A 72,089-nucleotide genomic window follows, 5' to 3' on the forward strand; every position below is an offset into this window, starting at 1 on the left:
GCCGATATGTTTAAACAGGAAGCTGTCTTGGCTCGCTGAAAATACTAGGGATTTGCAGAGTGTGTTCGGTAAACACCATTTAGCAAGTAGAGTCCACAGACTCCTTATCCATCTTGTGGTCAATCATTTGTAATGTCCAGAGTAAAAAGAAAAGTGGAACTAAAACATTGGTTTCAGCCTTAACAAGTCTAAACACATGCCTAGTCAATACCTCTGCTCATTAGGTTTCCTGTGGAGAAGTTGCCAGAGATCTAGAGGTTGTACACGTGCCACAGGCACGGGCCGACCCATCTTCTTCAGTCAATGTTAACCCAGTGCAGCTCGTCTCCGCTGACCATCATACCCCACTGTTAACATGCCATTCTTCCTGCTGGTCCAATGTTCACTTTGCTGGTGTCGTACAGCCATCACAGTTCCCGCTCATAAAAATAAACCTGTGAGTCAAAAGTGGTTTACTAAGGTACCATAGCAGTAATGAAAATATAAACAAAATGAAGGTTTAGCTTATAAAGCGAGGGTACATTTATTTACCCTCATCTCTGCCTTCTGACGACTCTGAGAGGTCACCCCCATTTCCTCGCCCCGCTCCCGAGAAACCCAAGCCCGTGTGGCCCCCTGCATTGAGAGCCTGCTCTGCCGCTTCGGGTGATGGGGACTGGAGATGCATGGTGTATTTGGGGGCAGAGTTTCTGAAAGCAGCTACAGATCCCACCGTGACCTCCCCAAACTGCCCCAGTGTCCTGTAAAACCGGAGACAGTAACAATTTTTTTTAAAGATTTATTTTATTATTTATTTTTAGAGAGGAAAGGGAGAGAGAAAGAGAGAGAGAAACATCAGTGTGCGGTTGCTGGGGGCTGTGGCCTGCAACCCAGGCATGTGGCCTGACTGGGAATCGAACCTGCGACACTTTGGTTCACAGCCTGCACTCGATCCACTGAGCTACGCCAGCCAGGGCCAATTATTAAATATTATATTTAGTATATGTTTTATGTTTAATTATAACTACATTATAATAAATTCATAACATGGTGGAAAATAAATAACATGGTTATAATTAAACAATATTAAGCATTGTTATTTAATAACTACTACTACTATTATTACTATTAAGTTATTATTTAAGAGCTCATTGACAGGGGGCTTTTTATTTCCACCGGTAGCACTTGAAACTTAGTGATTTTACCTGGACACAGCACATGTTCCTGGGGAATTTTCTGATGTCTATACGATAATCCAAAATATTCAGACGGCAAATTGAGAAATTAGGTCGCCACTGTGCTCATTCTGCAATCTAAGGATGTTTTGGCTCCAATGTACCAAAATTATCTCAACTGGCTCCCTCCAAACCAAGGTCTGTATTTCACTTTCTCGGCCAGTCTTTCTAAATAATTTCTACATTTCCTTGGCTTACCTCGGTCAAGCGCCTGGTCTCTCACTCCCTGCGAGAGCTGTCAGCCTGACACTCCCCAGACGATGCGGCTCGTCCTTCAAGGCCAGTAAGAACACGAAGTCCAGCCCATCCCTGAAAACCCCTTGGACCAGCCTCAGCCTCGTAATGACTCTCAGTTTACCCCTAACTGTGTCTAAACACAGACCGTGTGTTAAACACCAGCGGGGGCTGGCCGAGCGCTCACAGTTGCCTATGGCTCACAAGCCGACGTGGCTGGGCCAGACTTTAGCCCGGTGTTTTCCTCTTTCCGTGACGTAAGGAGCAAAAGAGAGACAGACTCACAGATGGAGAGCAGGATGGCAGCTCTGGGGGTGGGAGGTGAGGGGGTGGGGGGGTGGAGGAAAAGGGAAAAAGGTCTCACAGACATGGGCAACAGTGTGAGGATTGCGATTGGGGAGGAGGGCGTAAGGGGAATAAATGGTAATGGGAGAGATACAATTGAAAAAAGAGTTCAGCAAATAAAAACCAGTCACAACTTCCAAGAGCAACAGAAAATGATGCTTTGCAGGGCTAACTTAGTAACTGTTGTCAGTGTAATCTGTCGAGAGGCCAACCAACTCTCCTTACATCATTCAAAGCTTCAGTCTACCAGGAAAAACTCCAATTAGTGCAGCATAAAGTTAAGAAAATATAAAACAAGAGTTAAACATTGGTGGAAAATAAACCCGAGAAGAAGAATGAGTTGTTGACGATTCATTTTTTCTTTATTGTAGGGTCTGATCTGCAATAATATCACTGAGATGCAATCTATTAGAATAACTGAAAGCCACCGTATCATTTTTCTAACAAATGGCTTGTGCAGAATGATACAAAACCGTGTCAGTCACAACTTCTTAGACACAAGTATTAGGGATAAGGGCGTGCTGACATTTTAACATATTTAGTGCTAAAAATGCATCATACAGGAAGGAAACGTTCCCTTTATTTTAAGATACCATCTAGAGTGAAGATACTTGCTAGTGTAGGTGCCAATAAGCTATCAGCTATATAGCGGCGAGGAAGCACTTTCTACAAAATTAAAACCACCACAGACGAATTCTAAGCCATTCTCTGATATATTTATAGGTAAAATCTGGAAGCCAAAAAAGTTTATATTTATTCACTATTGAAAAACATTCAAAAAACAAGATCACTGTTTAATGTGTCTATCAACACCCATCTCTTCAAGTACATGGTATTTATAAGTAGAGAGTACATGGGGAAGATTGGTGACTTTGGAAGAAAAGATATGTTAAGATTTGTTCAATAGAAATCATTTTAAATTTGTTCATAAAATGATTATTTTCAGAAAAAGCAATCTCAGATGTAAAGAAACTTCCTTCAGTTTATATCTCAGAGATCTTCCTCAGTACCTTGAGTCACCTAAATTGATCTACTCAGGTCCATTTAGTTTGATGAGCTTATCATTTCGGAGCAATTATTTATTTGCAGTCATTTGAATTTCAAAATGAGAATTCAGGATTTACCCATCAGCCACTTTAATTATGCAACCCTGACCTTCACATCCGCTTGGTTCCTAATAACTTTTCCATCAGAGACAGCACACTCGCCCAGGCTGTATTTATTTGCACTATTTAGTAGGATGGAGCAAAGCATAAGCAAAGATGACTTGGAACATCTCAAACGTAGCACAGTGCTGATAAAAATAATGAACGGGTAGTGAGCCTTGTGCCATGGACTACACTAAGAGCATCACACAAGTTGCTCTATGTCACATCACAAAAAGTGCTAGTATTTCCTCTCTTCTGACTTCACTGCATCGGCCTCGTCCAGGCTGCCCACGACCGGGCGTCTGACCATGTTGCCACCGCAGGTTATAAACAGCAAGTTCCTAGCATTCCCAGAAGAAACTTTTCCCATGCGAGGCTCCCTTGGAGGTTATCGTGGGACCTGCCGATACTCTGTGCTGCCGACCCTCCGTGGACACTCCCCAGCAGGGAGGCCTGCCCTGGGAAATGACACAGGAGTTGAATATAAAGGCCCAGAGGGCGTTTCTGGTGCAGTAGTTTGTTTAGATAATGCACCAGCTCTTCCCATAAATGTATTTATGACCCTGTCTGTCAACAGCAGTATAGTCTCAGTGATAGGTCGGTTTTTAGGGAAAATCAAAATGTAACTCAAATTTTTGCAGGCCTTGACTAGGAAAATATGCTAAAACTTTTATAACCAAACCTTCTACTTTTTGTTTGCTTCACCTGAATTCTTATGGTAATCAAGTCATAAAAATAGTTTTTATGAAATTTTTAACATGTGGCAGTATTCAATATGTATTCAAGGTCTCTTATTCCCTGACCTGAATCACAATCCCTCCTCTTGTCTCGACATTTTCCTGTAGGAATTCAGCTAACGTTACCCTGTAAGGTGTTATCTAAAAGTGTCAAATAAATTGATTAAATGTTATTTAGCCTTTTGGAAAGACCTATAGCCCTAAAGTTATTATTTTCATGGGTTTTGTTTATGAATTTCAAATGAAATATTTGGAATTCATATTCGCAAGTTTTCTGCATGAAGAGTTTTAGGGAAAAAGCAGCCAGTTAACTCACTTATTGAATAATATAGAGAACAAAAATAATAGCGATAATGATATAGATTATTATTATTGTCTGTCCTAGTGATAAAGCTATAAAAACGAAACCTCTGGCTTTACAGAGTTTGCCTCCTAGTGGTGGGGGCAGAAAACACCTGCAATAAAGATGCAAAATACATTCTATCCTTACATTCAATTTTTAGCTTTCCACACTCTTCTTTGTCACCAGACCTCTCCACCACCGCCTAGTTTACAGACCCTCTTGTTTTACTAACTCCAGAAGATTGACTGTCTTTTCAGTATCATGATACATTTCGTCAGTTCCTTTGAAAAGGTCACTTTTCTTTGGCGATCCTGGCTTTCCCTAAACCAGGAACCGATGAGTGTTCTCTCGGAGTCACCCTTCCTTCTCTGGTTTTCCCGAACCTCGCGTGCATTCCTGCTGTTTCAGGGCAGAACCTTTTCCCCGCCCACCTGACACCCACAGCAAGAGTGATGACCTCAGCCACTCGCAGATCCCTTGTTCCTGCGTTATATATGCAGAGCCCCCTCCTGAGACTCTGGGATGTGTGTTTACTCCCAAATGGCCTTCGAGTTTGCACCCTACAGAGGCGTCTCTTGTTTAATCCATTCAAAACCGCATCTCGTCTTGGCCCCCAAAAGCTCATTTCAGTTCTACCCAACATCACGGCCTAAGTCACACCTTTTCCCTGTCTCAGTCTTATCCCTTCCAGGTGGTCACGGAACACTGCATTTCCTCTCTCCCTCTTTTTTCAGTGTTTCTGTAGCCCACCGACTCCCTGCCATTTCCAAGGGACCCTCGCGGGCTGCCAGCGTCTCTCAGCGGGGGGGTGGGGGGGTCCCCCCACTCTCACATGCAGCCCCTTTCCACAAGCCTCGCCGCTCCTCTCCTCTCCCCTGCAGTCCAGGAGGGCAGATTTTCTCTGGAAACCTCTCTTATCATCTCCGCTCCAGTTCCTTGGATGCAGTCCAGGCTCATTAAAACAGTTCATCAGCTGGCCCCGGTTGCTTCTCCGGCTTCGGGGTTTTTCTGGTCTCCGACGTGTCCTTTCATGCCCAGCGGCGCCTTTCTCCATGCGCTCTCTCACGTCGGGGTCTTCTGACAAGCTCTTCTTCTTGGGGGAAACGTTTCCTAACTCTTTGCACAGGTCTGATGTCTACTTGATGTAGTCCATGGCCAAGGAGGACAGAATTTCACGCCAGACAGATCTGAATTCTAGTGCTAATTCTGTCATGGGCACAGCAATAGGAGGTGGAAAGGTGTGTCCGACTCTGCGAGTCTTTAAAATAAGGGCAGCGTGCTCCCGATCTCACGGGCTTGCGGAAAACACTGTGTCATAAGTTGTGTCCAGGTCCTCAGTGTTTTGTGAAGGGGTGTGGAACGTGTCACCCCCAAATATGCCACTTCGGCATGAGGATTATTTTGAGTTTTAGGCAATTAAGAACCAACATATGCCAGCAGGCAGCGTTTGCTGCCAAGCCCTTTCTGCCTCAAAGCAGGACTTTCTTTCATGAAGTGTCTTCTCTGTATGTGCTTGAGAGGAATAGCCTTTATTGCATTGTTTTTTCAGCCTCACCCAAGGACATTTTTTTTTTTTTTTGAAAGAGAGGAAGGGGCAGGGAGAGGGAGAGAAAGACGGAGAGACACAGATCGGTGTCTCTTCCCTCCTGGGCTCCTCAACCTGGGCGTGCGCCCTGACCAGGAATCAAACCTGTGAGCCTTCTGTGTCCAGGTGGAGACTCCAACCAATTGAGCCACACCAGCTGGGGCGAGGGCAATGTTCTCATCACTGGACAAGGAGGGGCAACACAGAGATGAGTTTGCATAAACAGGTCTTGCTAAAATGTAGATAAAGTAACCTTTACTTTTCCATAGTTTGGCCATTGATTTCCCTAGCCACTGCCCTAGTGCTCCTGGGCACTTCCCCGTGACCTTTTGCCCTTCGAAGCCCCAAGGCCCTTTCTGTTGAAGCAATGGTCCACGAGCCCCCAGTCAACCTGCTTCTTTCAGTTTCTGTAGAGTCCTGTGCAGATATAATATGAATAAAATCATAAGCATCCCTTCTCCTTTTAATCCATCTTTTGATACTGTAATTTGCAGGCACTTGTTTCAAAACCTAAGAGGGTAAATAAAAAGTTTTTTCTTTCTGACTCTTGGTAGAGGGTAGGAATTAGTTCTAATTCATAGTTTTGATGCTTGCTGTGCAGAAGTTAATAAATATACATGTTTTATTAGTATCATTTATAAAATTATAGCTGTTATTTATTAAAGATTGTATAGATGTTAATAACTCTTTGAGAAAATTTTATTCCCAGGATTTTTAACTTTAAATGTTATTTTGTTAGCTCACATTAGAAAAGGCTAACGATGCTTTCAGTCAATACATAACCAAAAATAAGTCCACTTAAAACCCTGTAAATTCTGCTGTGTAACAGTCTCTGTATTATTTGTGGTATGCAAATTACTGGGCAACTTTAAATTTTTGACCGTTCGTCAACCTCTTCTCCTGACCACACCACCTTTGCGGGATAAAAGACCTCTGAGGATTGAGGAGTCCTTGAAATTGATGTGTCTGGGATGGTTTCTATGGATACTTAACGTAGCTGATGGCTTCCTTATGTCCTTTCCTCCCTACCCATTGTCACTGACTCAGGGTTTTGTAATTACCTAAGCACAATGTAAATAGATCAGATCAGCAGTTTGATATCACTGTATGCAGGGGTAAATAGCCATTAATATAATTAGTGGCACCTAGTACAGTACAAAACCTGATAAGTTGCCTGTGCCTCTTGACAGGAGGTACCTTTAAATCATGTTCTCTCCCACCATGCGTAGTCGGATTGTGGGCAGGAGGAGATGGGGAGACACTGATGAAAAACAATATGTGCCTCATTCTAACCCCCCACCCCCTTAACATTTTTATATACACATAGTGCTTAATACAAATGTGATCTTGCAGAAATTTCACATTTAAACAACATTTCCAATTTGCAGTTCTTTGAGTAGCTATGCATTTGGCTGCTACAAATGAGATAGGGACTGCAATCTGTCATGATAGGTGAAATCACATTAAATATAAAGATTTCATATATAATTCTGTCTATTACTACTTCACCATCATCTGGCTGCTTTATTTGGCTTCCGAAACAGAATATTCTGCCAACTCCAGCCCATGGGATCCCTCATCCTTGAGGTCATTGCAATGTATGGAGGACTGTCTTATTCCTGGCAAAGTAAATGACGCTGTTGAAATGCATTCAAGACATGTCACAGGAAGTTTTGGAATTATCGAAAGGGTACGTGATAAGTGAACATACTTCTGTTATGGCTCCACATCTCTAGTTTCTTGCAGAAGAAAGAGTGAATTTTATTGCCACAAACTTAGCGACTGAAAATAATGATGAAAAATATTTTCTTGCAATCCTGCATGTTCGGAATCCAACACAAGTCTTGCTGGGCACAAATCAGGACGCCGGCAGATTCGTTTTCTCTGAAGACCCTCTGGGAGAGTTATTTCTCATGATACCTTGGCATTTTAAAATAAAATGCCTACAACAAGTTCAGAATCGCTCAGTCTAGACACTGCTCCTGTCCCTGGACTTTGGGTCTCCTTCCCCATCCTCGAAGCCAGTGAGAGTGGGCCAGGCCTTTCTCACAACCCCTCCATCTCCGGGGGGGCCTTCAGTTCTTCATCTCCCTTTGGCGCCATTCATTCTGCCACCTTCAAGGTTCTCGCGATCGTATTTGCCACAGCCCGTCCATGTAGAGTAGTCTCCTCATTTGAACTTCAGTCACGTTTCTGCGGAGAACAGCACACGTAGGACATGTACCCACATCCATAGCTATGTCTATACTTATTTTAAGGAATTGGCACACACAACTTTTGGGGCTGGATGCCCGAAATCCGCAGTGAAAGCTGGCAGAGAGCAAAGACGCAGGAAAGAACTGATGTTGCAGCTTGAATGCAGCGTGAGGCTGAATCCCCCTTGTCTTAGAGACCTCAGTTCTTTTTTTCCTCTTCAGGCCTTCGACTGATTAGGTGTGACCCACCCACATTATGGGGAGTGATAAGATTTACCCAGTGCCTGCTGAACTAAATGGTCATCTCATCTAGAAAGATCTATGCAGCACATCACGACGGCTTTTTGGCCCAATATGTGCATTCTGTGACCTAGTAAAACTGACACAAAAAAATTAACCGGGCAGAGAAATTTAGTCTGGGTGACTTTCTCAGCATAAATGAGAAAAGTAATCATGACAAAAAAAAGATGAAGATGTGCCTAAGAAAGCGACACTGACGAAAAACTTCCCATTAAAGGAACTGAGAGATACGCCATGACATTAAAGCTACAGAGGATGAAATGCTGGAAGCGCATTGAGACTCAGAAGGGCATTATAATTCATCTGCGCAGAGACACTCACCGCGCATCATAAATCATACGGTGAGCAGAGGAGACCATTGTTCAAGCTTGATAAGTTATATTTCTCTAAACTGGGAGAAATAACACCATAATTCTCAGTGTTTCTAATGCTGAACATCACAGTGACTTACCTATCTACTAGTTGTACCATGGTTTTGAAATTATTATTATTTCTCTGTACATATTTGGGGTTTTACTGTCTTAACAAAAATAACAACCAAAACAAGGTTTTGTTTTCCCCGATACTGTTGCAGCTGGGGATTGCTTTCTGCTCACACAGCCCTGTAGATAAGTTTAATTTTGTGCATGACTGTGCGCTGCTGGCATGCGACACCCTCAACACAGCTTTAGATGTTACAGTTGAATGGCAACAATTAAAGCAGGTTTATAGATACACGTGACGAAATCTAGAACTTTGAATAAGGGCTGCTATATTTTATAAAACAGTAATAGTTTATGAAGAGTGTGTTCATACCAACATGCTGGGCAACTTCTTTGTTACTGTCAGCCAGAGTGATTCTGATAAATGAGTTAAGGCTCTTTTGATATACTAATTGCTTTCTCATAATAACCTGGGATTTTAAAAATAAAATGCCTTGACAGACAGCAGAGTGGTGATTGCGGGGTGTGGGGGCAGGGCAGTGGGTGGAGGTGGAAGAGTTATAGGGGGGATAAAGGGTAATGGAAAAGTGCAGTTAAAAAAATATAAATGCCCTGGCTGGCATAGCTCAGTGGATTGAGTGCGGGCTGTGAACCAGGCATCGCAGGTTCAATTCCCAGTCAGGGCACATGCCTAGGTTGTAGGCCACAGCCCCCAGCAACCGCACATTGATGTTTCTCTCTCTCTCTCTCTCCTTCCTTTCCCTCTCTAAAAAATAAATAAAATCTTTAAAAAAGTATAAATGAGTAAATAAATAAATGACATAAAATGCCTATAACAAATCATGTATTTTGGGGGTGCTGAGAGTACTATTTTATGTAGCCTGTCTCAACAATCTACAGTTACACAAAAAATTCTAATTACTTTATCAATTAAAATTTTTATTATATAATCAGAATAAAAAGAACTGAATTATTATTATTAAAAAAGAGAGACTATCTCAACAACCAATGCAGATCTAAGCCCACTTCTTATAAACAACAATAACATGAATTTAATAAAAATTTACAGCCCATTAAACAATAAGTTTACTAAATTTTTAATCAAGTTCTACTTGCTTGAATTCAACCACCCATCATATTAGATTAAAAGTCTTATTTTCAGGAAGCCAGTTATTTTCTCTATGCTGATTTTCACCAATTTACTCATATACTAGTTTCTCAATGCGTTCAGATTATTTTCGCGCGTGCACTTATTCGTTGTTACGTATCATCATGACTGAATGCGAGTCTCTGTGGATGTGGCTGTGTCCGCACGCGTGACGTGCCCGTCTCGGGCACAGATACAAAGTGGCCGTCGCTACCGGACACACGCTTCCTATTGTCTAGACACAACAAATACACTCAATTACACGAGAGCACTTGTTCGTCAATGACCATGACATTCGTTATGTTTTGTTTTTCATTTTCTCAGCTTTGAGCAATTTTTTCAAAACCAGGTACTTGCAGTCCTTGTGACTGAAGAAAAGTGAGTTACTATAAAATATACTGTCTTTAAACTTCTTTGATGTATGCAAGCTGATATCGCCTACTTTAAGTCATTTTGAAAGGTCAAATTTTGATTTGGAAAGACATAAAAATCCTAAATAAGTGCATTGACATTCCCACATGTATTTTGGTCGAACCTAAAATAAGGCTGAATGTGGGTGTTTTATATCTGTACATATATTTTATATTTATACAGGCATACGCCTGTGATATATATGCATATATTGCATGTAATACAAGGAACCAGATTACATGTGTTGAAATCTGCTTTGTGATTGGCTGTCAGAATTTGCAACAACTCAAAATATCCAATGTCAGGATGTCTCCTGGCTACATAGACAGGGCCATCATTCCCTTGAACTACCCCGTATAAATTGAGAGATTTGCAATCGCTTCCAGCAGGGGTGGCAAACTCATTCTCACCTGGGGGCTACATCAGCCTCATGGTTGCTTTCAAAGGGCTGAATGTAATTTCAACTCCCTAACAGTTAAGGAGTCGTTACATGTATACAGTCCTAAAATTATTTTGGCCCTTTGAACGCAACCACGAGGCTGATGTGGCCCCCGGTGAGAATGAGTTTGACACACCCGGAAGCCTTGCAGGATTCACAAATGAATATTGTATCACAGCAACTATGTTTTATACTACATTAGCAATATAATATTAGCTTTGGAGCCTGGTTTCACTAGTATCTTCTCTGCCAGTGTTTTGAAAAACCCAAGTATGTGTTTCACCCAAAATGCTGAAGGCTCGGTAGGGTATCAGCATTTAGGTTATGCAGTAGGTTTTATTTAAACGATACTCACAGACTAGTATGTAAATGTTTGAGACCAAAATAAACACACGGCGCTCTAATCAAATGATTCCTAAGCTATTGGCAAAAAAAAGTTACCTGTTATTCTGGCAATACTGCTAGGATCTGCACATTTTTGCTTTTAATGGACAATGTATAGCGGTGAAGCAAAGCAAATATTTGATTTGACTTTAGAGGATTTTGTAAGGCTATTAAATTTCCATTGAATTATGACTTATGGCACTAATATTTTTAACCTTGCGAAAGATCTGAAAAACAGACACCGTTTGAGTTGAACAAACGACACCAATTATCTGCTTGTCCGTAGTTGACAAATCATTTATTTCCATGATTCAATGTGATAGGAAAAAAATAAGAATGTCTGTTACTGTAATTAAAGTGTATTGCTGTGTATCATTCAATGACAATCTAGAACAGTTTTCAATTACTCTAAGGACATATTTTTTTTTGGCAATAGACTCAACACACAGTGTAAAAAAGATTTAAGAAATGTCTTGTCAGTGCTGAGCTCGGAACTTAGCGGCAGATATCATCAATCTACACCCCCTGGGACCACAAGACTTACCGAAGAGTCACATCAAACTTACATACGTTACTCTGCTCCATAAACAGCTCCTGGGTTGTACGGAAACAGAAGGAGGCACAGAGCTGGAATGTAGGCAGCCGAGGGATTGCAGTCCATCCTTGTCTGCCCGGCCCTGCTGGGCGTGATGTGACTGTGCCAGGAGCCTCTCGGATTTTTGTCCCTGGCGTCCCCGGAGGCGTCTCCATGTCTTGTTAAAAATGCACCACCCGTGAGCTTACTTTGATGGAGATTGCCACCGTGTATAAGTCCTTCTGTGACTTTCAAATTACAAAGGCTCTTTTTAGATGATTTTGATCATCAACCTTGACCCCAGGATTAAAGAAAATTTTCCATGGGTATTTCAACCATTATGTGGTTTCAGATGAGTTCCGCCATTTTTCAGCTCTCAAACCCACACAGTGTGACCTAAAGAACCAGTCTGGGACAAGAACACATGGGATTGCTTTCATTCTATGCGTGGTAACATGTGTACGTTGCTGCAGTATTTTACAAAGTGCTGTGGTCAAACCGTTGAACCTCCTCTGACACAGATGATGTGTGTGAGGCAGGGCAACCTCACCACCGAGAAGGAGTCACCGCTGCCTCCGGAGCCAGGCTCTCTGGGGTCCGCATTGCTCCCCCGCTCCCCCAGCCAGGGACACAGCTGCTTCTGGGGCAGCCGGCTGTCGGGGCGGGGGGTGGGGTGTAACAGGTTTTCCCCTCAGTGCTTGTGCCACACAGGGCATCGGGGTGATGCAGTGATCGAGTTAAACTAGAGCATCACTGGTTTAGGGCCTGCATATAGCAAACACTCAATGTTTATGCATTATATTAACTGCAACATTCCACTGGGTAGAGACCATATTGGAAAAGGGGGAAGACAACTGGATTGAAATCGAAAGGCTAGCAAACCTTACATCTAGCCCTGCCCTTAAGATTAACTTGTTCAGAGATTCTAAGAAGGTGAAGGAAGTTTTGGGCTCTTTATGTAAATTGTTAAAAGTACAAACCGTTGGCGTTTGGGATAAACTGACAGTTTCTGTTCATATGTCCCCTCCTTCTAACGGCCATGACCCTCTGGCGGGGTTGTATGTAGTTCTTCATTCCTCGTACTTACAGAACACTGGAACTGCTTTTCCCAAAAGGAAGTTCAACTATTGTGAATATAGTTTTTAATTTTTTTTCTTTCTGCAATTTCCCCTCCATGACTGGAATAGTAGAAAAAGCTCAATTTATTACTGAACAGTAAACATCCATCAAAGCATATATTTACAAAGGGTTTAGGTTTATCTAGCAAAGGTAGCATTGAGTCACCTTGAACTCCTAGTTAGACTTGCCTGTGTTTAAGAACAATGAGCCCTGCGGTTTCAGTTTTCGTGAGGAAAAGCCCCAGCAGCTGCAGGGAAGGGGCCCAGTAGGAGTCTCCAGGCGCCATAGTCAGACTCAGTCTCTGCGGCCGTCGAACAGGTCGTGATGCGTGGAGGTGAGGCTGGCAGGTGAGGCTGAGCACAGGTGAGGCTGAGCTCAGTCCAGGCCGGCCCGGAGAACACGTGGATCTGTTGGTGTTGGGATACTGCGGGGGTTCGCTCGTGTGGGGAACAAAGCATAGCATGTCTCTGAGAGTCCTGTTGTTTTCTGCTTTAGATTTGCTTCCACAAAGCAATACTGTTGAGGGATTGAAGCCAGTGAGAGAATGTTTCAAACTCTTCTTTTGATGGGAAGGGGACATGTTTTGTGATAGGTAGATCAAAGAGTTAGGGGCGAAGAACTCTCAGGCCCGGATTCCAAATTACCTGTGCGATGTGCCGTCGGAATGCGCCGGCTGCACCACCACTGTCTGGCGGGGAAGGCGGCATCAGTGTCTGTTGTGTTTGGAGGGCTGTTTTTACTAGTGGAGGTAGGCTCCAGAAGCCTGGGGTGCAAGCTTCACTACGGAGAAAAACAAATGGCTAGGAAGTTACCTTGGTGCATAAATGCATATATATTAGCTTAGAAAAATGAGGAAATAAACTAATATAAATAACTATATAAAATCAACGGAGAAAACAGAAGTAAATGAAAATTTAATTTACATGGAGAGTAAACAGAAGGCAAAGGGCATTTCTTTTCGGATACAGTTTACATTCAATATTATTCCACTTTGGTTTCAGATGAGCAGCGTGGCGGTTAGACATTTCTGTTCTTTACAAAGCGTCCCCCTGATATTTCCGGTACCCACCTGGCCCGTACACACTTACTGTAATGTCACTGACTGTGTTCCCCATGCCGTACTTCTATCCCCACGACTGCTCTGCAACCGGCGATTTGTGCTTCTCAGTCCCTTCCCCTCCTCCACCTGGTCCCCCGACCCCTCCCTTCTGGCAACCAACAGACTCCGGGCTACATCTGTGAGTCTGTTTCTCTTTCATCTGTTTGTCCATAGTGTTCTTCAGATTTCACACGTAAGTGAAACCCTGTGTTATTTCTCTTTCTTTGACTGACTTGTGCAAAGAACATTTTAAGATTAAGAAAATACAATACGGAAAGTAGCCTACGTGCTAAATAAAGGAAAGCACCATAAAGAATAGCAAAAATTATTGCTTGTATTAACACATAAATAAGCTAAAATAAACCTGAAATGAACAATGATTATTCCTCTTTGCAAATTATTATGTATTATTTATTTTTTAAAATTTACTGATTTTAAAGAGAGACAAGGAATGAGAGAGAGAGAGAGAGATTTGCTGTTCTTATTTATGATTCATCTTATTTATTATTTACATTCATCGGTTGCTTCTTGTATGTGCCCTGACTGAGGTTCGAACTCACAACCCTGACGTATCACAGGATGTGGCTCTAACCAGCTGAGCTCCTGGGACAAGGCCAGGGAGCCCATTCTTATAGAAATATAATAATTCCATAAAATGATTCTTATAAAATAATCTCCTTAAAATACGAACATCACAATTTTGAATACAAAAAATGTTTTCTTGTTTTGCTTTCACAGTACTGCAAAATTTTAACTCGAAGTTGTTTTTCCATTTTTAGCAAACTGCTTTATCTACTTATTGAGGATTTAACACTTAAACAAGTAAATCTGTAATATATGCAGTCTATTATAAGTAAATACATGACACCAATTTTTAAGTGACATTTCACAGGTTATGTCAAAAGTTGGAGACATTGATATAAAAAGCTTGACATGAAAGTACCTCTCAACTCTAACGATGTTAAATACATTTAGAACAACCTGAAAGAGAAAAGAATAACTCTGCAATTGACTTCAGTGGTTAAAAGGCATAACAGTGTCTTCTAAAACTTTTTTATTATTTCTCAGGGTGGCACTGTTTAATAAAATTATATAGGTTTTGCTCTGGCTGGCGTAGCTCAGTGGATTGAGCGCAGGCTGCGAGAACCAAAGCATCGCAGGTTCAATTCCCAGTCAGGGCACATGCCTGGGTTGCAAGCCATGGCCCCCAGCAACCACACATTGATGTTTCTCTCTCTCTCTCTCTTTCTCCCTCCCTTCCCTCTCTAAAAATAAATAAACAAAATCTTTAAAAAATTATATAGGTTTCAGGTATATAATTCTATAACACATCGTCTATACATTGTATCATGGGTTCACCATTCCCATTCAAGTCTCCTTCCATTAAAAAAATCATAATAATGTCTTAAGATAATTACTTGCTGAAACCTAGAAATAGGAAGAAATATTATTTTCATAAGACCATAACAAAGGAAAAGATTTTTGAAGGCTAACCATTAAGAGAGAGGAAAGAAAAGTTGAGAAGGAAAGCAACTCATTTATAATGTCAACTAGATATATTTCTTCACTTTTAGGACAATGTTAAATTTTTCATAGCACTCAAAGTAACCTTGCTTACAATGTATTTTCAATCAACAAATGAAAGCCCTGAACTCACTGGCAAATTACAACACAGGCTATGGTGCTATATTCCTCTCTGGAGTGGTCTTTGAAGCTGAACCTCATGAGTCCTGTGCGTTTCTGACCTGCTCTCTCTGTTCTTCGGGTGCAATGTTGAAAACATCACTGGACACATTTCATGCATTTCCCCATTTGTAAAGATAATTGTTTCTCCAAAGTCCTCCTACAAAAAAAAAAGAGAAAAAAATAGGTTAACATATCTGGATATTTTTTAGGGTCAGGAAAGGTTTACATGGCCCACCAATCCTTTTATCATTATAAGGAGAAAGAGTTTTGAATGTCAATTTTCACTGACTTTATTAGAACAAAAAGTATTTTGTATGGCTGAATAATACCTACAACTTTTCTCATATATAAATGGATAGAATTATATAAAATAACTATTAATAGTCCCAGTTTGAATTAAAACATTGCATAAATCATTTTATCAGTTTTTGTTTAGTTTGTGATCATACTTGAAAAAAGCCTTTTATTAGATGATTATCATTTGGTGTTCTTGATGGGATATATTATAAATTTATAGAATGTAAGAATCATGAATATTACAAATGAAAGCCCTTTGATCCAATTTGTTAATATTAGCATAAATAACTAGGTAAATTTATAATTTGGCCACTGATAGAATATGAATTGTCATATTTAATGGTAATCCAAAAGTAAAGTTTTATAAATTAAGTAAATATCAGTATATGCTAAAAAAGTTATTGAGGGCAAAGTTTGTATTCTAAAAGTAAGCCAAACAAATATGAACCATGGTGGTGAAGGCTATTAAATATGATACAAGTAAATAGCAAAGACTAGAAAAAGAAGGCCCAAGCATTTTTACTTTGTAACAAATCTTGCGTTAACCTTTTCTTTAAGATGGAACCCGGTGGCAACTTTGATGTTAAGAAGGTTAATATGAGGGCATTGAAAGTAAAGAATTTAGTCTGCTAAATACAGGTTGAAAGGAAAATAAAGATGTATATTTTAAAACATAACTATTGGAAATACACATTCAACTCCAATTATTCTAACTCCAATCACATCTTACTTTAAGTTCAGAAGCATCGGCAATTTTTGCCTTTATTCTGAGGAGAGAACAATCACGTCGCTAAGCCCCGTCCTTTTCCCGGGTAACGAGTTCCGCGTGGCATTTGGGAAAGCGCTTTGCTGTGACTAGAATGGTAATGTTGATTTTTACATTTTAAACGATACTTCGAAACGCATACAGGGAGAACAGTTTCACACAGGGATGTACTTTTCTGCCCATTTCAGCTTGAATGTGAGTTAAATTCTAAATTACAGTAATTGTGAACTGTTTTCATGTTACTATAAAATGTCTCAAATTGTGGGCTAAGTCGTATTCTGGAAGCAGAATCTCATCAATAGAAAATGATTTGCAAAACTACTCGTCTTGCCCTGGCCAGGTAGCTCAGCCCGTTGGAGTGCTGTTCTGATGCGCCAAGGCGGTGGGTCCAATCCCTGATCAGGGCCCAAACAAGAATCACCCAATGAATGCATAAGTAGGTGGAACAATAACCTGATGTCTCTCTCTCTTTCTCTCTCACTCATAAATAAAATTTTAAAAACACAGCTCTTACTGATTTTTGAGTGGAGACAATTTTCTTTATGTTCAGGGCAAATTCCCATGATTACGCATCAACTCAGAAGGATTAAAATGAACACCATTCTTATACTCCAGTCACACGGAGGTAGAAAGGAATTCATTTGTTTGAGCTTTTTAAGCTGTTACATCGAGTGTTCGAATGGAAGTCGATGTGGATCCATTCTTAAAGACAGTTTGAAGAAAACAAGAGATGACTAGCGCTGTTGACTTCTGATCAATATTATTCACCTGTAGTTTTCATCCTACACTTGTGTCTTAAAACTGCCGTTTCAGAAAACTGAAATGACACTAAATGTTGTCAAAGCACAAATCGCACCCGAGATAAACAGGTAGAGGAAATATTATCGGAGGCTCTTGCGACAGAGCAGAGAGAACATAACACAGTCCAAAACCAGCTCCTCGGAAAGTGGGGAGAAGAGCAGGAGAGTTTCTAAGGGCAGAGTTGGGGGACTCTCAGGCCCCCGGAGTTGGCTCATGGGCCTCCCCAGGGGAGACGTGAACTTTCCTTCCACCTTCGTGACAGGAGGGAGTCTTGCACCCTGAGCAAGATGCACCTGAACTTAGGTTCCTCTTCGCCCACAGTGACTAGGGGACGTCCTTGCTGGTGCCATTTCAAAGGCACAGTTGCCAGTTTCTGGAGAAAGACAGTCCTGACTTATAAAACTGGTAAGACTTTAACAAAAGAATTTAGAACATGTACATCTCAAAGCGGCAGAGAGAGAACTCGCAGTCCCCAAGTCTTCCAGGGTAAATGCTCCAGGAAGAGGGAGGGCGGGGCTCTGGGGTCGGCTGCACCGTGTGGGCTCGGGGAGGCCAGCGTGGGAGCCGGGTCCCGGGTGGGGAGGCAGGGAGTCTGCCTGAAGTTTAGTCAAGCCTGGGGAGGTATGAAGGCTGTGTCGGTCAGTACTCTTTTCCAGTTTATTTCTACAACTATTGTTTTAGAGCAGATTTAGGTTCCTAGCAAAATTCAGAGGAAGACAAAGATTTTCCACATAGCCCGGCCAACCCATCTGCACACGGACATCCCCCACCAGAGCGGTACATTTGCTACAATTGACGTACATACATTGACACGTCAAAATCGCCCAGAGTCCATAGCTCGCATGAACGCTCACTGATGTTGTACGTTGTATTAATCTGGAGAAAGGTACAGTGATATGTATTGATATGTATTTATCCGTATGTCGTCACACGGGGTAGTTTCACTGCCACAAAATTCCTCTGTGCTTGTCCTACTCATCCGTCCCCCGATCCCAAACCCTGGCAACCAGCGACCCTTTGACTGTCTTCCTAACATCGCCTTTTCCAGAAGTTCCCACGGTTGGAACAATCTAGCCTGCGGCCATTCTGACGGAGCGCACAGTCCAGATGGAGGGGCGGGGAGAGGGAGGGCCGGGATGTGCTGAGCGCCGGGGGTGGCTCCGAGGACAGCCAGATGGGACCGTGGACGTGCAGACACGCATCCCAGACAGAGTCCCGAAGGCCAGAGGTCTTCTTATGGTCCCTGAAACTTCTCGTTGAAAACAGTGTTGAGTCAGGAGACAGAAGGGCAGCCTCGTAAAGGAGTGAAAAGAAAAACTAAACCTGCCAACTTAGGAGTTCTATCTCCAGTAAAAATACCTTTCGGAAATGGAGGAAAAGTAAGGACTTTGGTTCAGGCATACAAAAGCTGAACGAAATAACAAAATGACCTATAGCTGAAAAGAAAGTTCAATGAAAACCTTCTAGCAGAGAGAAAATGATACCAACTCAGAAGAAAAAAACATTGAAAAGAGTAAATGTGGGGAAATAAAAAATGTTTTTTAGTTATAAATTTCAGTACAATATAATAGACTATTTAAAGAACAAGTAAAAGTGATACATGATGGGGTTTATAATATATGTAGAAATAAACCAAGGCCAGGAAAGGACAACTGACAATATATTGTTAGACAAGCTTTATAATTTATATGACATAGTCTATCATTTGAAGGTAGATTATGCTAAATTAAAATGCTATAAAGTAACCCTGGCGTGAACTCTAAAACAATGCAGAATTAGAGGCAAGAGACAGAAAGGACGTAAGATGAAAGAAATATTCGTTATCTTATTCAAAAGGAGGCAGAGAAAGAGAAAAAAGAAAAACAGGAATATGTGAAACAAATAGAATATGGATGTCAGAATTATAGATTCAACCTCAGGCACATTAAAGTTGTACAAAATATAAATCATCTCAACACTCCAATTAAAAGAAAAAGATGGTAATGAAAATTCTACAAGTACATTAATTTGGCCTTAATTTCAACTAGAAAAAGCGATAGTTACCCCGGAGCAGATCACTCCCGGTGGCCAGTGTCTGGACTTCGGGGCGTCCACAGCTGTGTATCAGGCCATTTTCCAAGATGGTGGCCGTCGTTACCGAGATAAGCTCAATGGTCGGGATGCTCTAATAAAGTCAGTGCAAAAGTAAAGGGGACCCCGTGGGAACTAATCAAATGAGCAGTTAAAACACCAACGCGCTTGCAACGGTGACTGCCACACAGAAGAAAGTAAACACACTTGTGGGAGGAAATGCATTTCTTCTCACCGTATCAGGTTGATAAAGGTAGCCGAACATGCACGCGTCATTGTTGGGTGTTTTTTTCTCACAACTATTTTCACGGTGGCACAAGAAACTCCGTGATGTCTTATGTGAATAAATACTTCTTTTTTACAACCTCTACACCACTTGGAGATGGAGTTCTGTTTGGTGAGGCAGTGACACAGAGAAGAAACGCCAACATTGTAATGGTTTTAAATGAGTTCTCATCCCAACTCGTGCGACAGTGTTTACACTTCAGTTATTTGTGAGCCTTCAGAAAAAGTTCTAGGAACATTTACTTGGGATGTTACCTATGGAATTGAGATAAATGATAGACTTTTGAGGCACGCAGTTCATTCTGAGTTGTGAGGCTAACTTCGTGGGAGTAATACATCAATTTTTGCTAGGAAATCCTTAAAGAAATAAATCTTTGGGGGGCAGCAAGGATTCAAACGCCATCCATAAAGTCTAGGGCCTTGGCAAGATACTGTTAAATGGCAAGCTAATTGACAAGGATTTGTATAGCGGTGTCAACGGAGCCTGTGTGGTTTGAGCACATCAGGAAAAATACAGCATGAAAGAAAGAGCAATTTTCGGGCTAACCTCAAACTGTTGCATTGCCGCTGCCCACAGTCTTGAAGTTTCTACTGGATTTTTTTTAAATCGATGAGCCATTCTTCTAATTTTTTATCTGCCTGAAACTTCCTCAAAATCTTCAACTGGATTATTCTCTTAGTTAATTCATGAACCTGCTCATATTATCATTTCAGAAAAAAAAAAAAACAAAAACCCTTTGCATGGGCCTCCAGTCTTTAAGCACAGGAAGAAGGAAGTCCCTTTCATTGGCTACACGGCACCTTTTCTTTCCCCCGATCTGGGGTCTAAAAACTAAAATGGATTTTACTTTAAATAATTTTACCAGTTGCATTGTATACCGTTACAGAGCTGAAATTTCACTAATGTGTTTCAAATGTCTTTACTCAGACAGAAGTGGCATTTCTTTTATTATTCTTTGGAATCACATAAAATCACCGAACACAGCTATTAAATGTAATAGCTGCACACGCTAGAAATTCAAGGTTGAAGTAACTAGAATGAAACAGCAGATTTTAAGGGAACAAGACTGTCACTTAGTGTCAATGTTACAATTCCATTTATCAGCTCCATTAACTTAACGGTCAAAAGAAAAGAATTCCCCCGTACTTTCCTCTCCCTGGTGCACATTCCCTCGCATACACGTCTAAACTGACGCCGATAGAGGGTAAAGTGATGCTATCAGCATACTTTTATGGAGCTTTTATTGTTTTCCATAAAATTCTGTCAGGGGGATAAAACTAATGATTTTACACATCTGGTCCAGCCTTACAAACCCTAATTTTTACTTTTCTAATTTTCATTCACCCCTTCTTTTTCGCTCCTTTAGCTTAGGGTACTTTTGTCGTGTGAGCGTGGAAATATCAGAAAGTCCGAAACCCCATCGCATGAAAATAGGGGCTTGACTACCTTTTGCCTCTCTGTCACCACGCGCGCCATCTCAGCCATCCGTTTACTGCTCCAGCCCTAATTTATATTACAGACAGCTGCACAATAGACTTTCTGGTATTTAATGCTGAAAAGCCCAATTGGTGATGTGTCGTAAACTTTTACTGCTTGTCTCAGTAAAAAAAAGAGAGCGATTCCTATACCTACTTTGCAGTTGAAAAGTTCAACCTGTATCTGTTGAGCCAGCTTGAATCCAAGAATAGGTCTCCTCCCACAGACGGGAGAAATGCTGAGGCGCGAGACCTTGACAGTGACCCCTGTGCACGCTGATTCCCTGCTGATACTCCTGAATATCCTTCCAACTCCCAGGAAGTTTCCCTTGTTTTATTACAAGGGACCTATATCTGCAGAATGTGCCAATAACTCTTCATCTGGCTTTTCCAAGTCTTGTGTGTGCCTTAGTTGACAAATATTAAGTATGCCATGTTATTACTCAGGTGCTTTGAAAATTGCATAAGACCTCTTGAGAGTCCTGAGTTATATCCCGAACATTTAAATAAAATATATAAATTAATTTTGACATGTAGTTTATTGCCACAAATCAATATGTCACATTTGTAGGTACTTGATTATAAAGGTAATTACCTCACTTGCATTAATGTCCAGCTTCTTAAATCGACCAGTATATTTTGAAATATTTAACTGAAGCTGTAACCTCCTTGTTTTTGCCTGATAGGTACTCACTCATGTAAGATTTTTCTCACAATATGAAATGATAGAAAATAAAGTCGGTCATATCTGCCATGGCTTTATTTTCTTAACCTTTATTAGATAGAACTTAATCTTTTTCTTGACTTAAGTGTTGGCAAAGAATAGCATAAGCATGGCAGCCTGAATGCCACTCTTATGCTTTTGTTCCACTGCTTGCAAGTTGTGTCCCTTTGGTCTGGCCACACAAAATATTTTGGTGACAGTTATTTCGACTGATCCAAGGGGATGTCTCCAGTGCTTATTGTGAGAAAGCAGGTGAGATAAACCATAACTTTATTTTTTTTTCTAAGAACCAAATAGTATTATAACTGAAATGTGAAACATCAACACCAAAATGCACATGAAACAAATTTAAATGTATTTCTTAGACATCTAAGCTTATATTAAGTAAACACATTACGAAATCGCAGTACATTCGGACAGCTGGCACTTTTCTCATCAGGACAGAATGGAGCTGTAGGACACAAGTTAGAACCTTTCTACGTCTTACTGAGGACTGAAGTGTTTTTTTTTTTTCACTAAATAAAATATTTACTTATAAATATTGCAGCTACCACTGGACTAGTAAATACGTTTGCAAACGTGTTTAAGCGAGGAACCAAGATTGATGGGGTTTTGGATGGAATGCTATGAAGAAAGGGAGTTCTTTTTCCTGGTGAGGGAATTTCTGAATTTTTATACGCTGTAAGATGAGTTTTGAGCACCACTGGGTCGGGGCGGTGCGTTTCCCACACATGAGGGCCCCGCACTTAGTTGGCGATGCGGTGTGCCTCGGGAGGTGCCGCCCCTTGCGTTCCCCTCCTCCTCTGCCTCCCAAGCAGGTAAGAGAGACTTCCTCCTGCACATTTCACTCAAATGCACTTTCCCAAATTGAGATAGAAAGGGTGAAGCGTGTCTGGTTTCCATTTTTAGCTCCTTTTACCAGGTGCTTTGGAAACTTGCCCAGTGAGAGTTTAACCAGCTGAGACAGTGTGTGAGATTCAGCCCTTGCCTGACAGTTATTTAAGATTCTGGCTTGCATGTCGGCCATACTTTCCTTTCTGGGTATCCATTACTGCTCAAATATGTTTTCCAATTTTTGATAAAATTTGATTTTCCAATAATTCTGGAATCAATAGCAACATTTCAGATTTTCCATTTTGGGATTTATCAAATGACTTATATAATAACAGTTTATTGTTCAAAATCAAATGTATCATAGCAAAATTGGAAAGACTGAATATCCCACAAACTCAACTATTTAATTAAATATAAGCAAACATAAGCAAGCATAAGATAAAGATAGATATTGTTAGTATATAATAAATACTTTTAAAAATTATTTCAAATAAGAGAAAAATCTTAAAATAAATTTACAAACTTGCTAATATTTATATCTTACTCATAATAAAATATAATTACTAGAAGTAAATATATTTATATATTTATATGTTACTTCTATATATTTTCCTGGCTGCTATGATTGGAAGAATTTTAATTTTTTAACTTTTGTGTGTAATTGCCAATATTGGTACCATAAATATGTATAAGTTTTAATATTTGAAAATAAAATATAATTCTGAAGTATCGGGAAATACTATATGATCTCACCTCTATGTGGAACGTAATGAACTAGACAAACAAGCAAGCAAAACAGAGCCAGAGACAGAGAAGCTAAGAGTGTGCTGACAGTAACCAGAGGGGCGGTGGGAGGGGATGATGGGGGTGGGGGAGGGAAGGGTTGTCAGAAACATCTCTGAAGGACACATGGACCAACCCGAAGGGTGCAGGACCGAGGGTGGGAGGTGGGGATGGCTGAGGTGGGGGAGTGGTGGTGGGGGGAAATGGAGACAACTGTGCTTGAACAACAATACAAAAGTTAAAATTAAAATTAAAAAATAGGAAATCAAGTGATCTGTTCTATAATATAGTGTCACATGAAGAAAAATGTTAGACTTTTGACATTAACTTCCTTAATGTACTGTAAAATGACCAGTGTGTATTATAAATTTGTGTATATTATATACACAAATATATGATTGTGTGTATTATAAAATGTCCTCCTCGACATTTCACTCAAATGTACTGCTTTTCTTTCCAGGCTATTCTATTAAAATACAAGCAGTGTCTCGGGGGGACTATTTTGAGTACGTGCTATAGGAGGACACTTGGAATGCCCAGACGTTGGCACTATGGTCTGATAGGATGGTAATGAAGTTCGATATGACAATCTTGGTATGAATCACAGTCTCACTGTGCATTGACCTAACATGTATTTATTTTGGTAGGGCTATACCATTATTTATTAAACTAGAATAATGATACATAATTTTATAATAACTGAATAAGCTGTTTTCCCTCTGATTTGTAAGCCTGGCCCTATAGTGAATCAAAGGAAGGAAGAGAAGCCAGAGATACATGTTTTAACAACTGTGCAATCTTTACGGGGGTTCTGTGGGTAGCTTATTAATATAAGGACTATTCATTCTCTGAATGCACAAAAGCCATCCTGCAAGATCTTTTTAATGATGTTGAAAGAGACTGCTCAGAAGTAAACTGTCTTTCTAAATACAGCCTTTGAGCTTGAGTCAGAGAAACTCTGTTCCAATTTAGGCCTTCTTTACTGCTGTGCTCGCCCAGCAGGCACCGTGGTATAATACGGAGTAATTCTGTGATATGTCCATGAAAGTTAGAACTTACAGGTGGAAACACATTGAATGACTATGGCCATCACTGAAATACACATCAAACATTATTTGTGGGATCATTATGTCTTTATATTTAACAGCAGTGCTTTTCTCTTTATTTCTTCAACATTATGTATATTTGAATACATTTGAATCCCAGAACACAGTGTAAAGTTGACAACGAATCTGTCATTAAGTTCAAGGGTGATTTCACTGAATGTGTGAAAAAATGAAATAGAAAATTTACAAAGTAAGTGATTCCACTTAATTTACCAAATAACACATGTATTTTTAAGAATTCAAATACCGATGAATCAAAAAGACATATTTGGCTTCTTAAAAGCAACACTTCTAACAGCATTGCTATAAACAAAAATGCATGAAAAACAGGGCCTCAAAAAACAAGAGAAATAAAGTAAAATAGAGGAAATATCAAGTGTAGTTAAATAAAATAATTACTATGTTATAAATTACCAATTATAACATGGTATCTCCAAAAGCAGCAAAAATAAATTATTTAATTCATGTATTTTGTTTTCAGAAAGGCAAATATATCCAGAGTTCCAAAAGAGTAGATACTTTGAAATTATTTAAATTACCTAAATATTATATATGCCATTCAAGTACATCGGTATTATATAGATAAAAACCTGAACTATTTGACTTTCATTAGAATTTTGACCCCAAACCATTGTCATGGTTTTCTATCATTAACTTCTTCAAATGCTTTAGTCATGATGGGAAAAATAATTTAGATAACTGTTTGTGGTTTTTGATGTTAAAAGTGTATTTTATTTCTGGATTGGAGTAATAAATATAAAACAAGGTTAAGATAATATAAGCAGAAAAATTGCCAAACAGAAACCATTATTAACATAATTTTTAGGTTTTTATGAGGTTCTCCTTTATTGGAGGGAAAAGATACTTTATTAATAGACTTTTTTTGAGAAAAATATACATGATTGACTTTTCACAATCTGAGTGGGAATGACCTCTATAACTTCAAGAGAAGTCTACCATACCTATTTATAACAATCAATCTGGTTAATAATGTATAATAACAAATTAATTACAAATCACCAATGTTTGTGATAAAACACCCACCATGTTAGATCAGCTAGACATTGAATAAAGAAGAAAAGTGATACCGGGAGAAGCAGCCAACTTACGGATCAGAGAAAAACATTATAACTATTTTTAATGAGAAATTTCTATAAACTCAAAATGATATAACAATCACAATGAACTGACAGATGCCTACGAGGTAATGGAATCAAACCAAAAAAGCGTTTTTGGCATGGAATGTATCATTGCAATGTTCTTTAAGATAAAGAGCAAAGGGTAAAATGTACCGAGTGCGTAATCCGTCAGGAGGTGGTTGGCAAGTGTGTTGGCCGACCTTAAAAGCGTAGTTCGTTGGTGGTTCGGGGGAGGAGAGGTCTTGAACATATTTGAGATTTAGAAATGGATTGAGTTGGCAACAGGCTCACGGTAGAGAGCATGCGAATCACATCAGTGTGAAATATTTTTTTCTGGCTTGTAGTGAAAACTGAACGGTATGCAAGGGTACAGATAGGAAACTAGTGGGGGGAAAAAAGAAAAAGAATTCATTGGATGCTGGCTGCCAGGTCCTGGCAGGTGAAGGACTGTGGACACGTTGGTCCAAAGGTGTAGATTTTCAGTCACGGGATGGGTCAGCTCAGAGTCTCAGGCGTGCCGCATGGCGACAACAGTTCATAACGCCGTGTTGTATGCCCGAGATGCGCTGAGTGTGACCTGAAGCAGTGGCTCCCCACGCACAAAGAATGGGAGCGGTGTGAGGTGACAGGTGAGTCTGATGATGAAGGCGTTGTGGTGATTATTGTATGTGCTATGCGTCTACTAAATCATGCTATAGTCTTAAATACATAGACAATATATTTAATATATATAAATATACAAACTGCACTAACAGAAATCAAGGCTATGGAAATGTGTTTAAATTATGTGCGTGTGTGTTTGTGTTTATGCATGTGTGTGGGTGTGGGGGTACTCACACCCAAATATTTAAGGCAAATTCTCAATATATCTTTAATTCTTAACTTGATCTTTCTTCTCTTGATTTTCCTCTATATCATTTTAGTCAGCTTCAACATGTTAATCTTATTCTAACCCTCTCATTTCTGCATGTCCTCATATTACTAATTTTGTGTTTATACAATAAAATGTCTTAAGCACACATGTGTGTTTCTGTGCTACAGTATAAAGAGAAAAACAATAAAACAATGTAATTTTACTGAAGATAATACATAGTTATTTAAGAAAATAAAGTCTATTATTATAACCCTAACATAAACCTCTAGTACCTCAGGAAAATTCAAAAGAAAGCATACCTGTTACAATTATTCTGAATCTCTAAATACAAAAATGCATAAAATCAGGTTTGAAAACACTTTCACTCATCTCAATGTGGTACCTGTGACTCGACTAATACTGGCAAGGAAACGAGTCTGTATTAATTGCGTAAAAACAGGGTACTTCTAAATTTGCTTTACTCGTTAATTTAAATTTGCATTAAGTAATTTACATGTATGCCTTTTTCACCTTGCTATTTGCATGCTTTAATTAGCTTAATTTAACTGGAATCTCCAGATAGGTCACAGCTCTCAAGTTTAATAAAATGGAAGCAAATGCATTGAGTTGGAATTCATAAATTATCCATGTTCTTTGGAGTAATACGTACATAATTTCTTTCTTCTCGATACCCAGCACATTTTTGTAATGTTTAGGTAAACAGAGCTCATAGTATTACATCTACTATCCTTCTTAACAAAATAATGGTGTTTCTTCAGAAAAGAAATCTGAGAATGCGGGCATGTGGCTTGCGTGTTACACTCCAAGTGTTACTCAAACACCACTAACTAGTGTGGCCTTGTCGACCACACTGATTAAAATAACTCCTCCTTAGGACCAGTTCTCCTTTCTGCCCTCCCCACACTACTTTTTATAGTATGCATCGCCCTCTGTTATACTGTAATGTGTTTTGTTTATTTGGTTTTTGGTGTCTCTCCTCCGCATCGTGGCCAGGCGGACAAAGTAGGACGACCTGGTGTGTCCCTTCTTCACGATGGTGTCCCTGGGGCTGAGGACAGGGCCTGGCACCAGTAAATTCAAGGCCATTGTGGAATAATAACCGCCGTTAACACATGTCATTAAAAAAAGTTAAAGTTACTAAAGTTGGCAAAATGAACATGATCAAAACCTTTGATTTATATTCAGCAAATCAATAGCATTGTAGTGGGATTTATATTTGTTCCAGCCTTTCTTAAATCACTGCTTTTGCTTGCTAGCTAAATTATAGTCCTGCACGGGATTTTTAAAGGAAAACATATATTTACAGATCAAAGACGCTGACCATGTATGCCATTCAGAATTGTTTTATTTGCAGCTAACTAAAAACTTGTAAATAAAATTATCAAAAGCTCAACCAGCTTGAAGTAGAATAATGATCCATTGGCTTACACAAATAAGAAACCAAAAATTAAGTGAGATAAGTATTGATGTGGTTGAAAATATTATAAAAGCAATCATTTCTTTCTGGCGTTCCCCTCTGCTTTTCCAAATGAATCCAGCAGCTCTCTGCTAGAAACTTCCGTGTGCTAAAACTTTCTTGTTCAGTCCCAGTGGGAAAAGAATAGTTCACCCCCCAACCTACAGGCAGATTCCCACTGCGTATTTCCTAAATTAGCCACGACTGAACTGGGTTCCATGGCAATCTCTGAGGCCACGTGTTTACCTGAGGCATTGGCATTGAATCTGAGATTGGAATGAATGTCAATGAAACAAGTGAGAAGCATTTCCCTAAGACAGTGTCCCCAAGGTCCAGGTAGCCTGGCGGGTGTGGGAGGAACGCAGGGCACCTGCAAAGCTGTGGTTGTCTTTGGGACACTTTGGCTTCTATGTCCATACTTGTTACCAATCAGTAGGTGAAACTGTAGCTGCTAATAATTTTGATGATGTATAGAGAGAAAAGGTCCCTTAGGAATTCTGGGGCATTTTTAATTTTACTACATTTCTCATTCCTTTCTAGAATAATAAAAAAGGTGAGGAACTCTTGAGAAATTTCCAGAGAGCGAGATGACAAAAACACGCATTGATGAGAGAATAAGGCCTGTAAGGAGAAATTAGAAGACATTTAATCTGTATAAGACAAATATTATGGCTCATTTAGTGGTGATAAGTCATGGAAGTGTGAACTCCCCCAGCCCTGTTTATCTTGTATTGTCCACCCCAAATTCCGGGATACCTGCAGGCTGAGTTCTTGTACAGTACGCACAGCAAGTGAGAATAATTACAATAACACAAAGTTCGAAGTCTGAGCACTCAAGAACCATTTATTTAGCTAGGAACTTTATGTCTGTTGTTAACTCATTTTATCATCGCAACAGCTTTAGTTCGTGTTACATGAAAAAAGGAGTTGGAAGCGTTTTAATACTTGCAGGAATTCTGAGCACTGGCGCATTTGCAGCCGTGGGATTCAATAGCAAACCTCTCAGGCTGCCATGACAGTGATGCTTCTCATGATTGCGGGGTGCTGCCGTCCGCCTCGGATACTCGTCAGATTTCCCAGGTACCCTGTTGTTTTATCCTCAGTCATCTTAGTCCACTGATCTTCCACTGACAACTTAATAACCGTGTGTATGGAGTGGTTGAAGTGTGTCCGTGTTAGTCCAGCTGTGGAATATCTGAGACGGACGAGAAAAGGCCCCTGCTCTTAGAGAACCCGCAATTCGTTGTGGAGCAGACAATTGCATTAACACGATATGGGAGATTATATTCTATTAATCATAGGTGAGGCAGCTGAGCTAATTATCCCTCTGTCGCCAACCAGAAAATCTGGGAAAAATATAAAAGTTGCACTTAAAGACATCAGCATGCTAAATGGGTAGCAGATGAAAAGCATTTCAGAGGAAAAAAATAACATCACTTTTGATTTCAAGTTATTTCTGTGCATTTTTAAGTGCACAAGAGTGGCCATCAATCAGGAGGCACATGGCGGAGAGCAAAAACTGTCATTGAAAATAACAACACAAATGCAGCCGTGTAGGAGCTAGACCAATGAGCAGACGCAGAGGTATCGTCAGATGCCTGAATGCAATGAAATCACTGTATCTAATGAGATGATGGGTTAGTACTGACTATTTCAAAAAGAGAAAAGGAGACGTGAAAGAAACAAAAGCTCCCATTCTATCTAAAAATACTACTGAACCTAAGACCTAAAGGTGTGAATGCAGCAGATTGGAAACAGCTGAGCAAGGGTGCAGACACCTGTGGTTCGGCCCGGAGCAGGTGACTGGAATGAGGCAGAGCTGAAAAGGTGGGCGGGGAAAGGGAGGAAGGAACAAAGGGTGTAGTTTCAGTAAAAGTCCAGCCTGCCCCGAGAGGGCTCTGGGAGACAGACTTTCCCATTTGCACGCTAATTATTCCGGGGCGCGGTCCCACCGAGGGGGCGGGCGGTGAAGTGGGGAAGCTCCCCGACTGGGTGTATTTATAGACACAAAGCCGCTCAGAAGCCTGCGGCTGCCCCCTGCCCAGAGGTGGAGGAGCAGCTAATGGCTACAAAAGCCACTGGAACTTGCTGAGAGGGGCTTGCGTGGGATCCAAAGGCAATTAGCGGGGACATGAACAATGCTAGCTCAAGACGGATGGATCTCGAGGTGAGAAAGAAGGATGACGTCACACAGACCATCCCTAATGGAGAGGAAGGGACATCTCCAGACGAAAGGATGAAAAAGGAATAGACCAAAAAAAAAAAAAAAACCCCACCAAGGTTTAGAGGAGAGGCTCACCAGCAGTGAGTGAGAATCCTTTCTGTCAGATAAATGGTAGGCCTGAACTTCTGATAGACTTCCTGGGGTTCTTGGGTACCCAGGTGTTTTAAATACCAGTGAAAGCCATCAGTGAATTTCAAGGACATTCCCTATTCTGTTTTCACCTACTGTGTGTCTGTAACTATTGAGGCACTATATAAATACATATATATATATATATATATATATATATATATGTATTTCCCCCCCTGAGGCAATGAGAAGAAATCAATTAACTGTATACAAAAGAGAGATCAGCACACAAAACGAATCCATCAAAAATTGACGGCGTTAAGGCATATTTAATCCTGGAAAATAGCTCTTGCCCTCAAGTAATTCATAGCATTGTAAGACAAGACAGACGATTTATATTATAATGAATGAATAAATAATAACATCTCAAAGGCCAAATAGTGCTGCAAACCCATTCATAAATAACACGGGGAATGTGATGAACTGTGAATGAGGGTGGTTTCAGGGTCAGTGGGGCCTGTGGCTTTGTCCTGACGCATCTCTCTCATGTACACCTCCCCCCACCGAACAGGCTGAGATTCATCACCTTGGTTCCTACTCATTTTCTGAGTCTTCATCTTCAGCCTTCCAGGTACGGTGGGAGCTTCCCCATACACTTCCTGTAAACCCCTGTCCTTGTTAAAGTTGGCCCAACTAGTTTAAATCCATCTTGACCAAAGAGGTAATCAAACTAAAAAAGTATAATAAATAGGTAATAAAGAGTAAAAGATTACATTACTGAAACTATAATGCCAAAGAAAAATGCAGTCTATATGTGTTCACATGTGGGTTGTGAATTATATAAATTATTCTTCCTAAGAATAATAAAAACATGAGAAATAAATTTTAAGAAAAAAATGTAAATGGTAAATTAGAATTAACTTAAAAATTAAAAAAAAAACCAGAAAACTAGGAACTACAAGTTAAATTGTTTGGGGAAAATGTACATAACATACAATAATAAAACTGTTAATATCAAAATGAATCACATATCAATAGAAACGGAAGTTCAAACCATACGAGGGGACTTCACCCAACGTGTTCAAATCATACTGGCAGGTGACATCAGCCAAAATGGCAGAGTAAAGAACTCCCAAAATTCTCTTCTCTATAAAAAGAACTGGCAAAGAAAAAACCAAAAGGCAGCATCATCTTTTTCAGATCTCTGAAAGTGCATCAACCACTGACAGCGGTCCTGAGAGTGTTTGTTCAGAAAAACTGCAGGATCTCGGAAAGAACAGGGGCTCTGGGTCATTTTAATTTGCCCCGTTTCCCATTCTCCCTTTTCCGCTCTGTGCTGGTGTTGAAACCACAGCCTGAACGCCTGTGGAAAACCCACACCCCCTTGGCGCCCCTTCAGAGCCCCTGCCAGAGAAACCCCCTAACACCAGCAGGGTGTCCAACCCTCGGCCAGCGAGCGGCCCCCTGCGGCCCAGGGGGGCTGTGGGTGCGGCCCAACGCAAAGCAATACATTTACTTAAAACTGTTTTTTTTTTTGCTCATAGGTTTTCATTATTGTTTGCGTATTTAATGTGCAGGTCAAGACAACTCTTCTTGTTCCAGTGTGTCCCAGAGGTGCCGAAAGGTTGGACATCCCGGGAAGTGACATGAATGACGTTCTTAGATTGAGTGACACAATATATAAGAATGTATTTATCACAAAATAATCTTTGAAATTTACAATACCACTACCAAAATTTAAATGTAGATTTTTTAAAATTTCAAACTAGTCCCAGATTTTGACTTGGAACAAACCTATGTGTAGTTTGATAAATTCAGTGTTGGAAAATTTGAAACGAAACATGGAAGAAAATAAAAGCTAAATGCCTACATGGTCCCAAACACAAAGGTGTCCCAATAGTCGGAATAAAGCCCTACATCAGAGAAAAAGGTATGAATTTCCATCATCAATACTAAAATGGCTACACAAAAATTCACCAGTTTTGATATTTAAGTGCACGCTATATGACAGCTGTCACAACGCAATCTGACGAAACACTTTCGAGTGAAGTTAAATACAACTAAAGGCTACTAGAGCCATCTTACAAAAAAACACATATGAATGTTTTGGCCAACTCAATATTTTCTTTTAAAAATGTGTGTTCTCAAAATAGTAGAAAAATGTGTTCTTTTGTTACTACAGTTTTTATTCATTTGCTATTAGTGAGTTCATCAACTCAATGTTTCTTACAATTTACACTTCTGATGCTTTAAGTTGCTTCAGTGATCTCTGTACCATACCTGTATATTCTATTGGATATGTTTTCATGCACAGAGGTTAAAAAATTAGCTGGCATGCACGTACCTTCTTGATTCTGTTCACATCTATGTATACTTTTCAGTACTTTGATGTAGATTTATTTGTTACTACGCCATTCCTTACTTTTCCTTGCTTCATAGTTTTTTCCTAATAGTTTCATGTTAGTTTTTTTTTCTTTACACTTATCCCCGACATGGGAAGATTTCTGTAACTCTTAATAGGCAGGGTGAGGGACTTGACCTTGAATTCCCCTCCCCGTTGACTGGCACTGTTTCCAGGTTCTATTTTCAAATCCGTAACAGAAGGGAAGGTTGATGTGCACAATTCCCAGTCCAATTTCTAATTTCTGGCAGTTCTTCATCTCCTGGCTCGGCCCTACTTTGATTAAGTGTTTTTTTCTGAACACGGTTTCCAGGCTCTCTGGGTCTGAGCCAGAGAACGGAGCCAGCGCCGCACACTCCGAGGATTAGGCTCGTCAGCAGGTGCGGCTGCCAGGTTGTGTTTTCTTTGCCCTTAACTCACAGCAGTTTACCTGCGGGGAGCAGGGGATGGAGGGCCACTATCCTCGCAGAGTACGCCATCTCACCTGTTTTCTCTCAGGCTCCTCCGACACGAGCAGCGACTGGAATCCTCAGGCACACAGAACAGCTCCCAAACAGACGGTCTCTGCTTGTCACAAGTCCCGTGTCTTGAAGTTAGCTGATCAACTTAGTTGATCAAGCATCTTATCATTGCTCGGAGAGGCTTTTGCAAAGTTTAGGAATGCAGGTCATGAGTTGGAGCCTGGTCAATAGCTGCCCACTTTTCCTCCATCTGACTCTAACTGTCTAGCGATCAGCGTCAACTCCTGTGGGGCACGTGGATTGGGTTATCTGTCACGGTTACTCCAGAGGGCCGCTAAGGGTTTTAGTGATATTTTACTGCATCTCCATCAGCATTTCATGAATAGTGGTTGCAGGCTGCCTTGGGGCCGGCGAGCCAGCTGTCATTTTGAACTAGAAATCTCTGATCATAAAATTTCAAAAGTAATATCTTTTGCTATAACTGACAGTAAATACTGATACAACTAGTGCTGAGGCTATTCTGTGAGGCAGAGATTCATTTTAAAATGAATCAGATATGTCAAACTTCCTCTTCAGTTATGTAAGTCAATGGTTGTATGTTAATTTCAAGGGTTCTTCTCAAAAGAGCAATATGAGGAAATTTCTTAGTGAAAAGAACCAAGTTTCTAAGAGCATCCCTTAAAAAACAAGTGGGAACTATATAGAATATTCTATAGGCATTCTTTACATTTTTTAAGTAAAATATTGTAAGCAGACTGTCTTAACATTACTATCTGTATATTATCTTGCATGTTACCAAAACTTTTTATCACTTTAATGGTCCAGTTTCACACTACAATTATCTACCCTCATATCTGCGTTTAAGAAACTCATCAATAAACAGAAATCATGTATTTTATTGTCCTGCAGACTATCTTTTGAAAATCCTCAGTCATGTTATGTGAACCTGCTTCTCAAAACCAAGTTAACAGTAGGCAACTGTTACATGCAGACACTGTTTTGAAGAGCAAAAGAACTTAGCCCTCTTATTCTGAACTGAACGTGGTTGATCAGGTATAAGGTTCTTTCTTCATGAAATGGTTTCAGTCTCTCTCTGATGTGCAAAATATCTAGAAGTCTCAGCAGTGGGCAACTCAAAAATACAACTACTCTGATTTATTTTTTAAAGCCTCATTCTTTTCCTCACTTGCTGGTTAAATGGTAAGTGACTGAGGAAAACGGGCACTTCTTACAGTGGGACTGTTTTTCTGCATTTGTTGGTACTTAGAATATATGCTTATAAATTATCCTTAATACTAAATTTTAAAAAAACTGGTAGCAGAGTATATAAAGTTAACATGTGGCAGAAAATAAGAATAGCTCTCCAATTTTTATCATGATGTATGTGCCAGAATCTGTAGGAGGAGCTAGCTCTTAATGATCTCACGTTTTTTCTTTTCACGCATCCTGCAAAGGAAGAGATTGATAGCTCTGGGATTTTTTGGCGGTGATAACTCAGAGTCTGATAGCTCTTGAGTGACACGCTGGGATCACGGAGTAAATGTCAGGCTGTCCTGTGTGACGTTATTTCTCAAGAAACATTGGCTGTTTGACTGTCTAGAATTCAGTGATTTAAAAATGTATAGAAACACTGTAAAACTATATATATCAAATGCTGTTAAAAGTAAAAGTCTAATTTGTTACTTCACCCTGTATCAATCATTATTCACAGAAATTTTGGTAGTTTTATTCTTAAGTATCCCCCACATTTTCAGTTTCCTTTTCTTTGTACTTGAGACTTAGATGCTTGTGTGTGCAAGTTAATCATCCATCTTGTAGAATAAATAAAAGGAGAGTCTCCAAAGTCACTGGTGAAAGCGCAGCATTAGTCTATATGAAATAATTATTTCTCCTTTGGATTAATAATGGCATAGAGCAACTCTATTGGTATACAAACCTATAATATGACATCTAAAAATGAAACAGTTACAGATCTCAGGATTTGCAGTTGAACTGGGGTCATTTAGAATTGCCATTCAAAAAATCTTCCAACTGGTTATCGAAAACAGATATCTTAAGTGTAGTGGCATTGTAACCTTTCTTATTTTGTGGCCTATAATAAAATGATATTTATAGATGAAAAACATTTTATGCAAATTAATAATATCCATTTATTGACCTTTTGGTTCTAGATCCTGATGCCATCTCTAGTTAACTATATATACATACATTTATTCAAATGAAGAATATACAAATCCCATTTTGTTATGTGTGCTCCTATAGATTAACCTAGAAATCTCAGCACACTAACACAAGAAGTGTTTATTTCTAGCATGTATTATACAGTGAGACTTTCTTAACCTCCTTCCTCTTCACTTAGTTAAATGAACAACTGTTTGATTTATTTTATCTGTAAGGTATATTTTTTGCTTCTCTGCTGACTTCTTCTACATCTTCTTCCCTAACTAGATCTACTTTCAGTATGCACACCACATTGTCTTCGAGATCAACACCTGGTAATCCTCCAAACCTGGATCAAGGCGGTTTTCTGCCTTCAAAACACACACACACGAGCACAGATCACTGTCACTGGACATTCATAATGCAGTGTGCACTGGGTTCTTCATGCTTTCTGGCACTGCTGTTGCTTCTAAAATAGCTCTTTTCTATTTTCTCCACAGTAGCCATTTTAAATTCCCCAATTCTCCTCAAATTTTCGATCTGTTCTCCTACTCCCTTAGTCTCAGAATTGGAATTGATTTAAAATAGAAATTTCATGATGTAGATCCATCCCAAAGTCACTCCCAAAACTCTTTTTTTTTTTAAAAGAAACGGACTCTTTGTTCTTTCTCCCTATCTATGGTCTCAATGAAGAGGGTGTTTCTCATCCGTAAAATTGTAGTCTTGATTCTGTCCCTTCCTCCCTTTTTAGGGAACTCATTTTATTGATTCAAAATAATTTTATCTCTTTTATTAATCTTTCCCTACCTGCATATTAGCATTCTTCAATTTTTAGTGCAAATAAACAAAAAACAAACAAATGATAATGATAAAAATCCCATCACCTTTAACACTCACTTTTGCTTTGTTAGACCCACACTCCTCTTACCTTAAGAGAGGAAATATTACAAAAGTAATTTCACATAAACTCTCTCCTTTGCAATTCCCACTTTTGCTCCCATCTGTCACCAAAACAACTTTCCTAGTGATGCCCAGAAATATTAGCTACATCCAGACTCCCCGTGATGTTGATTTATTTGGCTGCTTCTCATTTGTTTCTCACGTTATCAGTCTAGTGAATTGATTTTTTCTTTCTGGTTTTGCCATTTCCTGTGTCCTTAGACAACAAGAAAAACATCAGGGAAGTAAGTTTGCATAATATATACGACTAGCTCTTGTTCTCAACCAGGTAGATTAATGAATGAATGTAAATGAGGGGGGATGAGAGAGGATGAGATATTCATATATGTTGATGGGCATTCAACTCACCCATTTAAAAATCAAAAGAACCTACTGCAAAACTCTTTTAGTAATCACAAGGTGTAATGATACCTATTTGATGGTAATCTTTTGTTAATTAACTTTATATAATTACGGTGTGAAATATGTTAACTCTTGCTGCTCTGTTTAGTCAAACTTCCTAGAGATGGAGACCATGATGAAACACTATATCAGTATTTATTGAGAACTTATTATTTAATAGGTATGGTTGTAGACATCATTAACATATGAATAAACTTAAGACTCAGAGAAGTATTTTGAAATCAAGGCCATTATTACACGTGTTTGACAGATGCATTTGGAGACATGGATGAAGAACAGTTAAGTTGGCCAAGGTCATGCCCACGCGCAGGAAGAGTCAGATCTGGCGCAGACACCACACTGTGTACTGTAGAAGAAGGAGCTTCTCACGTGCCGGTTTCTTGGCTCTGCTCTCTGACTCTGAGGCGCCTCCGCTAAAGTAAGCGGCACTTGTAAAAAGAGGCATTTACGTCCGTTTGAAGTGTATCGTGGACTATGGGGCTACATTAATGAAAAATGAGATGAATTAGCATAAGCTTATTAAATGCAGGGCTATAGCTAATATAAGGCCCATTCATAATTTTTAAAGACACCTTAATGTTTTTATGGGTTAGACCTTTTCCAATTATAGTATTTATTTCCATTCCATCAACACTGAGTTCTTTCATTCCTCAACACTGAGGTTTCTATTGCATTATTGTATGATTTCATTCCTTTCTGTTGTTTAAATTTTGGCACATTTATTAATTAGCTGGTTAATTTGGTGCATAACATTAATTCTGTTACTTACATTTTGGCACATTAACATTCCTCAACCTGATAATCACTTCTTACACAAAGTGTCTTATTTTGCATTCTGCCATGTCACAAAATGCCCTTTGCATATCTATACCCAACTCTCTTGTACTACTGTGTGGAATATGAAACCCTCCGTGGAATTATGTACATTTGTTCATTTATTTGTACCTTGTCTCTCAAACATTGAGGTACTTTAACTTAACCTCATTCAGATTAACATTCCTATCAACAGTTAATTAGACTACCCATATTTCAAAAAATACCTCAAATTCACATTCTCATATCACAATGACCTATCTTAACATTTTATTCCTATTTAGTATATTATTTTTTACCCAAAAAACTTCTGTACAGTATTCTATTATATGAACATACCACAAGTTAGAGGATAGTTTATAATACAAATATACTATCTCATATAAATCGGTGTTCAATAAATTTATTCATTTGTTGTTAATTGATATATTTAAGTATACATACATATTTTTGGATGTTCATATTAGTTAATTATATTTCTAAACAGATGTCTTTTATATGAGACTATCAAAATATTTATATAATCAGTTTCTATTTAATTCACAAATTAAGAACATTTCTTTCTTTTGCTTTTCTCTTTATTGCTTTTTATATCTAACTTCCTTCATGCTGAGAACATCACTGACATTACGGCTGATTCATTTTTTGAGGGTAAGAGGAAAAATAGCTTTCATTATCTGTAGCAACCCTCTAAATGCATTAAAACACATAACGAGTATAAAAACTAAAATTCCTTGAGAGTGACTTTTCTCATGACGAGCTGAGTGTATTGAAAAATAAATACCTGAGTCAAGAGAAGTCACTGCCTTTACTCTGTGGCTTCACCACTGTTAAACCTCTTTTAGTCACACGCACAGGCCAACGATGAAGGTGACCAATGCTGAAATGCTTTGTTGAGAAATCTGATGACATGCTTCCATTCCTGAGGTCACAGTAGAGGAGGGGTTTTGGCTGTCTGCCCTTGTCCATTTCTTTTTTGGATCCTGGTGACCTATTCCTCACAGCAACATCAGTGATGAACGAACATCTTATTTTAGTAACGTATAACATAGAAACAAGTATCATAGTTTGACACATTGCTAATTAAATATTGATTTGTTAAATGAACTCTGAGCTCTCAGTATTTTTCTAATTAGAATAATTTTTTCTGTGTGCACACAGTGATGTTTCTCTTTAAAGAAATAAAAGACAGGTAGGAACAGTTCAAAAGTATAAATTATTAAGCATATTGTACCACAAGGTATGGCTAATAACTTGGACATATTGTAATAAGTTCAGGCAAATTGCTTTTATGGCTTATAATAAAGGAAGATTTCATGCTTCTCCTCCAGCATGGTAATGGGGAAATGCAGCATTTAACAGTAGGGTACAGCCTTTGGACAATACGTTTACTCAGGAGATTTCACTCCACTCTGAGTGAGCAGCTTTCCAATTGGATTAGTGTATGTCACATAAAAATTTAAGAGCCCTCAATGTCTGAAAAGATAATTATTTTTTTTTCATTTTGAATTGTCATAAATAAATCTGTACCCATTGAGCTGTCCCCAAGGAAAGCTGTAGTGCATATAAATAGCATTCTCTGTGCAATGGAATCTCTTAAACACAATTGAGTGTGGAAACTAATTAAGCATGGAGAAAGTCCATCATGCAATAGACAACAGTACAAAGGCAGCAAAAAGACAGCTTTGTAAGACTTTTTTTTTTAATACAATAAGGGCGTCCCAGGGCATAGAGTTCTCCTTTGGACCGAAATGGGTCTTGGCCATGAATTGCCCTTTAAAGAACAAGACGGAGCTTAGGAAGCAAATGTGGAAGCTGGAAAAGACATAAAATTATGGCTGCTTTAAAAGGTTTTCCAGCATTTATCACTTTTAACCCACTTAAGACGTATATGAATTAATCTGTTCTCTTGCCTCCCTTCTCTTTTAAACTTCATAACGTTTGTTGTGTTGAATTTTTAGTTGGGTTGCACATGTTTCTTAACTGCAGAATAAATATGAATGCATTTATAAATGACGTGAGGTGTTGGAAACAAAAATGCAAAAGCCACCATTTTAAGAAATAGGATGTGATTATTATTTTTGAAAAACCACCCATGTCTCCCTTCCTGATGCCACCCTTTTCCCAGCCCAACACGCAAATATTATTAAGATATTGTCTTTACAATCACATTGATTTTTGTTATTTTTTCCTCAATCATGTTGGTCTCCATAGTCATATAGTTTTATATTTTTGAACGATATGTAGTGTAAGTATTATTTATTTTTTATTTTTTAAAATATTTTATTTATTTATTTTTAGAGAGAGGAGGGAGGGAGATAGAGAGAGAGAGAGAAACATCAATGTGTGGTTGCTGGGGGCCGTGGCCTGCAACCCAGGTATGTAACCTGACTGGGAATCAAACCTGCGACACTTTGGTTCGCAGCCCGCGCTTAATCCACTGAGCTACGCCAGCCAGGGCTTGTAGTATAAGTATTCTTTTATGATTTATTTTTTAGGTAATGTCTTGTCCCAATTTATCAGCTAAATAGAACTATTTCCTTTTGATTCTACTTTTGTTTTGTTTTGTTATTTATTTCTGGGTTGTACTCCATTTTATGAATATAGCATAATTTGCTTATCCATTTTACTGTTGAATAATGCTTGTATTTTTTTCCCTTTGGGGCTACAAAAAACAAGATTGCAATATATATTATCTACAATGACTTTTTAACACCCTGGAGGGTTTTTTTGGGGGGAGGGGTGTTACATGAAAATAAGTAGTATTTTCTGGATCAAAAATATTGAAGGAAAAAATCCAGTAAAAATATTTAGCTCACTTATATCTTAAATCTTACATATCTGACATATGAAATATTCTTCTGTCTTGGTTAATAGTGGTATATTCTGTATTGCCTTTTATAATTTTACTGTACCTTTATTCTTTCACATTTGTGACTCAGTTACTTCGGATTCACGTTTTATGGCCGCGAAAAAGAAGCTGTCCAATTGCATTTTTTTCAGATAGGTGTGAGAGAGGGACATGAAATCATTTGCTAAGAAACACGTTTCCTAGTCTGTGATGCCAGTTTGCCGTAAAACCATTTTCCATATGTGTTTAGTTTTGTTTCCATTCTTTTGATATCATTTATTGCTCTAGAGACTAGACAAAATTATGTAACTTCTAATCTTTGGCATCCAATAAGTCAAGTTATTTCTTCGTGTGTGCGCTGAGCCCATGGCTGTCTGCTAGGGATGATGGCCTCTCAGCTGCCCTTCGAGATGCTCATGAACATCTGGTGATGTTTGGGGTTGTCACGCTGAGGAGGGGCCGCTACTGACATGCAGGGGTTAGAGGTCCCAACCACTGCTGGTCCTCTGAAGGAGTATGACCCCTCTCCCAACAGAATGATCTGGTCTGAAACATCAGTATTATTGAGGTTGCAAAATCTCAGGTGATTCATTAGATGCCTTTCTGAGAAAAAAAAATCGTATGTTTCATGTGAGTTGGTAGAATTCAGCATAGATACCTGTACTTAAGTCTTTATCTCCATTTTTATTCTCTTAGTTGTCTTGCTTTTCTTCAGTGCCCTTTATTAAATTTTAATTATTCTATTCTCCCTTGCAATATAGGCTTTATTACTGAGAGTTTTCTATTTCCTTTCCCAAGTGCCCTGAGAGGTAAAAAAAATAGACCATAAAGGAAGATCACATTTTCCTTCCATTTGTTTCTTGAGTTTAATCTACTCCCCTTTCATTTTCATTTCTCCCTAATTTTATCCCCTTTTTTTCTGTCTCAAGGTGATTTTTCCTATCTCTAAATATACATTTGCATATTGTTACAGGTAGCTATACTGAATATTATTGTTTGAATGCTGCCTTACAGTTGTCTTTTGATTTATTATTCAAGGAGAATGTTTCATTCCTTGACATCTATCTCATGTTCTGACACTTAAAAACCACTTGCCATGGATTTATTTCTTTTTCTGTTTATTTGGATCAATTTTCAATAGTATACAGGATTCCAACTTTAATGGTATTAACTTCTGACACGGTAGCAGAGTCCAGATTCCACAGTGGGTTTGAGGGGTTTTTTTAGAGATAGGGAAAAGATGGTAATATTCTCTGAATTAGGGTTCTCTTTTGTGATGAAGACCCTACATTTTCCCTGCTTGGTCCTGAATGTTAATCAGAAATTCTGTTATTGGTTAAAAATATGTGTTGATGAACACGATGGGAAAGCCTTCCAAATTGACATTTATTGTTGTTTATTGGGGCATTTTTTCTTGTTTGCCTCTCATTCCCTCTTGATGTATTTTTGCATTGAAACTTACGCATGTTTCTATAGTCTACATGGGTTCTTGTATGTATCTGAAAGTTTTACAATTTTTTTCCTTGCTTGGAATAATTCTTCTAAATACTGTCCATAAATCATATGTATGGGCTCTTAGTATTTTATGCAAAATCACCATATATCAGAACATAGAGTTTTCCATATTTCTGCTAATTTTTATTATATTCTTAAGGGAAATTATGTGTGAGTTTTTCGAACAGCCTGAGCATTTGAGAAGCATTTAATATGAAAATTATTCAGTTATTGTATCATTTATTTCCTGAACAATCACACAGCCACATAGGTAATTGTACCACTGATTCTTAAAGAGTTCATAAATAGTGCCCCAAAGTATTACTAATTAAGGCTTTTTTAATATAATTCAGTGAGATTTGTGGATATGGCTTGTTTTCATGTTCAACAATTTACAAGAAAATCGCAACACTAAACTCCTTTGTGCATTCATACAGAAGCTTTCCCATACAAGGAGTTTTATTCAAATGAAAATCAGTGCATTCTGAAATATAACACTTCACCCCTGATTAAAAGTGTGCTTTATTGGCTGTGCATGAATATTTGTGTTTGAATATTTTACTGTGTCCTGATTATTACCTGTGCTCATGGAAGTCAAAGGGGCAAAGGACTAGTTCCACCTGTGTACAGAGAAACTAGCTATGCAGTAATGAATACTTTGCAATTTGGAGTGTTCACCTTATTTTTCTGCATGTCCTGTGAATTATCTGTGCCCAAACACTCCTTGAGCTTCACGTTCCAGCTCTAGAACTTCTGCTTGGACCTAGTTTTCTCTGAATACGTCAGCTGCAAGTCATCTTTTTCCCTCTTGAATATGCCTAACACCACTATCTGTATGTATTTTATGGCATTCATCACCTAATTTGTATTTTAGAAGCACAAACAGAAGGAAACCACATTGTAGCATATTTTATGAACAGGAATAAAAAAAGAAAAAGAAATGTTGACACCCATATATACCACTTTTAAAAAACATTCTTCTATTTTATAGTTATTTTTTTTCTATGTGTAAGTGCCCCTTCTGAGGACTTTTTGGATTAAACCACCATTAGTGTTCACTAGCTAACTCACCATTGAGTCCTACAGAAGAACTTTCCTCTTAATGCCACGCACTTATAAGCCAGAATCTCACCCAGCTTTCTCCGTATCTGACGGAGGGAGCCCAGCTCGTCATCACGAGAAGGAGCTTTTCCTGACCTTGGTCTGTGAAAGTATTATGTGGTAATGGACATTGTACAATATAGTGACAAATTAGGCAAAGGATTTAATTATTTAATTAGGTGAGTAAAATGAAATGCTATTCCACCTGTAGGCATTTTCTTTTTTCCCTCCATAAATGCAAATAATTCATAGCAAAGAGCAGTTGTATATACCAATATTCGGTGAGTGCAAAAACTGATGTAAGATTTACCATTGATTTATAAGTGATTTGACTGCGCGTTGTAACTTCTTTGCATCTTTAGAAAAATGTACTTCTCCTAAGCTTAATACATTTGAAGCAGTGCATTTATGTAACTGATAATGTTTTTCTAAAGTGATTAAAATCAATCATCTTGATGTTATGACTTAAAACTGAAGCCTGCTTCATAATCTTTTTTTTGTTGCCTTGTTTTAAAGGGTTTGATGTACTGCTCTAAATTAGTCCATTTTTTAAAAAGATTTATTTATTTATTTTTAGAGAGGGAAGGGGGAGAGAGAGAGAGAGAGAAAGAGAGAGAGAGAGAGAAACATGAATGTGCAGTTGCTGGGGGCCGTGGCCTGCAACCCTGGCACGTGCCCTGGCTGGGAATCAAACCTGCGACACTTTGGTTTGCACCCCGCGCTCAATCCACTGAGCTATGCCAACCAAGAAGTCCATCTTTTTTTTAACTGTTCAATTACAGTTGTCCCAATTTTTTCTCTATTGGTTGCTCTCCCTCACCCCCCGCAATCAGTCCCCACCTTCTTGTCCATGTCCATAAGTCCGTCCCCTCTAGAGGGCTAGACCCTCCCCTCTCTTTCCCTCATTATCCTCCTTCTCCCTCCCCACTGGTCACTGCCAGCTCCTTTCTTATGTCCATGTCTCTGGTTCTATTTGCTTATTTGTTTATTTTGTTCATTAGGTTCCACCTATAGGTGAGATCATATGGCATTTGTCTTTCATTGCCTAGCTGATTTCACTTAGCATAATGTTCTCCGATTCCATCTACTCTGTTGCAAAGGGTAGGAGCTCTTTCATTCTTCCTGCTAAGGAATATTAATTCCATTGTGTAAATGTACCACAGGTTTTTTTTTTGATCCACTCATTTACTGATTGGTACTTGGGTTGCTTCCAGCACTTGGCTGTTATAAATAATGCTGCTATGAACATCGGGGCTCTTTTCAATGGGTATTTCAGGATTCTTAGGATGTAACCCAGCAGTGGGATCACTGGATCAAAAAGCAGTTCCATTTTTAGTTTTTTGAGGAAATTCCATACTGTTTTCCACAGTGGCTGCACCAGTCTACATTTCAACCAGCAGTGCACTAGGGTTCCGTTTTCTCCACATCCTGGCCAACACTTGTTGTTTGTTGATTTGTTTATGATGGCCATTCTGACTGGTGTGAAGTGGTATCTCATTGTGGTTTTCATTTGCATCTCTCTGATGGCTAGGGATGCTGAGCATCCTTTCATATATTTATGGGCCCTCTGTATGTCCTCCTTGGAGAGGTGTCTGTTCAGGTCTCTGCCCATTTTTAATTAGATTGTTTGCCTTCCTGATGTTGAGTCATATCTTTAATACCATAAACATAGTAATTTGAATGACACCCAAATTTTGCCTCAACAGGAGGATATCTTTATTGTCCTCATGAAAATTCTCATAGGATTTTATTAGAAAAGCAACATTTGGGGGAGAAAAATATTAATAGTAATAAAAATAAGTTTAAAAGTATATCTAAGATATTTTTCTTTGAAATTAAAAATCTTGCTTTCTGACTTATAGAAAGTATTCATGTATGACAACTAAAAATATTCTGGCAAAATACAGCAGCAACTATCACATCAAAACACAAACTTAAAACTCTCTGTGTAATTAAATTAAAGTGCCTGAAATTAGAATTTCAGATTTCTCAGATGCTGTTATAATTTCCTGTTTTCTTGTTTGTATACACAAACCATATCTACATGATAAGAACTTGGGAACAATCCAACTGAGTAAAGAGAGGAAATTCGTATTTAAGAGCTACTTTAGTTTTCATTTATCATTGTCCTACAGAATATTTGACATGATTTTATTCTTTTCTAATTCCATTTAAATAACAATCTTTATTTCAAGATCCAGGAGCACTGGGAAAAAAATATAACTTTATAGCTAAAGGAGCTTTGTCAAAATTTTCACTAAAAAATTCATCTGGTTGATATAGGACATGTTCTATTGGCTTAGAGTTTTTCTAGCAAGAATCACACTTAATTTATACTCCAATAGCCAGGTAGGATTTTGTCAATAGACATATTAACTATACACAGAATTCTCAAGTCAGAATCCTAGTGCAGAGGTGAAATACTTTTTGTACACATTTTGTCAAAGAATACATAAAATATGCATACTACACACTTTAAAATAATTTTTAATAAACACAGAAACAAACCATGAATGCTACAATGGTGGATCAACAAATTGATGTCTCTCTCTCTCTTCCCCCCTTCTCTCTCTCTAAAATCAATTAAACATAAAGATAAATTTCAAAGAAAAACCTGAATGCTTGAGCTGATTACCAGGCTCAAGATCAGTCTCCACCACGTATTAGCACTCACGATGTGACAAAGGTAACATCTGTCAGTTTCTGCTCTCTCCGTCTGTTTTTAAAGATGATAATTCAGGTCATAGGAATTCCCGGGAGGTCTTAATGTTAAATGTATTTGGTGCTTAAGAATGGCCTGTGACACGAGAAGATGTTCACTAATTATTGCTCTTTGTCTGTATGATACGAATGCTGTTGTTTCTGCTGTCATTCTGTGTTATTTTGTGAGAAATAAAGCCACTTTAAGACAAGCCAGCTGATACTTTGAAAAACAGGATATAAACCTAAATTTATATTTTCAAAGTTAGCATTTTCTTTGCACAAATTTTGAAGTTTACAGCACATTTCAAATGCTTCTCCTCCACTCACCAGGCATCTCTGTCTTCTTCACTCTTTTTAGAGCAGTTTCAGGTTCAATAAAATTGAGAGGAGGGTACAGAGATTTCCTTGTACGCCCTGCCCCACACATGCACACCGCTGAACATTCGGAACACCCCCACCTGTGTGGTGCATTCTTTGCACTTAATGAACCTACACGAACACACCCCCGTCACCCCAGAGCTCATAGTTTATATGAGGGCTCACTCTAGATGTTACGTATTCTACGGATTTGGACAAATGTGTAATGAATGATATGCATCATCCATCATTGTATTGTAATATCCTACAGAGCATAATTTATTTTTGGGGGGTTTATTTTCTTTACAGTGGTGTTTCTTCTTAAATGAAGTTTTAAACATGTTTTCTATGTATTTATAGACTATTATTCCAAATGTGTTCTATTTTAAACAACTTTATGTTATCAATTTTAGTGAACCATCTATTAAGACATAAATTAATTGGCTGGATTAGATTTAGGAACATGTCATTGTTGTGGTTAAATAGTGAAAAACACCAGTATTAGCACACTAGATCTCTTGTATACCAGTGATGGCAGAAATACAATAATGGATCCAATTATTAATAAATATTTATTATGTTATCTATTTTATATATGCAAACTCATATAGCCAAATGCATGCTAGGAAAAAATAATGACTTTTAAGGTATATTTTCCAGAAGATGCAAAATCTCTCTGTTCATCCCAGCGTTTCTTCTCCGACACTTCACTCCCCACTGTGTGGCGATCAAAGCTGAGCTGCCGAAAACGGGAGCTGTGCCCAGCACTTAGTCTTCCTTTTACTCGCTGGCACACTCATTTAGACGTTTGAGAAGGAGGGTGAGCTGCGGTGAGAAGTGCCGTCTTAATACAGGCTCTGAAGAAAATGCCCACAGGCAGGTTCAAGAATGGAGTTATAATTCTTACACTTTCTCTCCCTTGAGTCCTTCTCATTATTCCTAAAAATTCCAGCATAAAAATAATTATGTATCTCACCATGGGATCAGGGCTAAACCTTGAAATGAGTATAAAATGACTAAGCCATGTAATTATCTGCTCAAAAGTATAATTAAAGCTGTTTAAGAATTTTCCTTTCTTCTTTTACAAGTCAGTGTTCGATTTAATAGTGCCCCTTGTTTTCACCTGAAAACAAATACAATTTGAACACGCTACTTTGACCACGTGAGAGACTGCTCAATGTTAAAATGTTAAAATCAACATGTTTTCCTTTATTAAAATAACAAATACTCTTGAATGTTTTTCATTTTACCCTAATACTGTAAGTAGAAGGTTCTGCTTCAGATGTTTTGAAATATTGATGCTATATACCTACCACTTTTTCCACACCACTAATCCTGAACAACTTGCCAATTGCAAGACGTAAGACATTTTTAGTGGTATCTATAAAGGCCATATACGATAAATTAAAAGAAAAACAAATTCCAGCTATGAGTAGACCATGTATTTTTCTCTCTTAAACTGTATAATAATATAGCAATTATTAGCACAATAACTTTTCATAAATACCTCCTTTCCTTTCCCCATTTTGGTTTTTCTCCACTGAGTCCTCCAATCTTCCACTTTCTTTAATATTTTCAGGCAGAATCCTTTGTAAGCAATCCACAAAGAGATATCAGTTCTCCATAGCAAAGAAATACCTTTAAAATTTTTAATAGGAACTCCTTACAGAGTAGCTTCTATATGGCAGGCAGGGATGGGCAAGTTTTAGGTTTTCCCATGACCCTCTTCAGCTAAGTGGTATTATTACTATGTCACAGACAAGGTCATTAAAAGTTGGAGATTTTTATTTAACATGCCCCATAAGCAAAAGAGTCGGCATTCAAAACCAGGTCTGATTAACTCCATGGATGATTCCTAACCACTGCACCAAACTGCCTCTTCAAGAGCAGCCGCTACCTTGGAGTAAGCTCAATATTTGTTCTTAGCCATCACGTTCCTATATTTCTGCGCTGAACAGCTTTGAACGCCTTGGATTCTGTCTTTAAGGCTAGTGGGGGTGTCTTAGGTGAGCTGTGGCTTGTGATGTTCCAACATCTCTTACGGCCTTCATTTCACCTAGCGGTGAGACATATAATGCACGTGTAAGATCACTGGAACATAAACTTATCATCAGAGTGAAACTTGATGGCGAGACCCATTGACGGTATGAAAGCTGCTCACCTTGCAGAGCTCTCTTGGATCTCAACCCTGTAGTTTAGGAGGGCGCCGCTGACCGTTTTGCACATGGTGCCGTGTTTAAGACTCCCAGTACTTTCTGATTAGGTAAAGCAGTATCCATGGAGCTCATTTTACTTTGGATGGATCATTATACGTTTCTGAAATGACTGGCTTCAAGTGAGGGCAGAGACTCGAGGTCAGTTGTTCTCCAGAATAAGAAAAATAGGGACTGCACGCTCCAGAGCATTCCTCTGCCTGTTCCTGCGCCCCTCATGGCTGAGACAGCGGAGACTCTCCCTGCCACGCTGCTGGGCGAGGCCCATGCCAGTAAGGGCGCCAGCAACACAGCGTCTAATCACTGCCTGACCCCTGTGCATCAGGCAGCAGGCCAGGCGCTCTTCACATGCGTCCCCTTTGAACTGTGAGATACTCCTCCAGTGTAGGTTACTGTCCCTAGTCTATAGAAGAATAACAGAGGCCTAAGGGGATGGAGATTTTTCTTGAGAGTTAGTAAATTGTACACTTATGATCGGAGCCCTAGGACATTTGTCTGTGCTGTCCCCAGGTGAGGGGATCGTGTTAGAAATGTGTGACTTTCACACATATCAGAGAGAGAGTCATAGTATATTCTATCACATGGCATAACACTGTTTAATGGTTGGCATACTGGTGAAGAACAGTACCAGGTGAGGTCAGGGGGCTTTGGATGAGCACACTTCTTCTATGATAAGGGAGAGAGAATCTCCAGACCTACCTTTTGTCTCCACTTGATCTTAGTACGTATCTCCATTCGCCCATTCAGCTAACTTCATTTTCTTCTTATCCTGACCATTCTATTGGTCAATGCTAAGCCAATACGGTACCTTACCCATCTGAATCTCAGCTCAGACTTTGTTTCTAGGGCCTCATACATGAATCAAATTTCAGAAAATGGTTATCCCCCCATGAAGGCATCCTAGTGCTTGTAACTTAGGTGACGCTAACGGGATTCATCACCAGTCACCGGTGCTGTTCCTCCCACACTGAGCGTCCCTCCACCTTGGCTCTCAGACCCAGTATCTACCACGTATCATTAGCCCACGCTTTCACGCTAAACATTTCCAATCAGAAACACGACGGGTCTGTCCATTTTACATGCTTAATATTTATTAAATCTGTTAACCTCTCTCTTCTCCCACGAGATGCCACTGAAGAGCAAGATTTTTTTTTCTCCTAAGTAGAAGGCATCGGAGGGGTACATTTTGGTAAGCTCTGCCGTAAGCAATAAATACAAAGGTAGAAGTATCACAGGATTTCCCAGCACGGATCTAAAGGAAAATGAGAAATTATAGTCCAGGAGTAAAGCCGTAAGAACTTTGCCAACGACCGTAACCTTTGCTGCTTTCCCTTGTGTGTTTCTTTTTCTATTCCTTGTCTTTTTCTTAGTTCTGATTTATAGGATATACTTCTAGTACGGATTATGTTAGGTAAGGGAGGTGGGGTTTTATGTACGCGCAGGAAAATATGGTTCCAAGCCTGGAGCTCTTTTTATTTCTGTTTACACTCTCTAGTTGAATAAAATATTTTACAGTGAGGCTGCGTTTTTAATGTCTTACCCCCTACGTGCCTGCATGGTGCCTTCCACAGGCCTCCCCAGCGGCGGGGCACAGTCTGTGTAAAATGAGCTGCATTTTATGCAATTCGGAATTCTGCAAAGTTTAAGTCAGGAGACACAGGCACTGCCACATATTGCGTTTGCAATTTAGAAATAAAGGGAGGGTCTTAAGAATGACCAAACATTGCGCATTTTCAAAGATGGGAGGCCCCCTGGAATGGGAGGCAGGAGGGCATCCTGGCACCTGATCTAGAGCGCTCAACTGGTAAAGAGGAACCGCCACCAAGTTTTCCAGAATTTCTTTTTTTTAATACCAGTTTGTTTGTTTTTTTTTTCTAAGATTTTATTTATTTATTTTTAGAGAGGGAAGGTTGGGGGGGGGGAGAGACAGAGAGAGAGAGAGAAACATCAACGTGCAGTTGCTGGGGGTCATGGCCTGCAACCCAGGCATGTGCCCTGACTGGGAATCGAACCTGCGACACTTTGGTTCGCAGCCTGCGCTCAATCCACTGAGCTACACCAGCCAGGGCCAGAATTTCTTTAAATGTCCCTGTATTTGCAGGCATCAGAACTTCTCTGAACATTGCTGGTGACAGATGTGTTGTTTTAACATTCGCCGTGACTGTCATCAATGGATTCACTTTTTATAGTCTGAGGTGCTAAGAAGAGGTGTTAGTTCTCAGGCAGAAAATGTGCTAAAAACTCAATACACAAGAGACAGAACTTAGAAGTGAAAATGCAATGAAGAAGGTAGAACTACCAAGATTCTACATTCTAAGAATAATTTAGAGATACAGCCTGGAAAATGTAACAGACAACTCTGCAAAAAAAAAAAAAGAACCATGCTAAATTCTTGTAAATTTAAGTATGTCACTTTAGGTTTTTAAAACAGTCAAGATCAGGGAGAGACTATGTAAGTTAGTCTTGAATGACTTGGGGATATAATTATGTGAGTTCTTTATAAATACATCTCTCACATTAATAGAAATACCTGGCACTGGATGGTTATTTTAATATATTTTTAAATCACTTCGTTTTTGCAGAGATCTTATTGGACATGCATTTGGAAATGAAAGTGGTTGAAAGCAATGCTTCCGGGTGGCATGGGAGGTTGCTTTCTGTGTCCCTCTCCCTTGTTCGTTGTTTCCTTTTTCTCCTTTTTGACTCTTTCTTTTTTTTAGCTCAGAATTTTCCAGTTTTTTTTATTAGCATAGACATTTTTAAAAACCCTTCGATATTCCTGCAAGAACCAACATGAGGATTCGGCCTACCCTAAATGGTTGTGTGTAATTACCACAAGAAACAAGGTGCTCTGCTGAAACGGAGGTATTTCCGTGGGTCAGTGGAGATCTTTCAGAGCACGCTGGGGCTTTGTCTCAGGTACCCAGTTCCCAAATTTTACCTTACCCATTCACTGACAGGTCTCTGAATTTACAAAAAGCACTGTTGGCGTTGTCTTTGTTGCTTGTAATATGTATTCTAAATACTATCTGCTTTTCCCGCTTTGGAATCCTAGATTTCAATCTCGCACTGTGTTCATAATGAAAGGCTCTCACGGTGCGTAGGTGATTATTTAAAATTGCTATGTGATATATCTCATAGCACATAGTTTAACTCTTAAACAGAAATCTAGCTATAATTCCCTGACCTTTTTATTGTCTATGTTCTAAAAATAATAGTTTTGCATGACATAGAATATAAAATATAGTTAATCCAGGATTCTTTTCTGTTTTATGATTTAGCTAGTTCTTTGTGTAAGATAAATTTTCTTTCCCCCCAGATAACAGAACACCCTTTGCTCTGTAGTGTTCTCTTTAACCTTGTGAATGGACCCTATTCCTGAAAACATCTCTGAGATTAGTCCCAGGAAGTAGTTTCATTAACCCTCTCCTTACGCTTCGTGATTTATTTATTTTTCTAATGAGAAACTCAGCCAGGTTCAAGTGCTGAAAGCAAGAAGCAGGCTGAAGGGACCCGGGTTCTGGTTTCTGGACTCTGTGACTGGGTAACCTGAGTCCCTTGTAGAAACGCCCAACACATGCTAATTTGTATAATACGGGAACAAGCCTCTCGTAGCATTTTTTATGATACTATAAAACCTAATGTCATGTTAGATTATATTTTTATATTCAACAAGGATATTAGGAGACACAGCAGTGAGAGGTGTGGGGTCTCCTCAGTGTCCCTTGGGTTTCACTACCCTTTAATTTGATAAATTTATTATAGGCTAATCAGAGGTTTTAAATTATTTCAACAAATAATATCACCCACATCCATCCAATAAACAATATTCTTCTTAATCAATTCAAGTCATATACCACCAACTTCAGTCACATTATGACTGGCATGTCAGTTACATTTATATGGTAATTAATCCCAAGGAATTGGCCTCAGAGAGGAATACCAACTTATATTAACACAGCTTTAAAGGTCTCCCACCAATGCACCACACAGTTGTTATTTATCCTGAAAGTTACTTGTGCTTGCTTATTTATATGTGTATATTGTTGTAGAAATATTGATGTCTTTTTTAAAAAAACAGATAAACCTTTCATTTTAATATGACACACCTAACACAGAAGTTTGGAGATTTCAGGCTATTTGGAAGTGTGTCTAAGTTTTTGGCTTATGCAAACACATATGAAAATGCATACAATTACAAGTGCTAGATTACATGCATTAGAACATAGAAAGATAAGCAACACATTGAGAAAACATTAATTACAAATGTATTGTGCAAATATGCATAGTTTTATTTATAAAACATATATTTGGAAAGAGGCTCACCTTGAGAACTTACGTAACTTCCTAAAATCTCTAAGAAAGACATTTCTGGATTTGCATAAAAAAGGTTGGATTTCTTTAAATTAGTGACAACTTATGCCTTTTGCCCATTAATCCACTGAATTTCATTTTTTCAGAGAGTTGAAGGTGCTATTTATGTAAACACTATGTATGAATCTCTGACAAATATATGTTTTTGTAAATATCTTCTCTATTGCTTGCTTTCCATGCTCTTAACGGTCTTTTAAATCTAGTATTTATAAATAGTGTATGTATCAAAATTTATTCAATATAGGTTTATTTATTAAATAAAGATTCACATGAACTATAAAACTTAAAGAGATACCTCAAAAGAGCCATTTTATTTAAAATATATTTATTTGAAGCTTATTAAAAAAAGTTACTGTAGTACAAATAAAGTACCTCTTAAATATTACCAAGAGAATAATGTTTGAAAATGTCACCGATCACTAATATTATGCTAACGTTTCATTTTGTTTTTCTGTTTTGCTGTCTCTGCACCCTCTCAAACAATAGTTTCATGATTGGAGAAGTGGTGGTCCTTACAGACTTACACAGTTCCCCAGGGCGCTTTTTAATTTCCTTTTTTTTTCCTCTACTGAACACACGAAGAAGGACCATGTATGTTAAAATGTTCACGTCTTTATGACACTCGTGAGGAAAGAAAAGAGTCTCTTGGTAGGTGCGGGAGATGGTTGCTTAAGCCTTCTAACCCTGGGAGAGCCATGGAGTGCAGTGCAGTGGAGGTTAAACGGATTTTGCTTGCTTTCTCTTTTTTTTCTGGTAAACACCATATCTCGTTATTTGGGTAAAATCTATGGGAAAATATTTTCAACCTTCGATTTAATTTTCTATGTAAAAATCCTGAGCATTGTACCTAGCTCCAAGGTCACGAATCGTATTTCTGAAGCATCTTATTGTAAAGATTCCAAAGGATGAGAAAACTAGTCAGAAATGAGCACTTTAATCTTAATTTTACTTAAACTAATTCCTATATATGAATGCCAGAGGTGTATCAGTTTACCCAATCTAATTAGTTCTGGTACATAGATTCTGGCCAGTAGCCTAAATCAGTGATATATTGTTTATATTGTTGTTACCCAGCAACAAAATTAAAAATTATGACTTAGAATGGAAAAAAAAACCCTCAGAATTTTACAATCAGAAAATTGAGAACATGTTTTAAATTCATCATTCGAATTTCATGTGTATTTTTTACTTTCTGTTACACTCTACTGCTTGTTCGGATCATTTAATCATTGCATTGATAAGTGGCCCAACCCAGGGAAATCTTTTTTTTTTTCTTATTCTAACTGCAAACACTGAAGAAATAAACTGGCTGGTTAAAGTGTTTGATTAGATCTTAAGTGTATTATACTGTTGAGTGAATACATTTGATTCTATGAGACCTATAACAATGCTATCTTTCAACCTCTTAGAGCAGACTCAGCGTTAGAAACTCCATAGTACTCTTCCCAGAACACATCACCTGCAAATGTTTTCTAAGGTGTTAATAGAAAAGTTGTGATATATATTAAAAAGTTTTCTGACTTCCACATTTCCTCAGTAGCACAACTGTTATTTTTCATGCTATGGTTATTTTTATATGGTTAAGCAAATAACAAATGTACCTTTACACAATTAAATGATTTAATGGTACTTTTTATATAATTTTTTTCATTTGTATAGTTTAGTGATAGCATTATTGACAAAAATGGCAAATATTATTTTGAAATATAGCCAGGGGTGTCCAACCTTTCAGCATGTCTGGGCCACACAAGAAGAAGAAGAGTTATCTTGGATCACACAGTAAATACACACACAGTAATGAAAACATCAAAATTTTATAATGTTTTAAATAAACTTACATTTATTTAAATAAACTTACAACTTTGTGTTGGGCCACATTCGTAGCCATCCCGAGCTGCATGTGGCCCATGGGTGGGTCAAGGGCGGGTCAAGGGCAGGACAGCTCTGCTATCTTCAAGATCTCCCTCTTCTACAGGGCCCGGCCCAAATAATGCTACTTTTTATGAGCTGGTAATCTATACCAAATCTTTTATTACAAAATCATCAGCAAGTAATTCTGTAACATAACAATATCACACCCAAGCACACCATATGACATTTTAGGTGAAATGTTCCAATTGCTGTCCGCCTCATGTGGGACATTCATGTGCCCTACCAACCACACTGAATGGCGTTACTTCTGCCAGACCCCATATTTTTCCTGTTCATTTTACTCCTACGTTTATAAAAGGTTATTTTCAGCTGTATTGGGGCCCAGTGGACATGCATCTACAGTGTAAACACTGATGAGCCCGAGTGCGGGTGCACACCTGGGAAACCAGGTGTGATCGCAGTCCAGGTAATGACTATGTCCTTCTGGTCTCCCTGTCCCTTGGTCATTCTTCCACGGTCACCTCTCCCCTCTCTCCAGGAAGTAACTGGGCTGGATTTCATCACCCCACATCCATTTGCAGTTGTTGTAACTTTATGTAAATAAAATCAGAAATTCTGTATTCACTCCCTTTGGTGTCTTTCACTCAGTGTAACTGATACACATCTGGATCATTTGATTTTGATGCGCTTTCATGTGTCTTATGCTGGAGGTTTTCTTTTTTTATTTCAATGAGACAATGAGATCGGTGAATTTATACTTTTACTCAGATCTAAACAGTATTTGGCAATCACATGGTTAAAATATTTTCTTTCTACACTGTCTCTCCTCTTCTATTGGGGATACTAAGCACACATATATTTGCCCACTGAATACTGTTCTGCCATACACAAATGCTCTATTGTTTTTGTCTAGAATTTTCTCTGTGTGTGCTATTTTGAATAGTTTTTATTGATACATATTTAAGCTCGCTGATTTTGTCCTCTGAAATGTCTAATCTAACGTTAATCCTATCCAGTGAATTTTTAAAATATTTCAGACATAGTTTTCACCTTGAGAGATTGGATTTGGGTCTTCATTGTATTTTTAATGCCTCCACTTATTATGTCCGATCTTTCCACTATCTCCCTGAATACATGGAATGCGGGCTTAGCAACTAGGTTAATGTCCCTGTCTGCTACTGTTATTATCTATTCCATTTTTGGATCTATTTCAGTTGATTGATTCTTTTTCATTGTTTTCCTGTTTCTTTCCAACTCTGCTAATTTTACTGGTTGCCAGAGACTGTGGATTTACCTTGTTTAGTGCTGAAAATCTTTACGACCCCATAAATAAGAATATTCTTAAGCTCTTTTGTGCTGCAGTTGAACTAATCTGTAAGAGACGGATCCTTGCAAGGCTTGCCTTAAACTTTGTGTGTGGCACCGTAGCAGCCATCAGTTTAAAGCTAATGTGACCCCACTTCTGAGCTAATAAACTTATCCTTACTCTACTAAATGCCCAGATGTTCTTGGTGTTTTCCACTTTGACTGGTAGGAGTATGATCTATTCTTATTCCCGAGTGTGCTCTGGAGATTGGCCCCTTGGCTCTCCCTCTGCGGTTCTTCCCCTCTCTTCAGGTAGTAGTTCCTCTTGCCTTCACGCTCCCCAGCACTCAGGGGACGATGCAAGGCAACGTGTGCACATCTTCGGGCAGAGCGCCCTCCCTTTCTCGGTGTGTTTCTCTCCTCCCCAGCCCTACAGCTTCCGTGGACTCATCCCACCCCCATCTCCATGTTCTTAACTCAGGAGGACATCGGGGCTCTGGCTGACTTCCCTTCCCCTCGGTGTAGCCTGACACCTCAGGCAGTCAGTGGGGCGGTTGTAGGACTCAGGTCATCGGGAGCCTGTCTCTGAAGGTCACTGTCCCCTGTTTCCTGATGGCCAATGTCTGAGTGCTCTTCTTTCTTACATTTGCACAGGGTTTCTTTTTTCAGTTGCTTCATGGGGGACAAGTAAATCCAGCCCCTCTTGTTTCTTCTTGGCTTAACAATGTCCCCGATTCATTATTAAAACATATTTTTAAATTATGCCTTTACTTGGTGAGAAACATGTTTTTTTCTAACAAAAGGATTAATGATCATCTTTAATATTTTACATCTTTTAATATCCTTTGGAGATGTAAAAACATCCTCTGTTTTCCATATGATTTTGAAATATCTCACGTGTACTGATGAAGAGAGTTGAGAAGTTGTTTTGAAGTGGAAAGGTACATGTCGGAAACAGGAAAGTGGGTGCCTGTAACCTTTACCACTTTGGGGTGTGTGTGTTAATTCTGGAGTTTTTTAAAACGAAAGTGAATGAAAACTATTCATTCAACTCTCAACTCTCTTTCAGCTGATGTTTTCTTATTTAAAATTTGATTCTCATACCACTAGAATAATGGGCAAAGAATCAGTTAAGTGTTCCTTTTTTTTCTTTCAACCCAGCTCTGTCGTTCGGTAGGATCTTGAGAAGGCATAAATGCATGTAGAGAGTGGCGCAGTGTTAGGGAGATCGGCACCGCCGGTACTAGGCCACACTGCCGGAGATGTGCTCATGTATATCCCCGGTTTACAACTCGCAATAAAATGCAGAAGCCTCTAGGGAATTACAACGATAATCTGTCCAAAAGTGTATAGAGCCGTTCATTCTCTCTGCACGGCAGACAGACATGGAGGCACGTAAATCCAGACACCGACCTTCAGCTCCGTTAAGAGTGCGAGGACAACAGCGTGAGGACACCACGTCTGCTGTTTTATGGAAGAGTCCAGCCCCCTTCCTTGCGGGGACCGCCTCCCAGTTTACCAGTGCGGAGCCACACATCTGTAAAATGACAGTGGGTTCCGTCCCGACCCACTGCAAAATTACAGTCATATTAAAATGACATCTGACAAAAGAAAACGAATACATTCTGTACTTTGAACACTGTTAGAGGCAAAGTTATTTTACTACTTACCATACTCCTGCAGAAAGATACATAAAAAGGCAAGTGCCCATTGCATTGCTAGTCCTCTGAGCAGGAATCTATGCAGGTCCACAGGAGCCAATGTCTTCACTGAAATAATTGCATAGACATATCAGTCACGGTAATTTGTAGGGTTAGTGTGATGAATGATTAACGTTTATGTCTCTTGGTAAAATACGTATGGAATACTACTACATTTTAACACTTGAAATGCAATGTATATATTTGCTTTTTAATGGTTAGTATGTTTCTATTTCTCCTCATAGAATTATAAAAATAATTGGGGATTCTTCATTCCCTATAATCTGCATAATCATTTAAACACCATTTGCTGTACTTTCCATTTTAAAGAGTTTAAAAACACTGTAGGATTTAATAGAAAACTAATGAACTCTAAAAATTAGTGTTAATTTGACTTGTGATGTTTCCAATTAGGTTTACAGGAATCTTTTATTAGCAGTGCTGAAACTTTATGACCAAGCATATGTAATGGTTGGTAAAGTTACTGAGTTAGATTGTTAATCTAAACATTAGATTTGATTGTATCACCATATTATCTCACGATTATGCTTTCTCTGAAACCCAGAATGGCGTGAGTGGCAAACATCTTAAAGTAGATCATTCACATGTAGTGTCAACTCTAAGTAAGATTATACAAGAATCTAAGTTTTGTTTCAGCATATTCGGTCTTTGTTTTTTTTTTTTAAAGATTTTAAAAAAGATTTTATTTATTTATTTTTAGAGAGGGAAGGCAGGGAGAAAGAGAGAGAGAGAGAGAGAGAGAGAGAGAGAGAGAGAGAGAGAGAGAAACATCAATGTGCAGTTGCTGGGGGCCATGGCCTGCAACCCAGGCATGTGCCCTGATTGGGAATCGAACCTGCGATGCTTTGGTTCGCAGCCCACGCTCAATCCACTGAGCTACGCCAACCAGGGCAGTAGTTGTTTTTATGATCTTCTCTCTTATGGACTCACGTTTTCTGCCTGAAGTTTAGTTGTTCTCCCAGTTCATCTCTATCAGAAACGGCTACCATTGATACTCAGAAAATAAAATTAACCCTGAATACATCTTCAGGCACACCAAGTAAGTAAGAGTAGATACAAAGAAGAAATACAAAAGTAAGGAAAGATGAGAAGAAAAATATTTCTTATATAGAGGAATTTTTTTCAAGCCAAATGGAATGACACTTTTATTATGAAATTTTAAATATCATAAGATTAGAGGAGTTTGCAATATAAGTGCCAATCTATTTGAATTAGAAAAGAATTTGTCTTCCTATATCTTATATTTTTAAAAAATTCAATAAATATTTTTGAGCATATGCCATGTGTATTAGCCAGAAAAATGTATATAGGAAATGTATCTTTAGAAAGACCTTCATTATAAATTTCTAAGTTTGACAGTTAGTTTTCATGATATTTTATCCTGGCCTCATTAGCACAAATTCCCCACTCCCCCCAAAAATGTTATTGGCATCCTACAGTTAATATTGTTTTAAGATTTATCTTTAAAAAGTAATCAAATATTTATTAAAATAATTAATGGCATCACTCCTAAGGCTTTCATTGGAATGTCTTACAAACTTTACAGACATTTCTCCTGAAATCACATCAAGTGAAAAAAATAATTTAGTTATCACCAGATTTTTTGTATCATTATACCTCATGCTATTCTCGAAATTGGGGATGTCGCTTGCTTGGCTTTTTCTACCAGAATAGAGATAATAATATTGACATCAAAAAGAAAAGAAATAAGCTATAAAGTCAATATTTTTCTAAAAATCAAGAACGTATATATGCTATTTCATATTTTAATACTTGTGTAGAATTTTGGCAAACTTCTTTTTGCACCAAACCTCTTTTTTTATAGTGAAAGCCTATGTTTTTTCCATATGTTTTAGCAGATTTTTAAAAAAAGTATCAAATGCGATGCTTATAGTGAGAAAATGTTTTTATCATGGAAAGATGCAAATATTAATTAGCAAATTAAATCTACCAAAATATGTCCAGGTGGTGTTAGTTTCTGAAATATAAGTCCATTTTAATGCTCAAGCATCTGCTAATTAATTTAACTTGCTAAAGTAGCAATATTTAACATCTTTTCCTAATAAATCTTTTCAAACAAGGAAGACAGTGGATTTCCTCAGTCTGTACACAAAAATGCTAACCACTAAAGCTGTTTAATTTATTTTTAGATATAATCTTTTTTGTCAGTTGGTGAAGTGTCTTTTAAGGTCCTTGGCCCATATTTTAATCAGGTTGTATGTTTTCTGATGGTTGCGTTTTAAGTGTTCTTTCTGTATTTTGGGTAGCAGCCCTTTGTCGGGTGTGACTCTGGAGAATACCCTCCCAGCGTCTGGGGCGTGTCTTCTCCTTCTCCAGACGTTGCCTTTCACAGGGCAGCCATTTCCGCTTTAATGATAAGTTCCGCTTATCAGTTATTTCCATCACGAAGTGTGTCTTCGCTGTTGTATCGGAAGAGGTACCCACATACCCAAATCGTCTTAGTTTCCTTGCATGTTATCTTCTGCGTGTTATATTCCCTTAGCCCATCAGTTACTGACGGTGAAAGAGGAATGTGGGAATATGTAATTATAATAGTGGATGGGTCTGTATCTCTTTGTGGTTCAGTCGTTTTGTGCCATGTGCGTTCAGATTCTATTGTTAGGTGCATGCATACTGAGGATGGAGCTTCTTAGATAAGAGAGCCTTTTAACATTATGTACCTTCCATATTACCAGAATCTACTAGATTTCTTAGACACTACAAAGAGAATATGTTCTCATGCATGGCTTAGCATGATGTACCTCTCCACATACATGTACCTGAACTGTCTAAATCTTTCAAGAATTGAATTTCATATTCATGTGTAGCCATATGAGTGGATCACGTGAGTGTAATCTGATTGTTCTTAATTTCACTTGTTTTATGTTATGTACATGTATAATAATAGCTGTTTTTAAGAACAATAATTCATCTTTTAAACTTTAAAATGATGAGATATTAAGCTGTATGTGGTGCTACTAAGTCATAAATTCAACTATGAATTGTATCCCTATTGTGAAGGGATTTATTTTTGTTTGATGCTTGCACATTGACACGTATTTGGCATGTGCGTGCGCTGAAAATCTAGGTGACTATGGATGGCATTGATGCAGCGCCTAAATAGGTTATAACCAATACTTGGAAGATATAGACCTCAATAATATATCTAGATAGACAAGGTCACTGAGCTACCCTTTCTTCTTGGAAGTTATAAACCATGCAACCATTTACAACTGGGTGAATAACAACATGCATAATGTTTATACTCCTATAAGCTCATGGTTTATAATGTATGTGTGAGCTTGCTCTCATAGAGAATGCGGGAAGGCAACTACATATAAGGGCATTTTCAGTCAAGTCCACCCCAATAAACTTCAGGCAACGCTGGGATCACTGGGAAGGTGAAATCGCGGGATCTCCTTCAGTGCCCTTCGGGGCGCTTCCGGGCACTCCCCTCATTGCCCTCCTCTTCAGTAGGCACAGTTGACCTTGAGCTCTAACTTGACTGAGATTCAGCTTATAATTTCTGTGGTCCAGACGTACATTGCTATTCTCTTTATGTTTTCTTAACGGCAGCACTGATTTGCATTCAAGGCAGTTCCTACTTAAAATGGCATAATTTTATATTCTTAGCGCTCAGAGGTACCGCAAGTAAATACTGCATTTTCGCCTCAACCCACCACTAATCTGGCGTGATATTAGGGGATTATGGCCACGGAGACTGCAGGGTAGGGAGGGCATCGCATTTTCTTCTTTCCCTGTCTACGAAGGAATAAAAACGATTTACATATTATTAAAGAGTGAACTCTATTACAAACACAAAAATAAGCTCATATGTTTATTGTTTCTGCATACTTTTATGTCAAAAGCATTCTTTTCATGAAAAAAAGTGGTACTTAGCATTCCAGGGATATTGTAATGAAAAAGATTATTCAGAGGCTGGTAGGCAGCCTGTTTTCTGTCGGTGGGTTTCAGACTTCACGCCGAAATGAGCAGTGGTTGGAGGACTTCTTGACGACAACACAGGACCTCAGCCCCTCAGCCACGCTGTCCCCAACCCGCAGGGCCTTACTGCGGTGTCTGGTGAAGTTCTAATTTGGATAATGAAATTCTTCTCCCTGGACCTTGGACTTCTGATGGCTCTCAGCCCTTTCTGCAATCTCCCCTTCTTTCCTGTTAGGACGTGATGAATGCTGGGCCCCGTGGGCTCGAGAAAGCCTGGGGCCCAGGATATTATTCACCCGGTTCTGGTACCACTGCGGTGACAGGCGAGTCTCTGACTTCATTTTCAGTTCATTGCAGCGTTTGCAGAAGGGACTCCTATTTCCTCGCGTCTGGGCTGCTAGGGCAAACCAAGTCCGCGGGAACCTATCCACATTCCGTCGCCAGTAAAATATGGACGTATCGAACTGAAAGGTGAAAGATGGCCTTTCTTTAAAAATATTATCTGTACGGAGAGTGCATAGCGTGCCTTTAAAGATTTTAAGCGCCACTTGCAAAATTGATATTGATTAAAATCAATCTGGATTCATTAGCTTCAAATAGTGGCCTGTTTCTCATAATGGCTCGTGATGGAGCTGCCTGCTGCAAGGCGGTATCTCCGTGCACTTGGCGAATAAGGCAGCCGTGTGTCCGAACGCTCAGAGAGCATTCCTCTGGGCTAGCCCGTGCCCGTATTTGTCCCGGACAAAGCCCGGTGGTTTGGGTGCCAGCTTTTCCTGAGGTCGTTCTGAAGGGGGAAGCAGTACGTCATCAACGTCGTTGACAGCACGCCGCCAACCCCAAGCGCACCCTCACTTTCCTGCCCTCGGGACTCTCTAAATCTCAGTCCACCTAAATCTCAAGTAACAGAATGGAGTGTAGCAATGCAGGCTCTGCTTGCCCGTCTCACACAGGTGAGCCATAGTTTATGCCCTGTCCAAACAGGGAAAATATATGATTTTCAGACTTATTCCTCAGTATCAACCGCATAAATAAATGTGACATTCCAGTGGGCTTAGAGGAGAGGGGGCATTATCAAAGAAATATATGGACCCCAGCAATGGTTCCTGTTCCCCTCTTAAAAAAAACACTACATAACCTGATATTATAATGAGTAGTTTAAATAAATATTAATACTTACATTTTAAAGAATTTCAGGTATATGATTTAAATAGATAAATTTATTGTGTAAACAGGTTTTCTTCAACAAATTTATGTTTGTATATAGACATATTATGGTAAATCAATAATACTGAGTAAAAATAATATTGTTGTTCTTCACTTGGGGAAACATTCTCATAATTTACCTGATAGTGGTCAAACAAACCTATTTAGAAATAAAAATTGTAGCGAACCAAAGCATCGCAGGTTCGATTCCCAGTCAGGGCACATGCCTGGGTTGCAGGCCGGGTCCCCAGTGGGGGCCATGTGAGAGGCAATCACACATTGGTTCTCTCTCTCTTTCTCCCTCCCTTCCCCTCTCTAAAAATAAATAAATAAATAAATCTTTAAAAAAGAAATAAAAATTGTAGATTTTTCATATCATAAAATTTGAAAATGTTACGCGCAATATAATTTTCCTCAACATTAAGATGACTGCACTCTCCTACAAAGAACTGAATTGCGTGCACATGTCACGTGCCCCCGCTCCCCACTCCATCGGAGGGGTGGAAGCGCATATTCAAATGTCGTCCTTGAGCCTCCCCTACCTTACTTAGAAAAAAATATGTCAGCCAGGCAAAAAGAAAGGCAGCAATTGGGAGAGAATGGTGTCACCGTAATGGTGGGTAGGGGAGAGGGAGGGAGGGAGATAAATAGATTTATATCTTTCAAGATTACGTACAAAGATCTATCCACACAAGACATTGAATTGCTCTGATGATCAACAGGTTTTTAGAGACTTCAGTTTCTAAATACTATAATGATTGCGTTTTCCTTCTATTCAAAACCTGTTTGCAGCAGTAGTTCACGTTGCTTAGTGCACTGTGAAGACTTCTTACTTCTGACTCGTACCACCTTTCCCATTTGCTTTCTGTCAGAGAAATCCGTGCCCTGTCCCCATAAATTCTCGCCAGCCAGCCTTTTCCCTCATCCCATTCAGAGCCACACAGCTCATCCCTTGACAGGATGCAAAATATAATGGTCATAAACGTAAAGTCTGCTAACTTTCACTCCTGACAATTTGTCAAAAGGCACATTACAAAATAATTGGAGAGAAACGGCCCAGATTTTTTAAATGTATGGAGTCATTTTTCTTCGATGCCTGACTGGTCAGCGTGCAAGATACCTATTCTCTCCATTATTAACAAGCCAGGACGGCGGCTTTCGCGGAAGAAATAGGGCCGCACCGCTCTCGTCCTGCGCGCGGGTTTGTTGCCGCAGACCTCTGATTTATCTGCAGGCTCGATAAGGAAAACCGTCATTCAGCACATGGCTAGTTTATGTTTTCAATTTTACCTTTCATTAAAATCACTGAGGTCCCCCCCTAAGCCTGCAGGGAATGTCGTTAAGTAGCAGCTGCAATGGAAATACTAAACCGAGAATAAGTTTCCTTCTATGGCATTTCATGAACAGTTTAATGTCTTCATCAAGTTTTGAGGAACCCGATGGTAATAGATGGTCTATGATTAGCCTGTCACATACAAATCATTCAAACCGTAGTAGAGTTCAGTGACTCGTTGTCATGGACCCCTGCATGGCCCTATGCTCTCCGTGACAACTTGAAAATACAACAAATTGCATAAACTGATAAATTCCATTAACAGGTAAAATGAATATTCTTTGGGATTTCAACACAGAAAAAGCAAAGTCCCTAAAACTTCTATTTTAGGGACTTGAGGACCTAGGAAAAAGAGATAAGTAGGAAAAAGACATCTGAACTATATGCTCTCTTATTAAAAATAAAATAATATTCCCCTGGCTGGTGTAGCTCAGTGGATTGAGCACGGCCTGCGAACCAAAGCATCGCAGGTTCGATTCCCAGTCAGGGCACATGCCTGGGTTGCAGGCCACTGCCCCCAGCAACTGCATGTTGATGTTTCTCTCTTTCTCTCTTTCTCCCTCCCTCCCTCTCTTAAAATAAATAAATAAATAAAATCTTTAAACAAAATAAAATAATATTCAAGAGTAAAGATGATTCTGTATTAAAACAATTGAATTGTATTGAGATAAAATAGGGATTAATAATAATAAACAAGATTCTAAACAATGAACACAAGAAATAATATTGCACAGGGCTTCTGCAGCTGCAAAACAGTGCTGTTAATTAAACTCCAGACAGTGATCACACAGTCGTGTTATTCCTGATACACTTTTCATGCCACATGTATCTTTTAAAAATAAGAAATAAGGAAATCGTTTCTAATACTCTGAGATCCTAGCTGGTAAAGAATTTGCTTCTGGACATGTTTGATATTTTTCTGAATGAAACTAATAAAAACATTATAAGGAACAGTTCATGAGTTTTTAGTGATAATTTAGAGATAAAATACAAGCGATATATATCATTCCTGCATAATACTATTTCCTGTGAAGTATTAATATTCATGATACAAGCAATACAATATCCTGTTTTCCTTTTGTTTCATGAATCCTTCCTCTTCTAATTAAATTAAATTTAAGTAAATTGAATCCACACACTTTTAAAATGCTTTCTGGCAGGTTCAATCTGTCTTTAAAAGACCATTTCAGGAGAACAGCACATTCTCCATCAATATAATTACTATGGATTAAACTTCTATATTAAGATAATATTTGGTATATATGAAGAAGATTCCCATTTTCTTTTCCATTATCAAATTAATTAAATAGTTAATCAATTAAAACAACAAGAAAAACAAACTCAAAACTTCCAGAGTCAGATATATTTTAGATGGGATTTTCCACAAAATCAATTTACTTATTTTTCAAGAAACGTTATGTAATGACCAGTTATTAAGCACATGGCTTCCATAAGCCATTTGTACACAAAATTAAAAATATCATTGCATGATAAGTGCAACATATTACCTCGTTTACCTCTAACAGGGTTATCCACAAGCCCCCTGATACCATATGGGCTTGCCAGTGTGTTAATTTTATATGTTGCCACAGTGTTATTCAACTCACTGTAATAACCTCAGTGTTTTCATGAGAATATGTTAAATATAAATTAACAAAAACTTATTGATTTTTTTTTACAAAACTACAAATACCCTTACCATATGATTCAGCAGTAACACTCCTTGGTATTTACCCAAAGCAGTTATAAATGTATTTCCCCACTGAAGTCCTGTGCTTGGAAGTTTATAGCATCTTATTCACAGTTTCGCAAACTTGAAAGCAACCAAAAGGCCCATCAGTGGCTTTATTAAACTGTGGTCCATCCAGACAATGAACTACTATTTAGCACTAAAAAGAAATAATTTATCAAGTCAAAAAGACATGGAGGAACTGTAAATGTTTATCAGTAAGTAGAGAAAAGTCAATCCCAAAAGGCTACATATTGTATGATTCCAACTACATGATATCTTGGAAGCTGCAAAATTGTGAACAGTAAACTGGCACTGTTTGCCCAGGATAGGTAGGGTGGGCGTGGGGTGGGGAAAACTAGGAAGAATGCAGAGAACTGTTGGGACAGTAAACATACTCTGTACACTCCTGTACTGGCGGATGCATGCCGTTATACATTTGGCCAAACTCGTAGAATGTACACCCCCAGGAATGAATCCCAAAGTAAGCAGCGGACCTTGGGCGGTAATGATGTGTCGACATAGGTTCGTCAGTTAGAGCAAAAGTGCTGCTCTGGGCATGGATGCCACTAACGGGGGAGGCTATGTGTGTCTGAGGACCGGGGGTGCGTGGGGGTCTCGCTACGCCTTCTTCTCAGTTTTTCTGAGAACCTGAAACTACCATTAAAAAGCCCATAAACTCTTTAAAAATAGCTTGCCACAGTAAGAAAAAAATACCTAATTAGAATTTATTTAAGGTCTTCTTGACAAATATCCTTGTATGTCTATTCCACATTTGACCTATCTTATGAAGTCTCATACTTTTATATCTCTCATATCCTTAATTTTAGTTGTTCGATTGAATCCAAGTCAGGGCCTATCGCTAGGTATCTATGTCATAATCATAGCTGGCCAGGAAATGTGAAAAATAAATGATCAGTGATGAGGGTGAGTTAAGATACGTAGTTCAAAAACCGATGAACAATTATTATTTCCATCCTTTTCCGTTTCAACAGAAACGTTTTATTCTGTAATATATTTAACGATAACTCATAGGAGTTATAGAAAAGCTTACTGAAAATAAGAATGACTTAGAACTGCAGCGCTGGTATCACAGAGGTCATGTCCATGGCTCGATACACTTACATTTTAACATAGCATTCCCCACACTATAGCATTTTAGAAAAATCATGTCTTCCATGTATAAATGGAACAGACATGTGTTCTAAAGATTGCGATCTCTCTCCATAAAACTGTACACCCGGGTGAGGTCAGTATCTTGTGCTATTTTTATAGGGGGGGTGTTGTGAGATACCACTTAGTGAATACGTCCGTCATTTTGTTTTAAGACATATAAGAGAAGTAAGTCTTAGAAATGGGGCTTATGAGAATGCCAGAATGAAGGGTTTGACTGAAAAAGTCAGTTTAGTTATAAAATGGAGAGAAATATTGGCCTTGAACCTGTGGCGCATTGCCGTCAGCACACAAAGCTGAAATCGTACTTGAACTGCTCCTTGATGGGTCCTCTCTACATGCAATTCAGTAAAACTCACGTGCCACGCTTTTGTTTTGCCCGGTCCCATTCTCTTTCTGGTCTTCAGCGGCCCCTGGCCCCATCACTGTGGGCTGTGGGCCCTGTTCCTCACGGGAATCCGCCAGCAGATGGAGAACGGGTGGGTATCCGTCATACCTTCCTGAGTTGTATAACAGGCTGGCGGTCTATTTTAATCCTATCTTATCTTCCCATAACTTAATGCAAGATGAATACCTTTTAGATTAGATACAATCACTTTTCCTAGTGCTTTTATGTTTCCTTCATAATAAACCCAGGTAGCCATGTGCCAACTTGAATAAAAAGCAAACCTATAAAATATTACCTGATGATATACAGACCCTTGATATTTTAACATCACTGAAAATTACCATTTCTATCTGAAGAAGGACCATAATTATAAAAAAAAAACAACTCTGTACTTGTTTTTAGGCTTTCAAAGCACAGTGTTAAAGGATATCGTGTTCAAAGTGTAAGTAACTCCTTCATTATGCTTAATTTTTCAAGAGAAATTTGGATTATTTTTCTTCTTTCTAAATGTCTTAATAGATATATTGATGAACTTTATGTTGTGCATAGCCACCCTGTTATTACCCAGCACCTTTTCCTTCACCTGATTTCCTCCAGCCGGGTAGGCAGCTTGCTTGGACCTGTTCCATAAGTAATTGCACATAATATTAATCTTCGTACTAGTTGCAGTCACTTGAGTTATGATACACGTTAAAAGATGGACTTGCTTGAAACAGCCTTCTCTTTAAGCATAGAAAGCCCTTGCAGAAAAGAACCATCCATTAGGAAAAACGATTCTTTTGCCAATGATAAGAGAGTCTGAGCACATCACTAAGATACTCCAAAAGTTTCCTGTTAGCTGGCATTTCACAATACCCTGGGTAAGGTTTTTAATATTACAACATTTCACATGAGGACAAACTGCCACCTACCCTGTATCTCTAAAGGGCTTTGTGTTTCATTACTGAAAGGATAGAAAATTTGGTATGAGATAAAAAAAAAATCTTTGCAACTCCAGAAATTAATCCAGTTTTCTTATATTTACCTCCTCACTTGCATCCAGATCGCTGTGAAACTTTTTTCCATTTTCATTTATTTACACTGTTTACTACGCATTTATTTAGGATGATATCCTTGCAGAGTTCTGGCACTTCCAAAATATCTTCGCATTGTGCTGGCGTTTAAACACTATGTTCCCGGGACATAGGGTCATGTGATCCCATCCCTTTCCTCTCCATCACTGGTATAGATCTTTCCATTGTCTTCTTCTCTCTCAGTGTTGCAGTTAAACCTATGCTCGTATTTCCCATTATTTTTATTTAACAGTTTCATGTGTCTAAAATGTATAGGATATTTTTATATTTAGACTTAAGAAATTAATAAAACTTTAGGCTAAAAATCTACCAGTTTTTAAAATTTTGCTAAATTCTTTGTATTCTTACATATATACATTTAATGCTGTCTTACCTCTAAGAAATATACTCATTTATAGCATTTATAAATCTTTATTTTTTCTCTTCTAAAAAATGTCAAGTGTCAATGCTGTCTGCATTGCATTATTGACATTTAAAATATTATCTATCTCCATGTTTCTGAGATGATTTTTTAAAAGATTTTATTTATTTTTAGAGAGGGAAGGCAGGGAGATATATATATAGAGAGAAACATCAATGTGCAGTTGCTGGGGCTTAGAGCCTGCAACCCAGGCATGTGCCCTGGCTGGGAATGGAACCTGTGGCACTTTGGTTTGCAGCCTGCGCTCAGTCCACTGAGCTACGCCAGCCAGGGCTACCAAGATGATTTTTATGATCTCCCACTTTTGGGAACTATTGGGATATTTTGAATGATATCATTCCTTTGTTCGGTAGCTACCATGATATTTGATATTTTATAGATGTGTGGATTTGATCTGCCTTGATTCAAATAAATCTAAATGAATTCCAGCAAAGATGGTGCAGTGATCAGAAATGGAAAGGCCCTATGGTAGAAAATATTATTCACCAATATAATTATTTATTAATCACAGGGCACACGTGTTCTTCCCATGGGCCACGTGTAGTTGTTAGGATAATGGTATTGTTTTGGCCACATGGCTTGCCTTTTCCAAAGAATGTGAACTAAAGTAATGAAGGCCAAATAGATTCATCTCTATCCTTGAGTTTTCTGAATGCATCCCCAAGGGGTTCAGTGTGCTTTTCTCCCTGGTTTTTCCTGTAAGCACGTTGTTAGATCCAGAGATTTGACCAGATCTAGTTCAAATTTTCAGCAAGACCACACGGTGGTTGACAGTGCGTATCTTTTGTGGTTGTTTGTTGTTTTTGTAAGAGCAATTTTTTGGTGAAGTTAGCAGTCAGTGATGACTGACTGCTTAGCTCCATTATTTTATTTCGGTGTTGAAAACCTTGCTTTTCTTACTCCATGAATCCTTCCCTATTCTTGTAGTTGAAATACCTTCAGGATGAGACATTTTATGTCATCAAATAGTTCACATATCATAGTACAGTGCATGCATAAAAACATGCTGCATATGAATTTTTTCAATTGATTAAAAAGTATTCAGAATAAGAGATCTATTCTGTAGCATGAGGATTTATATGTTTAATATTTAAATGCCATTTTTGATGTCTTTAAATATATATTTGGTGTTTTTCTGTCCATGTCAGTTATACTACATACTGGTGTTCCAAATTGCCCAAGTACAGCCTACAGAGACATCTTCAGATTGGCTTATGTTAGTCCTTACTGACCTTTAAAGACTGTTCCTAACTCTGAACCTATGTTCCCCATAATAGTAGCCTTCGATAGCTGACCTTTACTCTGCTGAGACAATAGGTCCCAATCTCATGCCGTTTGTACATTTTCTGCCTCAGTTCTGAAATTAATCACATTACATCAAAAAATGTTTTAGTGGTAAATTATATTTGATACTGCAATATGAGCTATTCATTCTACCACTTTACTGTATAAATTGTTCTTTCCAGATATTTTCAATGGGTAGAATCAGAAATTGTGTTGTGTGTGTGTGTGTGTGTGTGTGTGTGTGTGTGTGTGTGTAGCATTATGTTATCTGGTAAGGTTAAGTGATATTTGAAATTCAAATAAGAATTAAGGATTTTCATTTGCTTTTCACTTAAATTGTTTGTTTTATATTTGCATCTATTTTACTTTAAGGTAAAAATCTTGGTTCCTAAGTAAATCATTATGATGAATAGTTTCATCCCATTGAAATTCATATGTGTATATATATATATATATATATATATATATATATATATATATGTTAATAGTTTCAGTAGAAAACATTATTAATAGCCCTAATTACTTATAGTTTCAATTTTTCCAAATATATATCTATATCTATATAGATACACACACAAATACTCTTACCTCCCCACATTACCAGTAAATAGTATACAAATAACATGGACAGACTAGATGGATATATCCCATATATTACTATAGAATCATTTTTACATGTTTCTGTCACTAATATAAAGCTTTTGCTAAATAAGGACATATGTATCAAATAATTTAGGAAACTACAAATTTATTTAATGCTACCTTAAAAAATTTTTAAACAAATGTTACTATTCAAAATTTATTTTATTTTATTTTATTTATTTGTATTGTTTATGCTATTTCAGTTGTCCCAATTTTCCCCTGTATCCCCTTCCCCCCGGCCCAGGCCCCATTCCCACAGTTAATCCCCACACCTTTGTTCATGTTCATGGGTCGTACATATATGTTCTTTGTCTAATCCTTTTACCTTATGACTCCGAAATTTAATTGCTGTATATTAATGTGGGTTTAGATACAGGGTTGTCCAATCTTTCGGCGTCTCCGGGCCACACTGGAAGAAGAAGAGTTGTCCTGGGCTACACATGGAACACACAAACAGCATCAAAAACTGATGAGCAAAGAAAAAGGGTTTAAATACATTTATGATTTTTGTGTTGGGCCACATCTATAGCCACCCTGGCCACATGCAACATGCGGGCCTCAGGCTGGATACCCCTGATAGAGGCCCTTTGTTGTTATATTTACTAAGCACATTTGCTAAATATTAACCCTTATTTGTAATTATTATGCAAAAACACAGCTGAGGAACAAAACCCATACATTGAGTTCTGTCATGTACACAAATATATGCAGCTTTAAATCTGTGGTGTGTACACAGAGTGCTCCTCTGGTGTAAACAAAAAAGTAATGAATCTGGCTGACACTCCTGTAAATATTATGAAGCTCAATTTCATTTGTAATTCAACTAGAATGCAGTGAACACAATTTCTGTCCCTTGGGGTTGTTTATACTATGTATAGTTAGAGAATTTTCTTGTATAGCTCTGCTTTATACTGTTTGCTCCAGTTTCCAAGTAAGAGATCAAGTATTAACATTCTTGGCTCTAGAAAATTAAGAATCTACCTGAAAAACCAACATTACAAAATTTTCAAGAGTACTTAAATCATTGGACATAATTCCTTTAAATTAGTACATTTTTTAAATAGTCTGGTAAAATTAGAATCTAGTAAAATTATTTTTCGTTTGTGCTGTGTTTTAGATAATAGTTCATTTTATTTTTATATCTTGTAAATAAGTACATATAAAACTAGCAACATTAAATTGCTAGCTCTTATTTGATTAAGACAATACATTTGTATTTTACACTGATTTCTTTAGTGCAATTAGTTCGTCTACATACATTATTTTTAAAGGTTTAATTATAAATGACTGAATTTTTGAAATGTAATTTGGACATTACATATGCAAAGATGTGATGCATAGAAATAAAGAATTTATTTTGAAAGTTAATTGCCAAAAATGTGTAGACTGGATAACTTTGTTATGACTATTATTGAATTGATTCT

This window comes from Phyllostomus hastatus, unplaced genomic scaffold (genome assembly GCF_019186645.2).
Source record: "Phyllostomus hastatus isolate PE091 unplaced genomic scaffold, TTU_PhHast_1.1 phas_contig_148, whole genome shotgun sequence".
NCBI lineage: Eukaryota > Metazoa > Chordata > Mammalia > Chiroptera > Phyllostomidae > Phyllostomus > Phyllostomus hastatus.